The following is a 71,919-nucleotide window of genomic DNA, read 5'->3' as shown; positions in this document are numbered from 1 at the left end:
GACGAGGCCTTACCCCACATGACCAGTTGGGTATCACAAGATGGTAACGTCCCTAAGATGAGTCTTTCTCTGCAAGATACCACCAAGAACTCAGATCAGGTGCTGTGGATAAACAATGTGTCACATCCACATTGTAACTGAGAAGGGAATGAGAAGTTCCAACAATCCATAATTCCTATCGCCAATGACAAACCACAGAGACCAGCTTGCCATAGCATATTGGGGTGGTGACTGATATATATTGTAGGAACCTGCCAGGTGGCATTGGTGAAATGACTTCTGCTACAGAAACTGGCAGTGACTTCAATCTAGCAATGACTCTGGACACATCAGAAGCACAACACAGCTCCTCAAGTTTTCCCAAATAGCTGGAACTTAGGGTAAGTCACTCCACTGGGGACATTCAAGTGAACAAGGTTTGTTCCAGCTAAGTGGCTGCTTCACAAAGGCACTCCTCCACTGTGATTACACTACTCAAGAAAATACCACCTGCTCTGCTACCTTAACGCCCTTTGGCAGTGTGAACTGAGTATGCAATGAAGACAGAGGACTGGCAAAAGGAATTGTGTCATTCCCCTCACTCATGAGGCCTTACCCAGGGTAATTTCTGATTTTTATGAAACTGTATCCTTCGCCAAAAGATTGCCCACATTCTTCACATGTCTTAGCTCAGACTGCTCTAACAAAGTACCACAAACTAGGTGACTTGCAAACAACAGAAACTTCTTTCTGGAGGCTGGATAGCCAACCTAACATTCCCTATAGGGTCCGGCTCCATGTCTGGTGAGGAGCAACTTCCTGATTTATAGATGATCTTCTCAAAAGGGTCCTCACATGGTACACAGAGGAAGCAAGCTCTCTTAGAACTGGTATGAAGACAGTAAACCCATTCATGAGGGCTCCATCCACACTCATGACCCATTCTGATTCAAATTACCTCCCAAAGACATCATCTGCTAATCCTGAATAGAGGATAGGAAGAGAAATACAACTTCTAGTGAACATAAACAATTCATAATTGATCACTCAGAAGGGCTTCATCTACTATACTTTCTGTTGTTGAGTGAGACTGGAGCTTTGGCTGAAAGACTGCCCACATTCACAGCACTCCTAAGGCCTTTCTCCAGTGTGAACTCTTTGGTGATAACTAAGAGCAGGATGACTGATAAAAGATTTCCCACATACAGTGCACTCATAAGGCCTTTCTCCTGTGTGAAGTCTCTGGTGTTGAATGAATGTTGCCTTCCACTTAAAAGATTTCCCACATTTATTACAATTGTAAGGCCTTTCACCCGAGTGAACCTTTATGTGTACATTGAGGCTATTTCTTCGGAGAAAGGACTTTCCACATTCACTGCATTCATACGGTCTTTCTCCAGTGTGAACTCGCTGGTGAGCATGTAGGACAGAACTAGCCGTAAAAGATTTCCCACATTCATTGCACTCATAAGGCCTTTCTCCAGTGTGAACTCTCTGGTGAGATCGGAGGGAATAACTACAAGCAAAAGATTTCCCACATTCACTACACTTATAAGGCCTTATTCCAAGGTGACTTTGATGATGATACTGAAGGGCATGGCTACGACTAAAAGATTTCCCACATTTATTGCACAGATAAGGTTTTTCTCCTGTGTGAATTCTCTGGTGTTCAAGGAGTTTTGACTTGCAGGTGAAAGATTTCGCACATTCATTGCACTTATAAGGCATCTCACCAGAATGAACCTTTCTGTGTACTTTGAGACTATTTCTTTGGATAAAGGACTTGCCACATTCACTGCATTCATAAGGCCTTTCTCCACTATGAACTCTCTGATGATAAAGGAGGACAGACCTAGTGGTAAAAGTTTTCCCACATTCACTGCACTCATAAGGTCTTTCTCCAGTGTGAACTCTCTTGTGATTACGGAGGATAGAGCTAGCAGTAAAAGTTTTCCCACATTCACTGCACTCATAAGGCCTTTCTCCAGTGTGAACTCTCTGGTGAGAACGAAGGACAGAACTAGTGGAAAAAGGTTTCCCACACTCACTGCACTCATAAGGTCTTTCTCCGGTGTGAACTCTCTGGTGTTCAATGAATGATGACTTACACTTGAAAGATTTCCCACAATCATTACACTTGTAAGGCTTTTCATCTGAGTGAACCTTTAGGTGTACATTGAGGTTATTTCTTCGGGAAAAAGACTTGCCACACTCACTGCACTCATAAGGCCTCTCCCCAGTGTGGACTCTGTGATGATAATGGAGGTCAGACCTAGAGAAAAAAGATTTCCCACATTCACTGCACTCATAAGGCCTTTCTCCTGTGTGAACTCTCTGGTGATAATGGAGGGCAGAAGTGTCAGCAAAAGATTTCCCACATTCAGTACACTCATAAGGCCTTTCTCCAGTGTGAAATCTCTGGTGATAACGAAGGCCTGAACTAGTGGTAAAAGATTTCCCACATTCACTGCACTCATAAGGCCTTTCTCCAGTGTGAACTCTCTGGTGTTGAATGCATGCTGACTTACACTTAAAAGATTTCCCACATTCATTACACTTGTAAGGCCTTTCATCTGAGTGGACCTTTGCATGTACATTGAGATTATTTCTTCGGAGAAAGGACTTGCCACATTCACTGCACTCATAAGGCCTTTCTCCAGTGTGAACTCTATGATGACAATGGAGGTCAGACTTAGAGAAAAAAGATTTCCCACATTCACTGCACTCATAAGGCCTTTCTCCTGTGTGAACTCTCTGGTGAGAACGGAGAGCAAAAGGAGTAGTAAAAGATTTCCCACATTCCCTACAGCCATAAGGCTTTTCCCCAGTGTGAACTCTCTGGTGATAACGAAGGGCAGAAGTATGAGTAAAAGATTTCCCACATTCACTGCACTCATAAGGCCTTTCTCCAGTGTGAACTCTCTGGTGAGAACGGAGGGCAGAAGGAGTAGTAAAAGATTTCCCACATTCACTGCACTCATAAGGCCTTTCTCCAGTGTGAACTCTCTGATGACAACGCAGGGCAGACGGAGTAGTAAAAGATTTCCCACATTCACTGCATTCATAAGGCTTTTCTCCAGTGTGAACTCTCTGATGATATCGGAGGGCAGAAGTATCAGTAAAAGATTTCCCACATTCTCTGCATTCATAAGGCCTTTCTCCAGTGTGAACTCTGTAATGGTAACGGAGGCCAGTTCTGGAGATAAAAGCCTTCCCACACTTATTGCACTCATAAGGCCTCTCTCCAGAGTGAACTATGTAATGGTAATGGAGGCCAGTCCTGGAGGTAAAAGACTTCCCACATTCACTGCACCCATAAGGTCTTTCCCCTGTGTGAGATCTCTGATGATAAGTGAGGGCAGAGATAGAGGTAAAACATTTTGCACAGACACTACACTTATAGGGCCTTTCTGAGGTTTGAACAGAATGTATAATCGAAACTGAACTATGGCTAAAAGATGGTGAACATCCACTGCAAACATAATCATTTTCTCCACTATGCCCTCTCTGGGGATGAATGAGCACAGATTTGTGGCTTAAGGATTTCCCACATTTGTTGCACGTGTTTTGCCTAGACGCAGTGAGAGTCTTTCCATGTGCAGTGTGAGTTGACATCTGCCTTAGCAATTTTCCACATTTGTTAAGCTCATGATGTCTTTCCGCAGTATGGAATCTCTGGTGTATGGCAAATAAAGATTTGTGCCTGAATGTTTTCCCACATTCACTGCACACAAAACATGGACTTCCAGGTTGGACACTCTGATCCCAAACATGTGTATGTTCGGAACAGAAGGCTTCCATGCATTCTCCCCGAGTGTAATGACCTTTACTGCTCTGCAAAGTTGCCCTACACTGACTGATTGTGTTTGGCATCTCTCCAGTTTCAGTGGCCTCTTGCTGCAGATGCCCCGAGCCAGGCACAAAATCCTTCTGAACCTCTGTACAGGTAAAGGGCTTTCTTGAATCATGGAGTCCATATCCTTTCATAAAAGAGGCCGTGTCCACACTACTTCTGAATGGTTTCTCTCCCGTGTGCTGCTCCGGCTGCTGCTGAAAGTTTACGCTGAAGTAAAATCGTTGTGCGCATGCCCCACACCTCAACAGTTTCTGGCTGCTTGGTTTTCCCTGCTGCTCCGCCAAGCGGAAAACGTCTCTCAAGACCGGACCACACATCTCACAGGGGTGGGTCTTCCGGGAAGACAGAGCTGCCTTGGGCGTGCTGGCCTGTGACACACCTACAGAAACGCTCTGTTCAAGGGGTGCCTCCGCATCCTCTGCTCCACAGCAGCAACCTGAACGCAAAGAAACTCTCATGAAATACATGGTGACTACAGTGAGGGGTAAGCCCGTCACACATATGCACCTGTCTCGTGTAGGCACGAGTTGAGTAGATGCTATTCCAGACACGGGAGTTGGAATTCAGGTGAAGGAGTGCCTGCTCTGCGTTACTGGGCCCCTAAGGTCAACGCACTGTGGACAGCTCATTGGAAGGACAGAAAACCAGGGTTTGATGGAAGGAAGAGAGCCAGGGTCTACAACTTGTTTCTCTGCCCACAGCATTGGCAAGGTTCTTTTCTGCTACTGACACCTGGGTGAGTAGGAGGCTGCTGAAAAATCCAATCAAAAGAAATCTGTGGCTGTTCAAGGTCACATTAAGGATACACGAACATTTCTGGCAAATGGGTGAAGGTGAATGTTGGACTACCCAGGAAGAGCAGTGAGAGAAATGGGTAAGATGTGGAGGCCTGAGAAACAGCAATTACCCCTGTGCTGGAAGTCACAGGACTACCAAAGGAGTAGAACCCACAAGTACACAAACTGTCAACAGGGAAGAAGGAAAGACAGGAACGAGGTATGGCCATTGGCATGGCACCAAACTCTAGTTGAACAAAGGTACCTAGTGTGATCTGAACAAAGTCCTGATATCACACCTTCCCCAGCTGCCATTCACCAGAAAAAGGCCCCTGTGAGCCCACCTGGTCATGTCTGGATCAGGTCCATTGTATGATACAGTCCATGTATGGACTCTTCCCTGTAAGCTCCAGGTGAGCAACTACAGGGCACAGGGAGGCTAGAAATACTGAAGAAAAGTGGTCACGCTGGATGGCCACGACTGTCCCAGAGCTACTCAGCGCATAACAGACTCAGAAAGGCATCCTATGTGACTGACGTTGGCAGGATGGTAGAATATGGGATTCCAGCCTTCACCAAAAAAAAACAATTCAACAGCTATTCATGAATCATAGTAGCCTCAGAGGGCTCAAGAGTCCAATCAAGACTGACTAATACACAGTGAAGCATAAAAGAGAGCACAAGCAAACATAAAGGATGGCTGGAGATAATATTAGCAGAGACATGGGGGGATGGGTAGAAAACAGGGGCTAGGGAATCTCTGTCAGCCACCAGGTGGGTGCTACTGAGGTCCCTGCTCAGCAGGGACTCCTACTGCCTGCTCCACACAGGACCCCTGCCACCGAATCTCCTAAAACAGGAAGCAAAGAAATCTTGGAAACAAAAATCAAAACTGAAGGCAGCACATTTCTGATTTCAAACATTACAAAGCTATATAATCAAAACAATATGGCACTGGCATAAAAAATAGACCAGTGCAATTGAATAAAGAGCCCAAATTCTAACTACACATACATAATTAACTGATTTTTGGCAATTATGCCAAGAATACTCTGTTGAAAAAATAATCTCTTAAAAAATTTTTTTTTAACATTTATTTATTTTTGAGACAGAGACAGAGCATGAACGGGGGAGGGTCAGAGAGAGAGGGAGACACAGAATCCGAAACAGGCCCCAGGCGATGAGCGGCCAGCACAGAGCCCGATGAGGGGCTCGAACTCACAGACCGCGAGATCATGACCTGAGCTGAAGTCAGACGCTCAACCCACTGAGCCACCCAGGCGCCCCGAAAAAATAATCTCTTTAAGACTGTTGTCAAATCTGATATTCCAAATGAAAAAAAATAATGTACAGGATCTCCATGTTACAGCTCTCATGGAAAAAACTTGAAATTAATTAAAAATTTCAACACATGACATCAAACCCTAAAACTCTTAGAAAAAAACTAGGGAAAAGTCTCCTTAACCTTACTATTGTCAATTTTTTTTTAAATATGACATCAAAAACACACACAACAAAATCAAAAAGAAACAAGTAGGATTATAGCAAATTGCAAAGTAGCAGCAGAACCAGACACACAGAAGACAGTGAAAAGGAGATACAATTGGCCAACAAGGGCTTGGAGCACTAATCATCAGGAAACGCAAATCAAAATCATAAGTTATGTGGAGTGTTGGGGGGCTCAGTCGTTTTAGGCATCTCTTGATTTCTGCACAAGACTCGGTTTGGAACCTGCTTAAGATTCTCTCTCTCCCTTGCTTGCATGTGCTATCTCTATCAGTCTCTCATTCAAAAAAAACAAAACAAAACAAAAACAAAAAACAAAAACACCCCCACAAGATATCACCTTATACCTGTTAAAATGGCTATGACCAAAAAACAAGAGGTAACATGTTGGTGAGGATGTGGAGAAAAAAGAATGGCTGAACACTGTTGCTGGGAATGTAAATCAGGGAAGTCATTATAGGAAATAATAGGGAGGAGTCACAAAAAAATTTTTAAGTCAAACCGCCACATGGCCCACCATTGCCATTTCTAGGTACGTATCCCAAGGAAACAAAATCAGAATCTACACGAAGTGTCTGCACATCCACATCCACTGTAGTATTATTCACAACAGTCAACATAGGGAAACATGATTAAGTGTGCATGAGCTGATAAGTGACAACACTTAGTACACACACAAGTGTAGGAATATTCAGCCATAAAGTGTACGGCCATACCACCCTGAACGCACCCGATCTCGTCTGATCTCGGAAGCTAAGCAGGGTCGGGCCTGGTTAGTACTTGGATGGGAGGAATATTCAGCCATAAAAAAGAACGTAAAACGGGCACTTACCACAATACGGATGAACACGGAAAAACTTACTCTAAGTGAAATAAACCACACAGGACAAGACAAATACTGCATGGTATTTTATTTGGGTATTCTTACAAAATATTCGAACTCATAGAGACAGAAAGTAGAATGCCAGAAGCTCTGGACTGGGGGAAATGGGGAGATGATGGTTATGAGTACACACTTTCATTTATAAGATGAGTAAGTTTGAGGATCTAAAGGACAGCATGTTGACTACACATGTTAATACTGACTGTACTGTAACTTAAAATTTGCTGAGACTAGATATTAAGCTTTCTCACCACGAGCCTGAAAAAGGTAATTATGTCAAGTAATCAGTGTGCTGATCACCTTCATTTTGGTAATAATTTCATAATGTTTAAGTATATCAATTCATCTTGTAATATACTTTCAATGATACAATTTGGTCAATCAAACCTTAACAGAGCTGAATGGAGAAGGGCAGGTATACAAAAAATGTAAACACTACAAGAACCACATAAGATAGTCTTGAGGAGTAGCCCATAGTCCACTTGAGTGTGACCAAGCCAATGCCTGCAATTTTTGGCACAGGCAGGCACAAGTACACATCACCAAAGGGAAGAGATCAAAACCTGGGCCACAGAAATGGCATAGATCTGGATACACTGACCCAGCCAAGGAGAGGGCCAGCAAGGTGCAATCTGTCAGCTTTAATTAATGACTACCGCCCAAATCTTACCGTATGAGGGTTCAGCACAGAGGGCACTGGGCTGCAAGGAGAGAGAAAAGGGCATATGGACAACCCAGACCCAGCAACAAATGCAACCACCAAAAAAGCGGGGAAAGCAGGCAAGTCCCACATCCGACCTGAGAAGGAAAAAGCATCGCCGGGGGAATGGAAGGAGGAAGAGGGAGTAGGCGGAAGGGAGGTAAATGAGAATACAGAGCCCAGTCCAGGTCACTGGGGAGGGTGAGGGCCTTACCCAGGGAGGATATAAGCGTAAAGTTCTCCAGCATCACATCATGGTACAGCCGTCTCTGAGCCTCATCAAGAAGTCTCCATTCCTTCCAGGAGAAGTAGATGGCAATGTCCTCAAAGGTCACACCACCCTGTCATGAAACGGACAGATGGCACCATGAACATTCTCTCTCGGGGAACCCACAATCTAAACCCTGACACATACACCCCATTCTCCCCAGCCACCCCAGCTCCTACCTCAGAATAAATACCAGGTCCTGGTGGCATTAATGCCACCATCTCCTCACCATCCCACCAATCACTGTGTTCGGTCCTCAACAATAACAGGCAGGGGGTGCATAGATGCAATCTGCGGGGGCCAATCTGGGTTTGGCCCCCCAAGCGCCATCCTTTCTGCCTGGAAATTCCCGTGGAGTCTCCCCGAATGTGCCCTCAAACACAGACAATTATGGACCCACCTCGACCAGTCAGTCTCCAATCCCAGGGCCCTGAGACCCTAAGCTCACACTCACACTCCCTCTCCAAGTGAACATGACCCTGTAGTTTGCATCTCCCTCACACCTTCAGACCCCACAGTTGTGCCCCCACAGCTTCCTGCCCCACACCAAAGGATGCCCCTTGACTCACACTGGTACCTGTCACATGACACCCAAAGGATGTGTGACAAATTCAAACAGGTTCCACTACAACCCCAGCACTCTCATGGATCCCACCAGAGGGAAAGCCTCAAATGCGGCCGAGAAGTCCCCCTCGCCTGCCGGGGAGCCTGGCTTCAGGGACACACACCCACAGCCACGTGGCCGTTTCAGATACTCCCAGTCCCGCTAATACTTCTGTGCTGCCCATGCTGTCCCTCCAACAGTCACAACCCTCCACTCTGCACTGAACCTTTGTGAAAAGCCCAGCCCTAAAGGTCTCCCTGCCAGGCACAGAGACTCACAAGTGACCACACTGGCCCCACACCTTATCCATCAGCAAGACTGTGAAACGGCCCGGACACCAGAAAAGCGCACCACAAAGTTCTGGTGAAGCCCTACACCACTGAACAAAGGGCAGCCCCGACTCCCTGTCACCTTGCCGCAATTACTCCTAGGTGTCCTCAGCCATCTCTTGTCCCATCATGCCATGGAAGCCTTACCCACCCATCCATCTGCCACATCTTTCTCTCTCCTTCGCCTGTGCCCGCACTGCCCAGCAGCCCCAACCAGGCGCTGAGCCAGGGAACCCCTCTTCAGCACACCTCACTAAGGCCCTCTGACCTACTAATAGCATTGCCCCCCTAGTCTGCACCCCCGCTCAATGTGATCCAAACCTCCGCCGGGGCCACACTACTGCCGTCACTTTTCAAAGTTTCCATCCTGAAACCTGCCCCGGTTTCCCGGGTTTTCCTGTCCCGCTGCCCACTGGATGACGTCACTCACGCCTCTCTGAACATCTAAGACTTAACGACGTCCAAGCAACTTGGGAGATCTCCAAGGACAATCAACCTACTGCCACCTTCCGTCCAGCTGATGGGAGCGTCCACCCCTTCCGCGGCTAGGACCGCTGAAAATTAATAACGGGAAACCTCACTAAAAGGGAGTCGGGAGGACGCAGCTGGGGGAGCTCTCACGCACTACCGCCATGATCAGTGCAGACCCCACAGGACGACACACTTGAACTTGGGGACTGGGAAACTACCTCCTCTACTAGCCCAGAGGGGAAAAGACAGGCTTTGGGGACCGCCCCACCCACAGCTCCGCCAACGGGAAGCCACTATACTTACAATTCCCAGTTTACTCTCAGGGACTTGTAGATTTTAACAGCCTTCCCAACTTAGCCCCTTCCCCTTTAAAAAAGCCTACCTCTCTCGTGTCCTCCAGACTGGCCTACTGTTCAGCCTCAGCTTGCTTCTTCCAGACTGCGGTGCTCTTTCGTTCTCAAATAAACTCAGTTTTGCCCGTCAAATAACTGGCAGATTATACTTCAAAGGACCAAAGCCCCCAGGCATTCCGGGACCCCTCCCTTTCTCCTGTCACCTGCAACACCCCAAATTTGCCTTGGCCCTTCTCGATCCCGGGGCCAAAATTCACCCGCTTCTCTGACATCCACGGTGACCGTTCTGGCCCGTCAACGATGACATACACTGGCGCAGGCACCCCCTCCTGCGCTCCCTGCCCCCTCTGCCCCCCACCCCTGCAATCTGTCCTCTCCGCAGCCAGATCGGGCCTATCTATTTACACCTGGGTTACACCGCCTGGCACACCGCCAGCATGGATGGACTGCTCAGGCAGCCAGGTGACAGGCCTCACGGGCGCCGCTGCACCTTGCGTTCGCTGAAACAACCGAGACCTGCCGTGCCCCGCCGGTGGCGCAGGCCCCCCGCAGACCAGCCGGCCCCTCCCCTGCAGCCCGTTCGTTCCCGCACCCCGACACGCCGGCGCTCAGACGCGGGGACCCCGCCCGCGAGCGCCTCCCGGGCCCGGACACCGGGACCTGGGCCGCAGGGACGCGAGCAGGCGCCCCGCGCTCGGGTCTGGAGGGTCAGGGGCGGGGCGGGTGGGCCCGGGGGCCGCGCGTTTACCTCAGCCGGGTTCCTAGGCGCGGCCGCCGCCATCTGACTGTGGGAGAACTGACACTCGAGCCCGCGGTCCCAGTTCCGGCCCCGGCGGGGAGCAGCCCGAGTGGCGTCAGCGAGTCGTTATCCCCAGTCTATGCGGCGGGGACGTCGCCTCCCCTCGCCCTTTGTCAGTTTGTCACCTCGTCCCCGAAAGTCCGCTCCGGAACCTCAGAGGTTGAGCCGACCTGAGGAAAGGCCAGAAGTCGTCCGAGGGGTGAGGCCGGAAGTCCCGCCCCCAGCGGCTGCGCACGCCTAGAAATCCCTTTCCTGTTCCCTTGTTGGCTCCTCGCTCTGTCCTCTGTGTCCAGTGCCTTCCGGGTACCTTAGCTCCCAGCGCAGTAGTTGCCACCAGAAGTAGGTTTGGCACCCTAGAGCTTTGGACACGCCGCACCCCGAGGGTTAGTGGAAAGTGCTGCTCCTACCCACGGGGAACTGCTTTGCACATTGTTAAAGACAGAGAAGAGCCCTAACTTCACACTCCATGAAGCTCAATCAGCTTCCAAAGGAGAAAATTATTATTTTATATGCTCCCACGACCTCTTCCTGAGGTAAAGGACACATCATTCAAATGTGTTCACCGCTTCAGAAATCAAAGGAGTGTACACAGCTGGAAAGATGTTGCTCTTCAAACACTTGCACCGTGAAGCGTTAGAGTCAGTTTTGTAATTGGTTAGTAACAATAGAAAAGTTTCTTTAAACAACAAAAATTCAGCCCAGTACATTTTAACGGTCTTTTGCCTTTATTCGTTGATTCGTGAATTGGGCAGCATCACATCTAGAAAGTAGTGGGAAGCTCCAAAGGGCTACAGAAAGGGAAAGGTTTTTTGGTGTTGGTTTGTGTTGTTTTGTTTTTTTTGTTTTTAGGAAAAGCTTTTTAAAGGTAGGACAAAAACATCATAAACAGAAAAAAAGGGTTATGTCAGTTGAGGTCATCTTAATTGGGGGACAAATGGGTCTTATTAGAGAAATACCTCATCTTCCTTTGGGTGATGGAGTGGACCCATCCATGTAGCTGATTACCTTTTTAGTGCTGACCACAAAATTCCTCAGTGGCCAGTGGAAACTAAATTTCTGGGGTGGTTGAAAGTATAATGAGTTTAGGTATTATGCCCAGGTTTGGTGACATGACCTAGCAGAAGGGACTCCATCTGGGGCCTGTGGTTTACTTTGTCACACTCCATACATGTCTGTGACAGGGAAGAAGGAAGATGGATGGCAAGCCACCCTGAGTTAGGTGGACAATGAGGAGGTCAGCCTCTGGTTCCACACAAACCTTCACTTGCCTGTATAGTGATTGTGTCCCATCTACTGAGGAACACCTTTATCCATATATTTCTTACTCCATATTCTCAGATATACCCAATTCCTTATAGGAGTTTGACATCAATCTCAGAGAGCAACTTAACTGATGCTATATTTGGTACCAAATACGTGTTGCCATTTCCATTTGGAGCATGTGTGCAAAGGGAGAATCTGAACCCAATGATCTCATCTCCTCGCTGGGAAATGATTCTCATTTCTGCAGGTACTGGCAGTAGGAACTGAAATTATCATAGAAAATCAGATGTGAAATGCCCATTTCAAAAAGCACTTCATAACGTTTATCTAGTGGTTTAAAGACAGTAACAGAAATACCTAAGGGAAACCCACATCCCATATTCCTACATATCAGTAAAGACCAAAAAACAGTAGAATTCACAGAACTTTTCTTTTTTAATTGTTTATTTATTTTTGAGAATACAGCCAGGTGAGGGATAGAGAACCGGGGGGGGGGGGGGGGGGGGGGGGGGTGCGGGGAGGCAGTGGTCAGGGGATCTGAAGCAGGCTCTGTCCTGACAGCAGTGAGTGCAGTGTGGTGGTGGAACTCAGGGATCGCAAAACCATGACCTGGGCTGAAGTTGGACACTCTTACAAGTGAGCCTTGGAACTCACATAAATATTCGAAGAAGGCTCTAAGTAGTCTGAGAAAGGATACAATGAAACAGAGCATGTGGCTGTGCCAGACCAATGTGCTTGGTCTTTGTGAGACTTTTATCTGCAAAATGTGAAATTTTCATTTCTGCAAACATTGAGCAATACTTTCCAGCTTAAAAATAAACATCCAGTTATTTTACTAGCAAACTGAGTTTATTTAGGAATAACAGAGGAATTTTAACTGGCAAGTGTCCACAGGCAAGTGTCAAGAGACACAGGTAAAGTCAGTTTTTATGAGGTTTTAGGAGGATATTGGGGCGTGCTGATTTCAATGAAAGTTCACTGAGGAACAACAGTGTGAGGCTGTGGCAGATATTCAGTGGCTGCATGCCTTCATTAGTGTGTCCTTGGTGGGGCAAGGAAAGACCGTCCTTCTTTTTATTAAAGGCAGGAGACTAAATTCCTACCCAGAATGCATTCTCCTTTGTTAATATAAAAATTATATTCCTTGGGAATGCAAGCTGGTGCAGCCACTCTGGAAAACAGTATGGAGGTTCCTCAAAAAACTAAAAATAGAACTAACCCTACAAATCAGGAATTGCACTATTAGGTATTTATCCAAGGGACACAGGTATGCTGTTTCAAAGGAACACATGCACCACAATGTTTATAGCAGCACTATCAACAATACCCAAAGTATGGAAAGAGCCCAAATGTCCATTGATGGATGAATGGATAAAGAAAATGTGGTATATATATACAATGGAGTATTACTCGGCAATCAGAAAGGAATGGAATCTTGCCATTTGCAACTACGTGGGAAGAACTGGAGGGTTTTATCTAAGTGAAATTAGTCAGAGAAAGACAAATAGTATATGACTTCACTCATATGAGGACTTTAAGAGACAAAACAGATGAACATAAGGGAAGGGAATCAAAAATAATATAAAAACAGGGAGGGGGACAAAACATAAGACACTCATAAATATGGAGAACAAACAGAGGGTTACTGGAGGGGGAGTGGGCTAAATGGGTAAGGGGCACTGAGGAATCTACTCCTGAGATCATTGTTGAACTATATGTTAACTAATTTGTATGTAAATTTAAAAAATAAAATAAAATAAATTATATTCCTTCCTCCTGCAGATTATGTCCTACCAGCCTAAGAGCTCCCTCATTTCAGCCTCCTGACTCCATTTTTATTAAAAAAAATTTTTTTTTCAACGTTTATTTATTTTTGGGACAGAGAGAGACAGAGCATGAACGGGGGAGGGGCAGAGAGAGAGGGAGACACAGAATCGGAAACAGGCTCCAGGCTCTGAGCCATCAGCCCAGAGCCCGACGCGGGGCCCGAACCCACGGACCGCGAGATCGTGACCTGGCTGAAGTCGGACGCTTAACCGACTGCGCCACCCAGGCGCCCCTCCTGACTCCATTTTTAAAGGAGATTTCCTTTACTAATTTTCACACTACTTTGAAGAGAGACTTAAGGAGGACATTTAGGGTACCTGGAATAGTTTAAATGGGAAAGAACTTGAAATGTCATGTTTAGGGTCACCTGGGTGGGTCAGTTAGTTAAGCTTCAGACTTCTGATTTCAGCTCAGGTCATGATCTGAGGGTTCATGAGATTGAGCCCCACCTTGGACTCTGCACTGACAGTGCAAAGGCTGCTTGGGATTCTCCCTCTCCCTCTATCTCTGCCCTGCTTGCTCTGTGTCTCTCAAAATAAATCAACTTTAAAAATTGTCATGTTTATTCACTGTCTTAACAAATTTGCATTGTGCACATATTGCCTTTTCAGGAACTTTTGGTAGATTCGCGAGAGAAATGGAGAGAGAAGACAAGCAGTCCCATATTCATGTGGCTTTTATTATGTTCAAGGAAAACACAGGAAACATGAAAGCAGAAATACTGTTATATTGTACGTTAGAATGTGGCAGGTGCAATGAAAAAAAGGAGAGGTGATTTTGTGAGAAGAGGGGATTGGATGTAATATTACATTGTGTAGTGAGGAAGCCCTTTTTTTAAGTTTATTTATTTTGAGAGAGAGAAAGAGTTGAGGAGGGGCAGAGAGAGAGAGGGAGAGAGAATCCCAAGCAGGCTCTGCACTGACAGACTTGGGTCTCAAACCCACGAACCGTGAGATCATGACCTGAGCCGAAATCAACAGCTAGATGCCCACTGGACTGAGCCACCCGGGCACCCTATGCAAGGAAGCTCTTTTTAATAAGAGCACTACTGAGCAAGGATGAGTCATGTGGGTTTTATTTATTTATTTTTTTTAGTTCTTTTAAAAGATAAAGTTGAGGTGGTTTTGGAGTGGTGGTGAGGGTCCAGAACGAATGGCCAAGAAAGAATTCTTGAGACCTCTTTGTTGCAAAAAGGTGATTTTATGAAAGCATAGGGACAGGGCCTTTGGGCAGAAAGAGCTGCACTGGGGTTGTGAGGAGTGACTGGTTATGTACTATGGAGCTTGGGGAGGTAAAGGCAAAAGGGAGGTTTCCAGAAGGACTTTCATATTCTAAAGAAGACGCATAAGTTATGAGAGGCCTAGCTATTGTCAAGCTAAGGTTGTTTTTTCCTCATGAAGGCATTAACATTAAGACAGTAGGGAGTTCCTGTAGGAATGTTTTACTCTGCCTGTCTCAAGTCTTTGTCAATGGGTGCAGGTTATAATGAAATTTAATTTTATTTGCCATTTCCTTCCTTCCTTGTTTTTGTTCCCCACATCACTATGAAAGGGAGTGTGATGTTGGGGCTCCAGGAAACTGAGTATATGGGTTTCTGGAGGCTGGACTATTGATAAGATTGCCTTTTTCTTGTAATTGACTAAGACATTTGTAAACTGATGAAGACTTGCATCCTGCATAACTATCATCTCTGTCAGTTAGCCATTTGTTCTCTCCTTCTCTTAGCTTATGACAGTCAGGAATGCCTGAGTAATGTTACATATATCCCAATGAGGTTGGCTGGTTGGCAGGTTGCTGGCTTGTGGTTCGCCCTCTACTTGCCTTTGGCTCCCTCACCAAATTGATGAACATCAAAATTTTGAAGACCATATTTGAGCAAACAGCAAATACATTTGGGCAGCATCAAACCAAACTCAGGGGAAAGGCTTTTTTAGACAAAAGTGGAAAGCAAAGCAAAGAAGTTACATGATTCACTATAGCTTAAGGAATTGCCTTATTTGGGAAAGCCTAGTTAGCTGTTTGTGATTGGGTGTTTCGATTGGGTGTTCTTAGGTTTCGATTTCTTATCCTAGCAGCCCTCCTTGCCCCCCACACCAGGTAGGATATGTGTGACATTCCTCAGGCACTCCTACCTACCCAGGGACAAAGGAAAGGAAAGAAGACAAATGGTTAAACTGATCGAGTCTCCATCAGTTTACAAATATCTTAGTAAATATTGTAGTATTGTCGGGAACAAAGGCAAAAAGGAAATGGTGGATAAAAGCAAATTTCCTTATAACCTACAGCCTATTGACAAATACTTGAGGCTTGCAGAATAAAATGTTTCTCCAGGAACTCCTTATTGTCTTAATGCTTTGCTAGAGGGGAAAACAATCTTAGCTTGACAATAACTAGGCCTCCAGTAATCTGTGAGTCTTTAGCATATGAAAGTCTCTTTGGAAACTTCCCTTTTGATTTTACCCCCCCCCCCCCCAAAACTGCAAAGTACATAACCAGTCATTTACACAACCCCGGTGCAGCTCTTCCTGCCCATGGGTCCTGTCCCCGTGCTTTATAAAATCACATTTTTGCACCAAAGACGTCTTCAAGAATTCTTTCTTGGCCGTCAGCTCTGGACCCCACAAACCCCACCATCACCCCAAAACCTCATCATATGGCGTCCAATGTATGGGGCTATGAGTCTTTTCAACTGGACTCTGAGCTTCGGTGCAAACTTGGTGAGTACTTTCTCTTTTCTTCCTTTACTCTCATTTCGAGGGTCTTTCAAGGAGTATGGTCTCATTGGAACATTTTCTTGTCAATTGTTCAGGCTGCAATCCTCTAGCCCATGGCTACTCTACATGGAGGAGAAAGCCTGACTTTTGGCTAGAAGTTAGTACCTTGGCCAGAATAGTAATCAGACCCAGAAACTTGACGCCCTCTCTTTATTCCTGTCTTTATAAAAAGTTGTATGTCTTGGGCACAGGACAGCCACCCAAGTCACCAAGATGGTTGCCAATCTTAAGACTCCAGTATAAGGTTTCCTCCTCATTGGTCTAACATGACCCCCTCCACATCCCTGGTCTAGCCACTTCTGGCAGGGGGACCTGCACTGGGACCCGGCCAAAGCCAGTACCCAATTGAATTAAAACCCAACCAGGGACCATTTCCTAGGAAGTTGGCTGTAAAAAACTATATGTGTTGGAATGTCGCTTAGATCATGATGGATTTCTGTCTTTACTGTTTTTGGTCAATGGCCTCTACTAACTACTACTTAAATTACAAAATTGAGTAATTCCCCCATGTAACATTTTCCCAATATTTTCCATGGGTTAAAAACAGTGGTTTCTTGGGGGTGCCTGGGTGGCTCAGTTGGTTGAGCGTCCAACTTCGGCTCAGGTCATAATCTTGCGGTTGATGAGTTTGAGCCCCGCGTTGGATCTGTGCTGACAGATCAGAGCCTGGAGCCTGCTTCTGATTCTGTGTGTGTCTCTCTCTCTCTGCCCCTCACCTGCTCATGCTCGGTCTCTCTCTGTCTCAAGAATATAACCATTAAAAAATTAAAAAACAAACAAACAGTGGTTTCTTGGCCTTCTCAGCAAGGCAAACTTGGTCCATATACCGGCACCCATTTGTAGCCAGGGTGCAATGAGGAAGCGGGGGGAGGGGGGGGATGCTACCATCCCTTTTTCAGCGGTCTTGTTTGGCTGGTTGGTCATCATAGTGACTTCATTTGAGGGATCTCAGTTCGTTTTGACACCAGGAACCTCTGACATATACGGTGCATGAAACACCACCTGGGCGTCAGGGGGGATCTTCGTGGTAATGGACCTTCTCTACTTTTCTCTCTCGAGGAGCCTGGGAGCTTCTCTTCCATCCCTAAGGACTCTCCCTTGGGATGCCTTTTTAATTCATTGAAAACAATTTGGATTGCAAGATTTAGGAAAGAACTGATGTCCTGTAACACTGCAAGGCCTTAGTAGAATCTAACAGATCTCTTCTGCAGGCAATAAGGAAAATCGACAGAGGTACCTTAGGTCCAGGTCTTCATGGCTCTAAATCAGGACCTAGACCAAAAGGCCTCTTGCAGAATGTGTTTTACCAAATGTGTTTGGCTACTAAACTCCCTCCTGACAAACTGGATGTCTAAACAGGCCTCCTCCTGCTAGAACTCAGTTGCTGGAGGAAACACAGGCCATCCCTAATGAAAGGGTCACTGACTCTCTCTGTTCCTCCTCGTAATAGATGTGAAGGCCTCTCCCTCAATCATTTCCCAGGTTAATGGCTATAATTGAAACTAACTGTGGTTAGTCTACCTTGGGACAGGGACTTTAAGGAATATTCCCAAGCAGCTGCTGAAACTCCATTTGTTTCAGGGAAATTCTCTGTCTTCTCCGGCGTGATATGGACTGCCTAATTCCAATAGTTGGTGGGGGGCAGGGGAGAGAGAGGGAGAGAGAGAGAGAGAGAGAGAGAGAGAGAGAGAGAGACAGATAGACAGAAATGGCATCCGTTGCTCTGTCCAAGGTGACAAGGTTCAGGACTGGGAATTCCCTTTGTCTACCTTCTGCTGGCAACTCACTTCTTCCTTCCCCTCCCCCTCTTCCTCTTTCTGCACCATCTTGGGTGCGGTCTGCAGAACTGGTTCCTATACCATCCTCAGTGCCCCAGGCACCATCAACTCCTCCTCCCACCCTCAAAGAGAAGAAGAGCATCCCCCACCCATGGAATGCCCACTTCAGATTTTCCCACCAGTGTTCCAGGTTAAAAAATGGACAATGGGGAAAAATTTGTCTTAACTGGACCCAAGTGAAACATATTTGGTAAACTAATTTAAGTTCTTTGGTTTAATTAAGATAGACCTGTATTTATAGTTATCAGCATTAAATATGGAACTCATCTATCTAGGCTTGCTGACGGTCAAGTAAACTCATATTATCTCTGTTGGAATTTGTTAGCAAAATAGGACTTAAAATATTGGTTAATTTTGTCTGCCCCAAAGTTTTCATGGGTAATTGTTAAGATAGCTTTCAAAGCCTTTGGTAATCTGAAACTTTAAAGTTTCTCTCACACACATTAAATGTGATTGAAATCATTGGATATCTAATGAGATAAAATACTAAAGCATTGATTACTAAACATAGGTTTATGCTTCGACTTACTGCAGAAAAACTAAGGCTATTGGATCTGTTGGTAAACATGCTTTGTGCTTAACTGGTTTATAAATTTGTCATCTAAAGAATTCTGGTGTAACAGGTTACACTTGGTTACTGTTTTCACTGGAGACTAAGGTTTCTGAATTAAAATTCTGCAGAATGTAGTTAAGACTAACAGATATAAGAAAAGCAACTCTGTATGTAAAATGGAAATACAGTTTTGTTGAAGGTAAAAGAAAGTAATTTTGTCCTAAACGAGATTGGTTGTTTGCAAAGAAACGGCTTGGGACAAAATCTGAAGGCGAAGGAAAGTTGTAGGTCTGTGAAGGGAAATCTTTGGAAAGGAATTTTATGGTGGTCAGAATGGACTAAGGTTGAAATGGATGGATTTTAAAAGTACACTGGTATTAGATTAAAATTCTGCTTTTTTCTCGGTTCAAAAGACAAAGTTTTCTTGGACTGTTGATCTGCTGTTAAGAATAATGTAAACAATAGCTTTTTCTCTCTTGTCCACCAGGAAAACCAAAGCTTTATGTTTTGTCTTTATCAGGTCTTTGATTACTTAAAGTTAAAACTTGTCAATGTTAAGCCAGCAAAGTTTTACTAACAACTATATAACCCTACATATTTGCCTTTGGAATCTCTTATTGCCACCTTGGTTAAACAAATAAGATTCGTAATGATCTGTAACCCTATTTAGGATATGTTTTATAACTTTGTAAGGTTTTAACAAACTTCCCAGGATTTAAATTGTAAATGAAGTCCTTTTGACCATTCAGACTTATTTGGTATGTTTAAGTTACTTGGAAAAGCTCTCCCAAATAATGGTAAACCTTAGTTGTATTGCATAAGTAAATGCTATAAATGCTCAAATACATATGCAACTCCTAAAATTTTAATATGTTTCGGTAATAAGGTAATCACCTGATATTCTGATCACAAAATGTTATGTGTCACAGAAATCACTGAATTTCCCTGTCAATTGCATATAAGGAACTCTCATAAGATCTTTAGCAATGTCCATTTCTGAGATTGTGTCATTTATAATTGTTCTCATTCTCAAAACATATTTCATCTTCAAGAAGATTCGTAAAAAGGACTTTTAGGACAAACACAGGTATTTGACATCTTTAAAAATCCTAAAACTAAAATGGGTAAGAATTTCCAGAATGAAAAAGCTGCATTCAAACTGAACAAGAATTAGGAACATGGGACTAAATGAACTGAGAGGAAGATTATAGTTTTGTAATTCTTGTTGGAAATATTGTTGGATCTCTAATATTCGCTCACCCAGATTAAGGAAACTTTCTCTTAAGATATCTATGACATACAGGAATGTGATAAAGTATTAATTTGTCAACAAACTATAGTATTGAACTTTTCTCTCTACCTAAACCCTCTGAAATTCACAAACTCAGTGAGTGTTCTTTCTCCATGGCAATCATACTTACTTGCATAAGTTCAATAAGAATATGTTCACCTTGTAACAGGATGCCATTGGAAATACTGGTTATTTTACCAAGGCTTTGACTGGAATGTCATATTTGAGAGACATGCATAGACTCAGATATGACCACACAGCTCTAAGGAACTAAGGTTTGAAAGAGAAGACCTAGGCCGGCCGACTCCATTTTGTTCTGTGTCCTCCATCTTGTTCTGTGTCCTCCATCTTGTTCTGTGTCCTCCATTTTGTTCTGTGTCCTCCATCTTGTTCTGTGTCCTCCATCTTGAGTGACTATGTCCCCGACATGGCCCCCTTTCCGGGAAAACCGCAGAAAGAAATTCCTGCTCAAAACTCAGACCATGCCTCCTCCCCTTGAGTAACTTCCCTCTCACCCAAACTTCCCGTTCAAACCACGTCTGGTGACCTGCGCAACAGGACTCTGACCCTTCCCCAGCCAATCGGCTAAGGCCACGACCATTACCCCACCAACCATCCCTAGATCCCTATAAAACCTTTATGCTTTTGAAACTCACACTCTCTCTCTGGCATCTCACCACTGTGTCAGTGCAGGTAGGGGATTGAACTCAAGCTAGCTCGAATAAAGGCTCTTTGCTTTTGCATTGGACTCGGCTCCCTGGTTGTCGTTGGGGATCACGAATTCTGGGCATAACAGGTTCACTTTAAGAAACATGGAGGCATAAATCCCCTTGGAAATGTTAGCCTGATACCTTGCTTACAGAGTTCCCAGCAGCCTTACCAGGTGAGTAAAGAATGTCACTTCCGGGGTGCCTGGGTGGCGCAGTCGGTTAAGCGTCCGACTTCAGCCAGGTCACGATCTCGCGGTCTGTGAGTTCAAGCCCTGCGTCGGGCTCTGGGCTGATGGCTCAGAGCCTGGAGCCTGTTTCCGATTCTGTGTCTCCCTCTCTCTCTGCCCCTCCCCTGTTCATGCTCTGTCTCTCTCTGTCCCAAAAATAAATAAACGTTGAAAAAAAAAATTAAAAAAAAAAAAAGAATGTCACTTCCTGACAGGTGCAGGAACCTCAGGATATCTTGGGGACCGTGTGAGGAGGAATTTGCATAATTCTACAGGTATTGCAGCACTGTCTGATGGCAAGTACTTGTCTTGGCTTCTGGTCTTGAGAGCCTACTAAAAGTTCAATCTGGAGATTCCTTACAAAAGTTTCCAGCAAAGCAAACTTTAAAAGATTTACATGATAGGGGCGCCTGGGTGGCTCAGTCGGTTAAGCGTCCGACTTCAGCTCAGGTCACGATTTCACGGTCCTCGAGTTCAAGCCCCGCGTCGGGCTCTGGGCTGATGGCTCAGAGCCTGGAGTCTGCTTCCGATTCTGTGTCTCCCTCTCTCTCTGCCCCTCCCCCATTCATGCTCTGTCTCTCTCTGTCTCAAAAATAAATAAACGTTAAAAAAAATTTTTTTTAAACAAACAAAAAAAAAGATCTACATGATAAATTGCTGTTCTTGCTGAGCTTATGTAAATAATTAGGCCAAGTTTGTTAAAACTTGACTTGGTCTACAAATGAATTAATCTTGATTTGGCTATCCCTGGAAATGAGGGTTCTTAGAAAAACTATGTTTCAATAATGCACCTTTATGGATGTTAAACTTTAGTTTTCATTGTCTTTAAATGTTATTTGCCTAAACTAGACAACTTGAGGTAAACTTCAGAAAAATTGTCACAATGGCACAGGTGTGGACAATTTTTTGCTTCTTGTTCTGTGGGGGTAATAATAAGACCCCATGGGCATATGATTATTTAAACAACTGGAAAGTGGGATGGATTCCCCCAACAATTGTATGTAAAGACTTTTATCACTGTAAGCCTATCAACAGATAAGGACTATAGTACTTCATTAAATTATTCACTTGAGGCCGGGTTAATTCATAAATCTCTAAGTGAATATGCAAACCATATCCTCCCTAAACCTGATCTGACAGCTAATAGAAACCCATACCATTTACACCCAAAGACCTGGTTTATTAAAAAGATTGAAAGTCTAATACAGCAGCAGATCTAACTCCAGAATGGAAGGGCCCCTATGGGGTCATACTGAGTACTCCCACTGCAGTAAATTAGAGGGACACTTTTCATAGTCTCCTATATCTCAAATAAAACCTGTACCCCGTTTAATCAATGAGCAAACTAATGTGCCTTCTCATTCCTGTGAGCCTCAAACTTCTCTTATGGTGGTTGTACCTTTCTTTTTCATTATCCTTTCCCCAATTTATACTAACAATTCCTTCTTACAATGGGCCATTCAAAAGTATCACCACAGACATTTGAGTTACAAACCAGAAAGACCAATCTGATTCCTGCTGCCTGTTTCCACTCCATCTGAGGATGTGTCAAGCCTGACATCTAAAAATCTCACTGGCAGCACTGGTAGACACTGGGTTTGTAATTTTCTCTATCCATTACCCTTTATTTTTGTTATAAAAATATCTTTTTAAAATTACCTGATTGCTTACTAAACAGGAAAGCACCTGTTGGCTAAACACCACCTGTTACACAGTTAAGGTATTTAAAAACATTTTTTTGATGTTTATTTATTTTTGAAAGAGAGATAGAGTGAGAGGTGGAGGGGTAGAGAGAGAAGGAGTCACAGAATCCGAAGCAGGCCCCGAGCTGTCAGCACAGAGCCCGATGTGGGGCTTGAACTCACGGAGTATAAGATCATGACCTGAGCTGAAGTCGGACACCTAACCGACTGAGCCACCCAGGTGCCCCACACAGTTAAGTTCTTAAATGACTCTTAAAATAACATTATATTATTCAATGCTAAAATAGCCCAAATGCACAAAACAGTTCTACAAAATGGGATTAAATGTTTTAGCTGCTACTTAAAGTGGAACTCGTGCTCTCACACAAACAATGCTGTATGTGCATTCCAGATTACCACAAAAATATTTCTGGATTTCTAACTGACATGAATACTCAAACTGGTGCTTTAAACAATCCCTCTCTTTCCTTTAGTGATTGGTTAACCTCCTGGACTAGAGGATTTTTGTCAACTACTCTGGTGCCCAGAGTCCACCCCTGCAATAACTTCAAAACAACAGATGATCTTTTCTCCTCAAGGAGGTTCATACCTGTTGTCCACGTTGGATCCAGTTGCCTCCACCATTTGCAACTCCCCCATACATTTCCCACCTGATCAATATTGACCCATAGGTAGGGACATCTCTACACCCCTACTCAGCAGGAAGAAGCTACAGAAGATGAGACCTTCCACTTTTAACAACCTTAATGACTTCAGGATCAAAACTTTTCAGGGGATATGATGAGGGAGGGTGGGGCAAGCTGAGGGCAAAGTACAGGCTAACAGCAAACCTCCCCCTACCCCCAGTGGGTTAGGTGTGACATTCCTCAAGCACTCCTGGCTGTCCAAGAACAAAGGAAAGGGAAAAACAAATGGTTAACTGATAGATATCAGAGTCATGCAAGATATGAGTCTCCATCAGTTTACAAATATCTTAGTAAATTACAAGAAAAAGGCAACCTTCTCAATAGCCTAATCTCCAGAAATCTCTATCTCCAAATTCACCCTTCCCTCCATAGTGATGTGGGGAACAATGGCAAGAAGGAACTGGCAGATAAAATTAAATTTCCTTTAACCAACAGTCCATTGTCAAATACTTAAGTCAAACACAGATCATAACATTTCTCCAGGAACTCCCTATCCTCTTAATGTTAATGTGCTGAAGGGAAAAACCACCTTAGCTTGATAATAGCTGGGCATCCAGCAATCTGTGAGTTTTCTTTAGCAGATGAAGATCCTATCAGAAACATCCTCAGGACTTTATCTCCCCCAGGTCCCTGTATATAACCAGTTAACTCTCTTCACAATCCCAGTACAGCTCTTTCTGCCCCTGGGTCCTGTCCCCATGCTATAATAAAATCAATTTTTGCATCAAAGTCATCTCAAGAATTATTTCTTGACCATCACCTCTGGACCCCATCACGCCAAAACCCCATCATGTATCTATGTGTCTGTTAATTCCTGTTTGTACATTACCAAAGACAAAGTTCAGCTGCCCATTGCTCCAAAAGCCAATATGCAAGAGACAAGTGTTCCATGGAAAGGAATATGAGCTTTATTCAAGAGGGTGATCACCTGAGGAAGGTGGGGCTGTTGTACAAAGGCCAAATCCAAGGTCTGTGTGTAGCCCAGGGGTTTTTAATGGAGTTTAGAGACGTTAACCGGTAAAGGGAGTACAGTGGTCCATAAGTTTCTTGACTGCATGCAGACTCAATAGTCGCAGCTATAGATGTTTTCACAGTGCTGGAAGGTTGTGAAGGGGGTCTGATGACTTAATGCTACGGGTCAGGTTTGTTTTGTGACATGCAGACGTGCTAAGTTCTTTCCATGAGACAACGCCGGATCTTTGGATACACAGAAAAAGCTTAATCAATCATGTGGGCTAAAGGTGTTTGTTAAATTTTCACAATTACTAGGTTGGCTGGAGGACCCAAGGTAGATTTCCCATACATCCTGTTTTTTTAGTACTGAAAGAGGAACTCAGCTGCCCCCGTTTTGACCCCAAACTTTCTCATTGGGTTCTTTGAGCTTGTCTCTTGGCTAAGGAAGACCTTGATGGCAAGCATTCCCAGATGAGAACCAAAACGACCCCTTCAAGCAATAAAGAGTGCCCTGAACAGCAAGACCCCACTCATGAGTGACTCCATGACAATGATCTACTTGACTCACTGCCTTCCTGCATGTACACACCCACCTTTGCTGACATTTTTCTTATATAAACCTAGAAGTGTTTTCACCACTTTGGAATCAGTCTTTGAGAGTTTAGTCCACTGCGTTCCCTATGTTAGCCTCCCTGAAAGAGATTCCTTTCCTGTTTCACCCCCACTCGTTCCTCTGCCTTGGGATTTTGTCACCGCTGAGCAGCCAACCTAGTCCACTTGGGACCCCCAGGCTTGGTGCTCTTACATCCCTGTACCCCATAGTACAACAAACTCATAATTTGTTGACCAACCTGTGCCTGAAGTTGTTTCCTTTACATAATCTTGGACAATGAGTTTAGCCGAGATGTCACACCCCGTCACCCCGAGGAGCTGCCAGAGTGGTCACAATTGTGCACGTGGAAAGGAATCAAGAACTCACCTGTGGACTGGGCTGTGTCCCTCAGGCACCTCCCGGGTCAAGAATGGCCAGGGCTCAGGGCAATGCATTGCATTAAGGATCCACAGTGGGACCTTGAACTCCACAGGACAAACGGGGACTCAACCTAGCAGGTCCTTCCAAAGTCACCTCCGGGGGGTGCCATTTTCCTCCCCTGTCCCTGTGCCACTCCTGACCTGCGACCCAGCAATTTTTTCTCCCTGCAGGCCCCTTCCTGGCTGATTCTCTGAGATGACACCACCATCACGCATGGGTCCAAGGAAAAAAGGTCTCAGCGGGTTCCTACACTAAGGCCGCTGACCTCTCCTTCTGGGAGTGTCGCCCTCTACCTGCCCCACTGGCTCCCAGTCCTCCCTGGAGAGGGGGAAGCCAGAAATGGCCGCAGTGCCCCAGCCAGCAGTCTTCCCCTGAGTGGGAGGGCTGGTAAGGCAACCTAGATTCAGGGTGAGATGCACCAAAGGCATTCATCTTTGGGGAATGCGCTCAACTATTACAGAAAGAAAGAGTTACATCACATGAAGGTGATCACTAGAGGGTGAGAAATCCTTCCAAGGTACTGGGTGGGATCCGAGGAAGCAATCTGAACCCAGCGGGTTCGCCCGACAACCTGGTCACCACTAAGGTGAGGCCAGCCATATTTTCACGCACCCATCAGGGTGTTTAGGGAGGTCCCTCCCCTCTGGCCAATCAGGATTAACATCTTCTCCTGAGGCTTGTGCAGACCTGCAGCTGGCTCACAGCACCCCCACCTCCACCCCCACCCCAGCTCCCGTCTGCCTGGGATTGTAAAGTCTCCTGCACACGCCAAAGTTTAGTCTTCCACCAAACACCCAAGTGGAATTTTTCAGCGCCTTCTCCCAGCATATCCCGCTCTCGTGATGGGAGAATTTACACTTTGGAAATTGGCAAGCACTACAAAGCAGGGCTGCAGTTTTGTATTTCTGAATGCCTGGATGTAAGAAAGTGAAGACATAATGGTAAGAATGCACACTAAACTTACACATGTATGGTGTTCTGGGCCGTCACGTGTGCAGGACACAAAAGCAGCTGAGTGAAAATAGTGAAGAAATAGCCTAACACTGTTACTATGACTCCATACAGCAAAATGTCACACCATTTAAGAATGAGGAAAATTAGAATACATACCATTGTTGTATGCGTTTCTTATTTGTAAATGAAAATGGAAATAGCCATAACTCATCGGAAAGATAACGGGCAAATGATATGAACAGAAATTGTACCGAAGGAGATAGACAGGTGGTACATAAACACACGAAAAAATACTCAAAATCAACACCCCTAGGAAATGCAATGGCAACAGTACTACACACTTATGAAATGGGCTGACATTACAGACTGGCACTATCAAGTAGTGGCAGGGACTGGAGGCACTGGAACTCTCATACATGCTGGTGGGAATGCAGAACTGAAGTTTAGATCACATTTTGGCAGTTTCTTAAAAATATTAGCACTAACCTACCTGTGACGGGCATTGCGCTTTGAGTCACACCACAAGAGAAAGGAAACCTCTGTCCACATAGACAACCCTAATGAAAATTTTGAGAGAGCACTTTGTTTACAAACGCCAAAACTCTAAGTAACCCAAATGGTCCAAACAGATGAATGGGTAAATAGTGGTATACTTCCAGAGAAGAAAATAGTAGTATTGCCTGGAAGGGACGTATACGCAAAATGACCTCCAAACCTTAAGCAAGGGAAAAGGTTGAGAAGTCCAGCTTGAGGAGAAATGGTTTATTTACGGACTCAGGGACAGAAGCGTGACTTTGGCACCCATAAGAGGAGTTGGTCCCTGCACCACCAATTCAGGAAGACAGGGTTTTATAGCCAAGGAGGCTGGGGAGTACCTGGGAGACTACTTGGGAGGTGAATGTTTCAGAACAAGCATCCGCCACAGGCACAGCTGGTACCAACAACAATGCTGGCTAGGTGTGTCAAAAAAGCTACCACCCTGGACTTGAAACCACCTTTGTCCTCTATCCTTTTCCTCTTGCACACAATGGCCTTGAGATGTAAACACCAGAGAGGATATGAGACTTCAGATACAATGAGCTCTGTTGCACAGGATACATATGTCTGATAGTGAAGAATTTCTGTGCACACTGATCCTGCCCAGCCAGTCACTAGAACATCTGTGGATACATGTTTGTAAGAGATACACTCCACTAAGTGGCTGATGTCTCCTCTATTCCCTCATTACCCTATCTTCTAGATTACCAATTACAGTTCCCTTGCCCCTGTGGTGTAACACACGAATAGTGTGCATCCGCCCACATGGCTCCTTTGAAGAATTTGGGGTAGATATTCCACTCAACAGTGCCTGGCAGTATGTGGTATCAGCTGTGGACAAGCAAAATATTCATGTTGTCTCCAAAACCACTGGAGATGGTTTCATAACCACTGGAGATGCTCCCTCTTCAGGGTGACCTCTGAGCACAAGAAAAATCCTGGCATCCAGACCACAGAATCCAGATATAGAACACAGGGGACTGTATTAGCTAGAACTGCCATAATAATGTACCACATGGGTGATTTGACATCGGAAATATACTTGCCCACAAATCTGGAATCTAGAAACTGGACATAAATCAGCAGGGTTAGTTTCTTCTCAGGCCTCTGTCCTTGGAGAGAGATGCAGATGGCTTGGAGATGGGGATTTCCCTGTCTTCAAATGGTCATTCTTCTGGTCCTCTATCCTCAGCTCCTCTTCTTATAAGGACACCAGTCATACTAAAAGTCCATCCTAATAACCTCATTTCAACTTCATTATATCTTTAAATATCCTGTGTTTCACTATAGTCTCATTCTGACATACTGGGGGCCACAACTTCAACATAGGTATTTTGGATTCACAATTCAGCCCATAAGAAAGGTAGTGGGTCATAATGCAAATTCACACCCAAGCTGGAGAGTGCACACGTACATATTATTTATTTGCAATTATCCTCTCCAGGACACAGCAAGCTTGGGATGCAATGAAATCTGTTCACTCCTTACTGCTGGAAGAGCCTAATTCTGCTTTCAAATAACCCATTAGAATACAACACCTAAGACTAAAGTAATTAAACAAAAAAGGCATTTATTAATGCATAAACCAGAGCAATATGTGGCAGCAAATACCTGTGTTGGGACTTGGATGCTGCATTGATTTATCACAAGCATCACAAGACCAACAATATCGTAAGACATTTACTCTTTATCTGCAAGACACTATCCAAATCTCAGATCAGGTACTGTGGATAAACACTGCATCACATCCATGTCCTAACTTAGAAGGGAATGTGAAGTTCCAATTACCCATAATGTCCATCACCAATGACAATGCACAGGGGTAACATGCTTAAGCATGTAGGCGGTGATTGATGCACATTAGGGGACCTGTCAGGTATCAAAGTGGAGTCATTTGTTCTAGAAACTGGCAGTGACTTCAATCTAGCAATGACTCTGGACACATCAGAAGCACAACACAGCTCCTCAAGTTTTCCCAAATAGCTGGAACTTAGGGTAAGTCACTCCACTGGGGACATTCAAGTGAACAAGGTTTGTTCCAGCTAAGTGGCTGCTTCACAAAGGCACTCCTCCACTGTGATTACACTACTCAAGAAAATACCACCTGCTCTGCTACCTTAACGCCCTTTGGCAGTGTGAACTGAGTATGCAATGAAGACAGAGGACTGGCAAAAGGAATTGTGTCATTCCCCTCACTCATGAGGCCTTACCCAGGGTAATTTCTGATTTTTATGAAACTGTATCCTTCGCCAAAAGATTGCCCACATTCTTCACATGTCTTAGCTCAGGCTGCTCTAACAAAGTACCACAAACTAGGTGACTTACAAACAACAGAAACTTCTTTCTGGAGGCTGGATAGCCAACCTAACATTCCCTATAGGGTCCGGTTCCATGTCTGGTGAGGAGCAACTTCCTGATTTATAGATGATCTTCTCAAAAGGGTCCTCACATGGTACACAGAGGAAGCAAGCTCTCTTAGAACTGGTATGAAGACAGTAAACCCATTCATGAGGGCTCCATCCACACTCATGACCCATTCTGATTCAAATTACCTCCCAAAGACATCATCTGCTAATCCTGAATAGAGGATAGGAAGAGAAATACAACTTCTAGTGAACATAAACAATTCATAATTGATCACTCAGAAGGGCTTCATCCACTATACCTTCCGTTGTTGAGTGAGACTGGAGCTTTGGCTGAAAGACTGCCCACATTCACAGCACTCCTAAGGCCTTTCTCCAGTGTGAACTCTTTGATGATAACTAAGAGCAGGATGACTGATAAAAGATTTCCCACATACAGTGCACTCATAAGGCCTTTCTCCTGTGTGAATTCTCTGGTGTTGAATGAATGTTGCCTTCCACTTAAAAGATTTCCCACATTCATTACACTTATAAGGTCTTTCACCCGAGTGAACCTTTATGTGTACATTGAGGCTATTTCTTCGGAGAAAGGACTTTCCACATTCACTGCACTCGTACGGTCTTTCTCCAGTATGAACTCTCTGGTGAGCACGAAGGACAGAACTAGCTGTAAAAGATTTCCCACATTCATTGCACTCATAAGGTCTTGCTCCAGTGTGAACTCTTTGGTGAGATCGAAGGGAAGAACTACAAGCAAAAGATTTCCCACACTCATTACACTCATAAGGCCTTATTCCAAGGTGACTTTGTCGATGATACTGGAGGGCGTGGCTACGACTAAAAGATTTCCCACATTTACTACACAAATAAGGCTTTTCTCCTGTGTGAATTCTCTGGTGTTCAATGAGTTTGGACTTACACTTAAAAGATTTCCCACATTCATTACACTCGTAAGGCCTTTCACCTGAGTGAACCTTTATGTGTACATTCAGGTTAGTTCTTCGGGGAAAGGACTTGCCACATTCCCTGCATTCATAAGGCTTTTCTCCTGTATGAACTCTCTGGTGGTAACGGAGGACAGAACTAGTGGTAAAAGTTTTCCCACATTCACTGCATTCATAAGGCCTTTCTCCTGTGTGAACCCTCTGGTGATTATGGAGGACAGAGCTAGCAGTAAAGGATTTCCCACATTCACTACACTCATAAGGCCTTTCTCCGGTGTGAACTCTCTGGTGAGAACGAAGGACAAAACTAGTGGTAAAAGATTTCCCACATTCACTGCACTCATAAGGCCTTTCTCCTGTGTGAATTCTTTGGTGTTGAATGAATGAAGACTTACACTTCAAAGATTTTCCACATTCATTACATTCGTATGGCCTCTCACTTGAGTGAACCTTTATGTGTACATTGAGGTTATTTCTTCGGTGAAAGGACTTGCCACATTCACTGCACTCATAAGGCCTCTCCCCAGTGTGAACTCTGTGATGATAATGGAGGTCAGACCTAGAGAAAAATGATTTACCACATTCACTGCACTCATAAGGCTTTTCTCCAGTGTGAACACTCTGGTGAGAACGGAAGCCAGTACTGGAGATAAAAGACTTCCCACATTCACTGCACTCATAAGGTCTTTCCCCTGTGTGAGATCTCTGATGATAACTGAGAGCAGAGATAGAGGTAAAACGTTTTGCACAGTCACCACAATTATAAGGCCTTTCTAAGGTTTGAACAGAACGTGTAATCAACATCTGGCGATGGCTAAAAGATTTTGCACATCCACTGCAAACATGATTACTTTCTCCACTATGCCATCTCTGGGGATGAATAAGTACTGATTTCTGGCTTAAGGATTTCCCACATTTGTTGCAAGTGTATTGCCTAGACCCAGTGTGAGTCTTTCCGTACAGACTGTGAGCTGACCTTCGTCTAAGGGATTTTTCACCTTCGCCAAATTCATGATGTCCTTGTGCAGTATGGAATGTCTGGTGGATAGTGTATAAAGATTTTTGCCTGAATGTTTTCCCACATTCACTGCACACAAAACATGGACTTCCAGGTTGGACACCCTGATCCTGAACATGTGTATATTTGGGACCAAAAGCTTCCTTGCATTCTCCCCGAGTGTAATGACCTTTACTGCTCTGCAAAGTTGCCCTGCACTGGCTGATTGTGTTTGGCTTCTCTCCAGTATGAATGGCGTCCTGCTGCAGACGCACCAAGCCAGGCAGGAAGTCCTTCTGAACCTCTGTACAGATAAAGGGCTGTCCTGAATCATGGAATCCATATCCCTTCATAAAAGAGACCGTGTCCACACTACTTCTGAATGGTTTCTCTCCCGTGTGCTGCTCCGGCTGCTGCTGAAAGTTTACGCTGAAGTAAAATCGTTGTGCGCATGCCCCACACCTCAACAGTTTCTGGCTGCTTGGTTTTCCCTGCTGCTCCGCCAAGCGGAAAACGTCTCTCAAGACCGGACCACACATCTCACAGGGGTGGGTCTTCCGGGAAGACAGAGCTGCCTTGGGCGTGCTGGCCTGTGACACACCTACAGAAACGCTCTGTTCAAGGGGTGCCTCCGCATCCTCTGCTCCACAGCAGCAACCTGAACGCAAAGAAACTCTCATGAAATACATGGTGACTACAGTGAGGGGTAAGCCCGTCACACATATGCACCTGTCTCGTGTAGGCACGAGTTGAGTAGATGCTATTCCAGACACGGGAGTTGGAATTCAGGTGAAGGAGTGCCTGCTCTGCGTTACTGGGCCCCTAAGGTCAACGCACTGTGGACAGCTCATTGGAAGGACAGAAAACCAGGGTTTGATGGAAGGAAGAGAGCCAGGGTCTACAACTTGTTTCTCTGCCCACAGCATTGGCAAGGTTCTTTTCTGCTACTGACACCTGGGTGAGTAGGAGGCTGCTGAAAAATCCAATCAAAAGAAATCTGTGGCTGTTCAAGGTCACATTAAGGATACACGAACATTTCTGGCAAATGGGTGAAGGTGAATGTTGGACTACCCAGGAAGAGCAGTGAGAGAAATGGGTAAGATGTGGAGGCCTGAGAAACAGCAATTACCCCTGTGCTGGAAGTCACAGGACTACCAAAGGAGTAGAACCCACAAGTACACAAACTGTCAACAGGGAAGAAGGAAAGACAGGAACGAGGTATGGCCATTGGCATGGCACCAAACTCTAGTTGAACAAAGGTACCTAGTGTGATCTGAACAAAGTCCTGATATCACACCTTCCCCAGCTGCCATTCACCAGAAAAAGGCCCCTGTGAGCCCACCTGGTCATGTCTGGATCAGGTCCATTGTATGATACAGTCCATGTATGGACTCTTCCCTGTAAGCTCCAGGTGAGCAACTACAGGGCACAGGGAGGCTAGAAATACTGAAGAAAAGTGGTCACGCTGGATGGCCACAACTGTCCCAGAGCTACTCAGCGCACAACAGACTCACAAAGGCATCCTATGTGACTGACGTTGGCAGGAGTAGAATACGGGATTCCAGCCTTCACCAAAAAAAATCAATTCAACAGCTATTCATGAATCATAGTAGCCTCAGAGGGCTCAAGAGTCCAATCAAGACTGACTAATACACAGTGAAGCATAAAAGAGAGCACAAGCAAACATAAAGGATGGCTGAAGACAATATTAGCAGAGACATGGGGGGAAGGGTAGAAAACAGGGGCTGGGGAATCTCTGTCAGCCACCAGGTGGGTGCTACTGAGGTCCCTGCTCAGCAGGGACTCCTACTGCCTGCTCCACAGAGGACACTGGCACCCCTGCCACTGGATCTCCTAAAACAGGAAGCAAAGAAATCTTGGAAACAAAAATCAAAAATGAAGGCAGCACATTTCTGATTTCAAACAACATTACAAAGCTATATAATCAAAACAATAGGACACTGACATAAATGGAATAAAGAGACCAGAAATAAATATATACAAGCAACTAGTATTTGAAAATTTCCCCAAGAATATACACTAGGGAATGAACAATCTCTTCAATGCTGTTTTGAAATCTGAATATCCAAAGAACAAACAAGGAAACTTGACCCACATCTCAAAGCACTCATGGAAATGAACTTGAAATTGATTCAAAACTTCAACTTAAGACCTCAAACTCTAAAACTTCAAAAGCATATACTCCAAAAGGAAAAAAAAACCACACAGGACTATATCTAATTGAAAAGTTGTAGCAGAACCGTAGACAGAGAAGAAAGTGAAGATAGATACACATAACCAACAGGTAATCAAGGCACTGATCATCAGTAAATGCAAATAAAAAATCACAAATATCACCTCCTACCTGTTAAAATGGCTATGACCAAAAAGACAAGAGGTAACACGTTGGTGAGGATGTGCACGATATAGAACCCTTGAACACTGTTGCTGGGACTGTAAATCAGGGAAGTCATTATGGAAAATATTACGGAGGCCTCTCCAAAACTTTAAACAGAACTACCATATAGCCCACCATTGCCATTTCTATGTATGTATCCCAAGAAAAGAAAATCAGTATCCACACAGTGTCTGTGCATACACATCCACTACAGTATCATTCAGAAAAATCAATATACGGAAACATGAATAGGTGTGTGTGAGAAGATACAGTGAGAAACATTTAGTACACACATATGTAGTAATAATTGGTGATAAAAAAGAAAGGAAAATGGACACTTGCCACCACATGGATGAAATGGAAGACATTACCCTAAGTGAAATAAGCCACAAAGCAAAAGAAAAGTGCTGCATGGTATTTCTTATTCAAACTAATAAAGATAGAAACTAGAATGCCAGAGGCTAAGGACTGGGAAAAATGGAAATGCTGGGAATGGATACACAATTTCATTTATAAGATGAATGTGAGGATCTAAGAGACAGCATGTTGACTACACTCGTGAATACTGTACTGTACACTTACAATTTGCTAAGAGAGTAGATATTAAGCTTTCTCATCACTAACCATAGAAAAGGTAATTATGTCAAGTAATTGTTATGTTGATTACCTTCATCTTGGTAAAAACTTCAAAAAGTGTAAGTGTATCAAACTATAATGTAATAATACACTTTCAAAAACATAAAATTATTTGTCAGTTGTACCTTAACAAAGGTGAAGGGAGTAGGGGGAAGTAGGAATAAAGATGTAAACACTATAAAAGCACCACACTGGATAGTCTTGAGAAGTGGCCAGAGTCCACTTAAGTATGACCAAGCCAATGTGTGCAATTTCTGGCAAAGAAAGGCACAAGTACTGGCTTCAAGAGGAAGAGATCAAAACCCGGGCCACAGAAATGGCAGTGATCTGAACAAGCAGACCCAGCCAGGGAGAGAGCAAGCAAGGTGCAATCCATTATCCTCAAGGCATGACTACTGACCTTGAATCTTACTCTATGAAGGTTCGGCACAGAGAGCACTGGAACAGCAGGGGAGAGAAAAGGGCACACCAACACCCCAGCCTTAGCAACAAATGCAACCACCACGGAAGCTGGGGGAGCAAGCAGGGCCCACAGTCCACACCCAAGAGGTACAAAGCATCCCCTAGGGAATGGGCAGCTGGGGGCTAAAGCGGGAATACAGAGCCCAGTCCAGGTCACTGGGGAGGGTGAGGGCCTTACCCAGGGAGGATATAAGTGTAAAGTTCTCCAGCATCACGTCATAGTACAGCCGTCTCTGAGCCTCATCAAGAAGTCTCCATTCCTTCCAGGAGAAGTAGATGGCAATGTCCTCAAAGGTCACACCACCCTGTCATGAAACGGACAGATGGCACCATGAACATTCTCTCTCGGGGAACCCACAATCTAAACCCTGACACATACACCCCATTCTCCCCAGCCACCCCAGCTCCTACCTCAGAATAAATACCAGGTCCTGGTGGCATTAATGCCACCATCTCCTCACCATCCCACCAATCACTGTGTTCGGTCCTCAACAATAACAGGCAGGGGGTGCATAGATGCAATCTGCGGGGGCCAATCTGGGTTTGGCCCCCCAAGCGCCATCCTTTCTGCCTGGAAATTCCCGTGGAGTCTCCCCAAATGTGCCCTCAAACACAGACAATTATGGACCCACCTCGACCAGTCAGTCTCCAATCCCAGGGCCCTGAGACCCTAAGCTCACACTCACACTCCCTCTCCAAGTGAACATGACCCTGTAGTCTGCATCTCCCTCACACCTTCAGACCCCACAGTTGTGCCCCCACAGCTTCCTGCCCCACACCAAAGGATGCCCCTTGACTCACACTGGTACCTGTCACACGACACCCAAAGGATGTGTGACAAATTCAAACAGGTTCCACTACAACCCCAGCACTCTCATGGATCCCACCAGAGGGAAAGCCTCAAATGCGGCCGAGAAGTCCCCCTCGCCTGCCGGGGAGCCTGGCTTCAGGGACACACACCCACAGCCACGTGGCCGTTTCAGATACTCCCAGTCCCGCTAATACTTCTGTGCTGCCCATGCTGTCCCTCCAACAGTCACAACCCTCCACTCTGCACTGAACCTTTGTGAAAAGCCCAGCCCTAAAGGTCTCCCTGCCAGGCACAGAGACTCACAAGTGACCACACTGGCCCCACACCTTATCCATCAGCAAGACTGTGAAACGGCCCGGACACCAGAAAAGCGCACCACAAAGTTCTGGTGAAGCCCTACAGCACTGAACAAAGGGCAGCCCTGACTCCCTGTCACCTTGCCGCAATTACTCCTAGGTGTCCTCAGCCATCTCTTGTCCCATCATGCCATGGAAGCCTTACCCACCCATCCATCTGCCACATCTTTCTCTCTCCTTCGCCTGTGCCCACACTGCCCAGCAGCCCCAACCAGGCGCTGAGCCAGGGAACCCCTCTTCAGCACACCTCACTAAGGCCCTCTGACCTACTAATAGCATTGCCCCCCTAGTCTGCACCCCCCGCTCAATGTGATCCAAACCTCCGCCGGGGCCACACTACTGCCGTCACTTTTCAAAGTTTCCATCCTGAAACCTGCCCCGGTTTCCCGGGTTTTCCTGTCCCGCTGCCCACTGGATGACGTCACTCACGCCTCTCTGAACATCTAAGACTTAACGACGTCCAAGCAACTTGGGAGATCTCCAAAGACAATCAACCTACTGACACCTTCCGTCCAGCTGATGGGAGCGTCCACCCCTTCCGCGGCTAGGACCGCTGAAAATTAATAACGGGAAACCTCACTAAAAGGGAGTCGGGAGGACGCAGCTGGGGGAGCTCTCACGCACTACCGCCATGATCAGTGCAGACCCCACAGGACAACACACTTGAACTTGGGGACTGGGAAACTACCTCCTCTACTAGCCCAGAGGGGAAAAGACAGGCTTTGGGGACCGCCCCACCCACAGCTCCGCCAACGGGAAGCCACTATACTTACAATTCCCAGTTTACTCTCAGGGACTTGTAGATTTTAACAGCCTTCCCAACTTAGCCCCTTCCCCTTTAAAAAAGCCTACCTCTCTCGTGTCCTCCAGACTGGCCTACTGTTCAGCCTCAGCTTGCTTGTTCCAGACTGCGGTGCTCTTTGGTTCTCAAACAAACTCAGTTTTGCCCGTCAAATAACTGGCAGATTATACTTCAAAGGACCAAAGCCCCCAGGCATTCCGGGACCCCTCCCTTTCTCCTGTCACCTGCAACACCCCAAATTTGCCTTGGCCCTTCTCGATCCCGGGGCCAAAATTCACCCGCTTCTCTGACATCCACGGTGACCGTTCTGGCCCGTCAACGATGACATACACTGGCGCAGGCACCCCCTCCTGCGCTCCCTGCCCCCTCTGCCCCCCACCCCTGCAATCTGTCCTCTCCGCAGCCAGATCGGGCCTATCTATTTACACCTGGGTTACACCGCCTGGCACACCGCCAGCATGGATGGACTGCTCAGGCAGCCAGGTGACAGGCCTCACGGGCGCCGCTGCACCTTGCGTTCGCTGAAACAACCGAGACCTGCCGTGCCCCGCCGGTGGCGCAGGCCCCCTGCAGACCAGCCGGCCCCTCCCCTGCAGCCCGTTCGTTCCCGCACCCCGACACGCCGGCGCTCAGACGCGGGGACCCCGCCCGCGAGCGCCTCCCGGGCCCGGACACCGGGACCTGGGCCGCAGGGACGCGAGCAGGCGCCCCGCGCTCGGGTCTGGAGGGTCAGGGGCGGGGCGGGTGGACCTGGGGGCCGAGCGTTTACCTCAGCCGGGTTGCTAGTCGAGGCCGCCGCCATGGGACTCTGTAGGTCCAGCGAGCGCGGAGCTGCCCGGATGGTGTCGGGCACTCGAGGGTCCCAATCTGTGCGAAAGGACAGCGCCTTCCTTCGCTCGGTGTCACTATGTCACCAAGATCCAAAGGCGGGCTCTCCAACCTCTGAGGGTAAACAAACCTGAGGCAAAAATAGTCCACCGTGAAGAGGCCGGAAATACCACCCCCAGGCGCCACGCATGCCCACAAGTGCCCCGTCCTGCTCCGTCATTGGCTGCTGCCTGCGTCCTGTATCCCCACGCTTTTCCGGGTACCATAGATCTCAGAGTTACAGCGGCCACCGAAGGGGGTTCGGCCCCAGGGACTTCCAGAGTTCGGCCAGCTGTCCCCGAGAGTTCCTGCAAAGTGCTGCTCCTACCAGAGGGAGCGGCTTTGTTGGTTTTTAAAGTCCAAAGCCTAAAACTAGTAGTTTAGTTGCTCCCACTTCCTCTTCCTGAGGTAAATGACACATCATTCAAATGTGTCCAGCACTTAAGAAATCAAAGGAGGCTGTCCACTGCTGGAAAGATGTTGCTCTTCAAATGCTTGCAGCCTGAAGCGTTAGAGTCAGGTTTGCAATTGGTCAGGAACAATACAAAAGTCCCCGTTATCATAAAAATTCAGCCCAGTGCATTTTGAAGGTCTTCAGGATCAGTCACTCATTTGTGCATTGGGCAGCATCACATCTAGCAAGTTAAGGGAAGCAACAAAGAGCTACAGAAAGGGTAAGGTTTTTAAAGGTAGAACAAGAAGTTCATAAACAGAAAAAGGATTATGTCAGGCGAGGTCACTTTGTTAGGGGACAAAAAGGTCTTAGCGGAATACCTCATCTTTGGGCGATGCAGAGGACCCATTCTTGTGGCCGATTACCCTTTTGGTGCTGACCACAAAATTCCTCACTGACCAGTGGAAACTAAATTCTGGGTAGTGCTGAAGTTGTATGAGCTTAGGTATTGTGCCCTGCTTTGGTGATATGACCCAGCAGAAGTGACTCCATTTGGGGACTGTGGTTCCCTTTGTCACACCCTATACAGTCCGTGACAGGGATGGTAGGCCACCCTGAATTAGGTAAACTGACAACGTCAGCCTCTGGTTCCACACAAAACTTCATATGCCTATATCGTGATTGTTGTCTCATTTTTTTAATTATTTTCATTTCATTTCATTTCATTTCATTTCATTTCATTTTCATTTCATTTTCATTCCATTCCATTCCATTCCATTCCATTCCATTCCATTCCATTTCATTTCATTTCATGTTTATTTACATTTGAGAGAGAGCCAGAGTGTGAGTGGAGAAGGGGCAGAGAGATGGAGACACAGAATCCGAAGCAGGCTCCAGGCTCTGAGCTGTCAGCACAGAGCCTGAGGTGGGGCTCGAACCCATGAACCACAAGATCATGACCTGAGCCAAAGTTGGATCCCAAACTGACTGAGCCACAGAGGCACCCTGTATCTTCCCATCTTTTGAGGAACATTTTTATCCATATATTACTTACTCCACATACCCACATATACTCAGTTCCTGTCAGGAGATTGACATCGATCCCAAACAGTGAGCAACTTAACGGATGCTATATTTGGTACCAAACACATTGCCATTTAGTTGGAGCGTGTGTGCAAAGGGAGAATCTGAACCCTGAAGTAAAGGATTACCTGAACCCAATGACCTCATCTCCTTGCTGGGAAGTGATTCTCATTTCTTCAGGCACTGGCAGTAGGAATTGAAAGTATCCTAGAAAATCAGATGTGAAATGCCCATTTCAGAAAGCAGTTCACAACGTTTATCTAGTGGTTTAAGACAGTGCCAGAAATACCTATGGGCAAACCAACATTCCACCTCCCTACATATCAGTAAAGAGTAAAAAACAGTTACAAACTAACAGAACTTTTAGAAGCAGGCTCTAAGTCTGAGAAAAGATAGAACCAAATGGAGCACGTGACTGTGCTAAACCAATACTTGGTTTTTGTGAGGGTTTTATCTCAAGAATGTGACGTTTTCATTCCTACAAGCATTGAACAATACTACTGTCCAGCTTAAAAATAAATAGCCAGTTACTTTACTAGCAAACTGAATTTATTCACGAATGACAAAGGAATTTCAACTGAGGATAACCACACCATGGCAATCCACAGGCAAGGTTCAAGAGACAGAGGGAAAGTCACCATTAAAAAAAAAATAAAGGTCCAGAACTACTTTCACAAATGTTTATTTATTTTTTGGAGAGGGAGAGCAAGTGAGAGAGGGGCAGGGGTGGGGGGCGGGCACATTGGATCCAGACCAGGCTCTGGGAGACACCAGATAGCCCAATGTGGGGCTTGAACTCATGAACCATAAAAAAATGGCCTGAGCTGAGGTTGGAAACTCAACCAAGTGAGCCATTTAGGCACCACAAAAGTCTGGGTTTATTAGGTTTAAGGTGGAGATTGGGGAGAGTTGCTTTCAACAAAAGTTCACTGAAGAACAAAAGTTTGAGGTTGTGGCGGGTTTTCACTGGCTGCATGCCATGGTTAGTGTTTCCTTACTGGGGCAAGGAGAGATCATCCTTCTTTTTGTGAAAGGCAGGAGATTAATTTCCTACTGGGAATGTGTCCTCCCTTGTCAAGACAAAAGTTATCTCCCCCCCTCCTGCTCTTTATGCATGTCATGTCTGCGTGAGAGGTCTCCCTCCAGGGCCTCCTGAATCCATTCTAGTAAGATTTCATTTACTAATTTTCACACTAATTTGGAGACTTAAAGAGGACATTTAGGGTACCCAGAATAGTTAAAATGAGAGGCAAATTCAAATGTCATGTTTATTCACTGTTCTAAAAAATGTGCATTGAGCACATAATGTGTTTGCAAGAACTTTTGGTAGATGCATGGGAAAATTCAGTTACAAGAGAAGCAGTCCCGTCTTCATGTGCCTTTTATCGTGTTCAAGAAAAACACAGGAAACGTGAAGCAGGAATACTAAGTTCTATTGTACGTTAGAATGTGGCAGGTGTGATGGAAACACCAAGAGGTGATTTTGTGAGAAAAGGACGTTGGAGGGGCGCCTGGGTGCCTCAGTGGGTTAAGTGTCCTACTTCGGCACAGGTCATAATCTCACAGTTCATGAGTTTGAGCCCTGTATCGGGCTCTGTGCTGACAACTCAGAGACTGGAGCTTGCTTCAGATTCTGTGTCTCCCTCTCTCTGCCCCTCTCATTCTCACACTCTGTCTCTCTTGAAATAAATAAATAATTTTAAAATTAAAAAAGAAAAAGAAGAGGACATTTTATGTAATATTACACAGGGCTGTGTGGCAGCCCTCATTATTACATGCACCATGAGTAAATGTGAGTCCTGTAGCTTTTTACTTTTATTAGTTTTGCTTAAATAAAGTGAGGTACATTAAAATTTAGAAGTGCCTGTTTGAGCAAACACCAAATCCAATCAGGCAGCCCCAAACCCAACTAGGGGAAAGGCTTTTGTAGACCAAAATGAGAAGAAAAGGAAACACGTTACATGACTGGCTATAGCTTCAGAAACTATCTTGTATGGGAAAGCCTAGTTGCCTGTTAGAGACAGGGTAGCCTTGGGTTTTGAATTCTGACCCTTGAGGCATTTACAAGAATTTGCTTGAAGTGAGGTGTAGGTGGCTAAGGCATTGGAGCCACCTGAGTCTAATGGCCTTCTTGTGGATGTACAGTTTCCAGCAAAAGAAACACGTTGGTAGGTGGCTTCAGTGTGTGGACTCCTTGGCATCGGAGCCCCTGGAACTCCATTCATTTAAGCCTTTAGATTGCTTGGCTCACTACAGAGAAACTCAGGAGGTGTCCATTAGACATCTTTGGACTGGGGGAGGGGAGGAGCTAAGATACTGGCAGAGAAGGAGGATCCTAGGCTCATTTCTTCCCTTAAACATGACTAAATAACTATCCAATCACTCTGAATACCCATAAAATCAACCTGGGTTCAACAGAACAAACTGCACAACTAGAGGGAGAGAAGATGTCACATCAAGGGAAGCAGGAAGTGCAGAGATGGGGTTTGGGCAAGAAACAGATTGGGGGGCTGCAGAGGGCTGGGATCCCTGAGAGATGAGAGACAGAGAGAGACAGAGAGAGGGAGGGAAGGAGGGAGGGAGGGAGGGAGGGAGGGAGGGAGGGAGGGAGGGAGGGAGGAGAGCACAGGGGATTGCACTAGGAAAACACTTCCCCAAAGCCATTTGCTGGAGAAATCAGAGGGCCTGACACCTGGCAGCTTTTGCAACCAACAGGGCTCAGAGACTAGATTTTAAATGTTGGTGGGTTTCACTGGGATACAGCCCTGAGCGTCTGCCCTACTCCTCTAGAGAAGGCAGGCAAGCAACCTGGAGTCAGAAGGCACGATCTGAAGAACACCTAGGGACCACAGGGCAGACACTGTTCACTCTTCTTGGAGTGCATCTGTGAGAAGTGGGTTAGCAGAGATGCCTCCCTGGGAACAAAAGAACCAGCTGCACCATTTCCCTCCCATGCCCCTTGGCATAGATGCAGAAGAGCTGCTGAGGGTGGCTCAAGCTGACACTGGCTGCCTAGCCTGCTTGCTCCAAGTCCCAAGGCCCGTGTTTTGGGGCAACCGCCCCTTTGGTCAAACACGCATCAGCCTCAGGATGGAGAGACCCTATCCCAGGTAATCAGCACAGGCCCCTGCCACAGCATGTCCCTAAATTTTTGAGTTGTAAAAGTCAGCATACTGGGCTGGGATAGAGCCCAAAGCACTGCTCCTGGCAAGCAAACATCCCAGAGACAGACAGAGTGAAAACGGCTCTCTGTAAACTGCCTTGGATGCATGGGGGATTATTCAGCCTTCTGGGAGCGCTTCCCTGAGAGCAGTAAGCATGGAGACCCCTCTCCAGGATCAAAGGGGTTGGCTGGTGCCATTTTCCTCCACTGCCCCTCAGCAAAATCCAGCTCCAGTAAACAGCACAGGGCGAACACTGGATTCCTAACCTGCATACACCAAGTCCCACCCACCTGCGCTCTGCCAGCACTGCCCTTCTGGGCCACGTGGGCTTAAGTCCCACGGCTGTGGGCCCATTCGAAAGATGACCAGCAGAAACCCACCCACACACCACATCTCCTGACCAGAGAGTTCTGCAAGGATTCAGTTCTAGTGGAAGTAGCATCAGGTCTCATTTAACAAGCAGGCCTGAGACACCTAGTTACAATTTGCCACATTCAGGCCAAGGACCAAACAGTGCCCACTGTGGGCAAGGAGAACCTCTGCAAGCAACTGGCCTGAAGGATAGAGCAGCAAATCACAGCAGTAGAGTACACACAGTACACACAACAGACACTCCCTGAAGCACCAGGCCATGGACACTATATGACTTCTCCTTAATAAAGCCATTACTCTCAGGAAAAGAACATTTGATGGGCTTCTCTAATATACAGAAGAAGACAGAGACCTAAACAAAATGCCCACATGGAGGAATTCTTCCCTAAAGGAAGAACAAGATAAAATTACAGCCAGAGCGCCTCAGACGGTTGACCATCCAATTCTTGATTTTTGGCTTAGTTCATGATCTCACGGATCATGAGAATGAGGCCCATATCGGGTTCTGTGATTAGGCAAGAAGCCTGCTTGGGAGTTTCACTCTCCCTCTCTCTCCAGCCATCCCCTGTCTCACTCTCTCATTCTCTAAAAATAAATAAATACAATTCAAACAACAACAACAACAACAACAACAACAACAACAACAGTAAAATCACAGCCAGAGATCTAATTAACACAGATCTAATTAATATACTCATGGAGAACTTAAAGCAATAATCTGAGGATACTTGCTGGGCTTGAGAAAAGAAGGGAAGACATCTGGGAGGTCTTTACCAGAGAAACAAAACAGTTAAAAAACAATCAGGCAGGAATGAAAAGTGCAATGACTGATACTTGAAACGCATTGGATGTAATGACAAGGGTGGAAGAAGCAGAGGAACAAATAAGTCATATAGAGGATAGAATTAGGGAAAATAATGAAGCTGAACAAAAGAAAGAAGACAGAGGATCATGGGGATAGACTTAGGGAACTCAGTGATTCCATCAAACATAATAGCATTCGTATCATAGGAGTCCCAGAAGAATTGGAGAGGGAAAAGGGGATAGAAAGTTGATTTCAGGCCATTATAGCTGAAAACTTCCCTTATCTGAGAAAGTAAATAGACATCCAAATCCAGGAGGGAAAAAGAACTCCCAACAAAATCAACAAAAGCAAGGCCAGCACCATACATATTATAATTAAATTTACAAAATATACTGCTAAATCAAAAATCCTAAAAGCACCAAGACAATAGAAGCCTCTAACTAACAAGGGAAGACCCATCAGAATAGCTGCAGATCTCTCCATAGAAACTTGGCAGGCCAGAAGGGAGTGGCATGATATAGTCAACGTGCAGAATGGGAAAAGTATGCAGCCTAGAATACTCTATGCAGCAAGAGTGTCGTTCAGAATGGAGAGAGAGATGAAGAGTTTCCCAAAAAACAAAAATGAAAGGAGCTCACGACCACTAAACCAGCCCTCCAAGAAATATTAAAGGGGACTCCTAGAGTGAGAAGGAAAGACCAAAAGTGATAGAGACTGGAAAGGAACAGAGAAAATCTCCATAAACAATGATAAAACAAGTCATGAAATGGAACTAAGTTCATTTTCATCAATACTCACTCTTATCAGTTCAGGTCTTGATCTCTGCATTTGAGTTTGAGCTCTGCATTGGCCTCTGTGCTGGGTGTGCAGCTTACTTAAAAAAAAATTACTCTGGGGGTGCCTGAGTGGCTCAGGTAGATGAGTGACCAACTCTTGGTTTAGGCTCAGGTCATGATCTTATGGTTCATGAGTTCAAGCCCTGTATCAGGCTCTGTACTGACAGTGTGGACCCTGTCTCTGTCTCTCTCACTCTAACTCTCTCCCTGTCTCACTCTTTCTCTCACACTTCTTCTCTCTCTCTCTGTCTCTCTCTCTCCCCTTATCTTTCTGCTCCTCCTGCATTCTCTGTCTCTCACTATCTCTCAAAATAAATAGATAAACTTAAAAAAATTATTCTGAATGTAAATGGACTAAACGTTCCATCAAAGACATAGGGTGTTACAATCTCTAAAAAAACCAAGACTAATCCCCCCACCCAATAAACCAGCAAGAAAACAAGACCCTTCTGTATGCTGCCTCAGAAAGACTCGTTTAAGACCTAAGACACCTGCAGATTGAAAGTGAGGGGATGGAGAATCATCTATCATGCAAATGAACATCAGAAGAAAGCTGGAATAACAAGACTCATATCAAACAAGATTTTATTTTATTTATTTATTTTTGAAACAGAGAGAGACAGAGCATGAACAGGGGAGGGTCAGAGAGAGAGGGACACACAGAATCCGAAACAGGCTCCAGGCTCTGAGCTGTCAGCACAGAGCCCGACGCGCGGGGCTCGAACTCACGGACCGTGAGATCATGACCTGAGCCGAAGTCGGACGCTTAACCGACTGAGCCACCCAGGCGCCCCTCAACAAGACTTTAAACCAAAGACTATATAACAAGAGTTGAAGAGGACACTATATCATAATAAAAAAAAAAAGAACAATCCAACAATAAGATCTAACAATTGTAAATACTTATGCCCTGAATATGAGAGTACCCAGATATATAAAACAATAAATAACAAACATAAAGGGAGCTATGATGGTGGAGTAACAGACGGGCCCTCCCTATACAGTCCTCATCCCCTGAACACAGCTAGATAAATATCAAATCATTCTGAACACCCAGGAAAACGATCTGAAGAGAGACATGACAAACTGCACCACTAAAGAAAGAGACAAGAGGCCACACCGTGAAAGTTAAGAGAGGTGGAGATATGACTTGGGGGAGGAAAGGGCCACGTATGCTGCAGAACAGAGGGAGCCATGATCACAGAGAGATGACACACAAAGAGAAACGTAAAGGGAAAGGGGAAAGGGGAAAGTGAAGGGGAAGGGGAAGAGAAGCAAGAGGGGGAGGAGTAGGGAGAGGGAGAGAGAGAGAAGGAGACAGGAAGAAAGCACACAGAACCCAGGGGATTGCACAAGGAAAACACTTTCTAAAGCCATTCACAGGGAAAACAAGAAGGGCTGATTATCGTGAATTTTTAGAATGAGTCAAGCTCAGAGATCCTCATTTTGGCTGGTATGGATCCTGGTGGCTGTGTAGTGCTCATGTGGAAAGGGAGGGAAGGACCCTGGAGCACACAGCATGATCTGAGGATCCCCTGGGGTGCACTGGGAGAGATGTTTCCCCCTTCTTGGAGTGCATCTGGCAGAGGAGACATTGTCTCTCACTGGTCCAAACATTTGGCAGGTGCCATTGTGCACACCCACCTCTTAGCACAAGGGCAGAGACATCTGCTGAGGGCAGCCAACCTAGACACCGGTTTTTGCTGCACTTTACCCCAAACTCCAAGCTCCTGTGCACTGGTGCAGCTGCCTTTCTAGGACAGACCTGCATCAGCACCAGCATGGCAAAGCACACCACCCCCCTACTCCAGAGGACCGGTGTGGGTCTGCACCACGACAGGCCCCTAAACTTTGGAGTTTTAAAACTCAGCCAGCCTGCCTGGGATATAACACAGGTGCACTGCACTGCCAGATGGGCAGACAGCCCAGACACAGATGCGGTGAAGACAGGGATCTGTGGGACACCTGAGACACATGCAGGGAGATGATTCACTCATCTCTGAGGGTTTCCCAGACACCAGCCAGCATGAACTTCCCTCTCGGGAATGAGAAAGAGGGCTGGTGCCATTTTCATCGCCCACTCATCAGTATGGACTGACTTCAGTGAGCAGCACAGCGCAAACAGTGGAGTCCAGAACTGCTTACACCAAGCCTCACCAATCTGCACTCTGCCAGTGCCTCTTTACTAGGGCAAGCGTGCCTGAGAACCAGAGCAGCATGCCCTTCCCACTGAAGACCAGCACAAACACCCCGCGCATACAAGACTACGGACCACAGAGTGCTACAAAGCTTCAGTTAACTGGAAATAGCTTCAGGGCTCTTTCATCAAGTAGATGAGAGCACAGCTAGTTAAAACTTACCACACTCTAGACAAGGTGCAAACACTCCCCAGTGGTGAAATGGAGAAACTTTGCTGAAGAGTGACCTGAGGGAAACAGCAGCAAAAACACAGCAGCAGACTGCACACAGCATACACACACCATATACCTGGCACCTGAAGCACCAAGGCTCTGGTCAGTATTATGACCTGTTTTTAACAAAGCCATTGCTCTCAGAATCAGGGAACATAGCAGGCTTTCCTAACACAGAGAAGAAGACAGAGACCTAGACAAAATACAAGAGGGAGGAATTCATCCCAAAAGAAAGAGCAAGAAAAGGTTACAGAGAGGGATCTAATCAAAAGAGGTATAGGTAATATGCCTGATATAGAACTTAAAGCAACAATCATAAGGGTGCTACCTGGGCTTGAGAAACCACAGAAGACAGCAGGGACTTCCTTACCACAGAAATAAAAGAACGAAACACTAGTCGGCCTGAAATAAAGAATGCCAAAACCGAGAGTTGAAACTGATGGATTGTAATGACAACAAGGATGGAAGAAGCCGTGGAATGAATAAGTGATATAGAAGATAAAATTGTGGAAAATAATAAAGCTGAAAAGAAGAGGGAAAGAAAAATATTGGATCATGAACGTAGAACTAGGGAACTTAGCGACTCCACAAAATGTGGTAATACTCGTATCATAGGAGTCCCAGAGAAAGAAGAGAGAGGAAAAGGGGGCAGGCTTATGTGAGGAAATTATAGCTGAAAACTTCCCTAATTCAGGGAAGGAAACAAACGTCCAAATCCAAGAAGCAGAGAGAACTCCCATCAAAATCAACAAAAGCAGTGGACTTCTAGCTGCATTACAAACCTGTAATCATCAAGACGGTATGGCACTGGCATAAGAACACACACTCAGATCAGTGGGACAGAACAGAGAACCCAGAAATGGACACAGAAACGTATGGCACACAGAATCTTTGGCAAAGCAAGAAAGCATATCCAATGGAATAGAGACAGTCCCTTCAGCAAGTGGTGCTGGGAAAACCGGACAATGACATGCAGAAAAAACGATTCTGGACCACTTTCTTACACCATACACAAAAATAAACTCAAAATGGATGAAAGACCTAAATGTAAGACAGGAAGCCATCAAAATCCTTGAGGACAAAGCAGGCAAAAACCTCTTTGATCTTGGCCACAGCAACTTCTTACTCAACAAGTCTCCAGAGGCAAGGGAAACAAAAGCAAAAATGAGCTATTGAGACCTCATCAAAATAAAAAGCTTCTGCACAGCGAAGGAAACAATCAGCAAAACTAAAAGGCAACCAGTGGAATGGCAGAAGATATTTGCAAATGACATATCAGATAAAGGGTTAGTATCCAAAATCTAAAAAGAACTTATCAAACTCAACACCCAAAAAACAAGTAGTCCAGTAAAGAAATGGACAAAAGACGTGAATAGACATTACCCCAAAGAAGACACATGAAAAAATGCTCAACATCACTCATTATTGGGGAAATACAAATCAAAACCACAATGAGATACCACCTGACACCTGACAGAAGGGCTAACATTAACAAACTCAGGCACAACAGATGTTGGCGAGGATGCTGAGAAACAGGATGTCTTTTGCACTGCTGGTGGGAATGCAAACGGGTGCAGCCACTCTGGAAAACAGTATGGAAGTTCCTAAAAAATTTGAAAATAAAACTACCTTACGACCCAGCAATTGCAGTACTAGGTATTTATCCAAGGGATGCAGGTATGCTGTTTTGAAGGGGCACATGCACCCCAATGTTTATAGCAGCACTATCAACAATAGCCAAAGTATGGAAAGAGCCCAAATGTCCATCGATGGATGAATGGATAAAGAAGATGTGGGGTGTGTATGTATACACACACACACACACACACACACACACACACAAACACACACTGGAGTATTACTCGGCAATCAAAAAGAATGAAATCTTGCCGTCTTGCAACTACATGGATGGAACTGGAGGATATTATGCTAAGCGAAATTAGCCAGAGAAACACAAATATCATATGACGTCACTCCTATGAGGACTTTAAGACACAGAACAGATGAACACAAGGGAAGGGAATCAAAAATAATACAAAAACATGGAGGGGGGCAAATCATATGAGACTCTTAGATATGGAGAACAAACAGAGGGTTACTGGAGGGGTTGTGGGATGGGGAGTGGTCTACATGGGTCTACATGGGACGTTAAGGAATCTACCCCTGAAATCACTGTTGCACTATATGCTAACTAACTTGGATGTAAATTTAGAAAAAGAAAAGAAAAAAAATCAACAAAAGCAGGCCAACACCAGGACATATCATAGTAAAATTTGCAAAATATAGAGATAAGGAAAAAATCCTAAAAGGGAAAAGGGAAAAGAAATCCATAACCTACAAGGCAAGACAAATAAGGTTAGATCTTTCCACAAAGACCTGGCACACCTGAAGGGAGTGGCATGAATCACTGTGCTGAATGGGAAAAATCTGCAGCCAAGAATACTCTATCCAGCAAGACTGTCGTTCAGAAGAGAAGGAAACATAAAGAGCTTCCCAGACAAACAAAAATTATGGAGTTTGTGACCACCAGATGAGATCTGCAAAAAATATTAAAGAGAACTCTTTGAGTGGGAAAGAAAGACTGAAAGTGACAAAGATTAAGCAGGAACAGAAAAAAAGCTTCAGAAACAATGACTTAACAAGTGACACAGGGGCGCCTAGCTGGCTCAGTTGGTTAAGCGTCCGACTTCGGCTCAGTTCATGATCTCATGGTTCATAGGTTTGAACCCTGTGTTGGGCTCTGTGCTGACAGCTCAGAGCCTGGAGCCTGATATGGATTCTGTGTCTCCCTCTCTCTCTCCCCCTCCCCTGCTTGTTCTCTCTCTCTCTCTCTCTCTCTCTCTCTCTCTCTCTCTCTCTCTCAAAGACAAATAAATATTAACAAATTTTTTTAAAACAACAAGTGATACAATGGCACTAAATTCATAACTGTCAATAATCACGCTAATGTAAATGGACTAAATATTCCAATCAAAAGACTTAGGGTGTCAGAATGGATGAAGAAAACAAGATCCATCTACATCCTGTCTACAAGAGACTCACTTTATATTTTTTTATTTTTAAAAATGTTTAAATATTTATTTTTCAGAGAGAGAGACAGAAAGGGAGAGCTTGTGGGAGGGACAGAGAGGGAGACACAAAATCCAAAGTAGGCTCCAGACTCTGAGGTGTCAGCACACAGTCCAACACAGGGCTCGAACCCACAAACTGGAAGATCGTGACCTGAGCTGAAATTGGTCGCCTAACCAACTGAGCTGCCCAGGCCCCTCAGGAGACTCACTTTACCTAAAACACCTGCAGATTGAAAGTGAGGGGATGGAGAAACATTTATCTTCTTAATAGATGTCAAGGGAAAGCCAGAGTAGCCATGCTTATATCAGACAGACTAGATTTAAATCAACGACTGTAACAAGAGTTAACAATGGCCCTATATCATAATAAAGGGGTCTATTCGCCAAGAACTAACAATTGTAAATATTTATGCCCCCATCTTGGAGTTCCCAAAGATATAAATCAATTAATAACAAACAAAATGAAACTCATTGATAATAATACAATAAAAGTAGATGGCTTTAACAACTCATTGACAGCAATCCACAGATCATCCAAGCAGAAAATCAACAAGGAAACGATGGCTTTTTTGAAAAAAATTTTTTTCAACGTTTATTTTTTTGGGGACAGAGAGAGACAGAACATGAACGGGGGAGGGGCAGATAGAGAGGGAGACACAGAATCCGAAACAGGCTCCAGGCTCTGAGCCATCAGCCAGAGCCTGACGCGGGGCTCGAACTCATGGACCGCGAGATCGTGACCTGGCTGAAGTCGGACGCTCAACCGACTGCGCCACCCAGGCGCCCCGGGAAACGATGGCTTTGAATGACACACTGGACCAGATGCATGTAACAGATATAGTCACAACATTTCACCCTAAAGAAGCAGATACACATTCTTATCAAGGGTGCATGGGACACTGTCTAGAATATTATTACACAGTGGGTCACAATTCAGGCTTCAACAAGTACAAAAAGATTGAGATTACGTGATGCATATTTCCCACCATGACACTATGAAACTTCAGGTCAGCCACAAGAAACAATTTGGAAACACCATAAATACGTGGAGACTAAAGTACATCCTACTAAAGTAGCAATGAGTCAACCAGGAAATGAAAGATAAAAAATTCATGGAAACAAATGAAAATGAAAATGAAAATATGATGGTACAAAACCTTTGGGATGCGGGGTGCCTGGGTAGCTCAGTCGGTTAGGCGTCTGACTTGGGCTCAGTCATCATGTCATGGCTTGTGAGTTCGAGCCCTGTGTCAGGATCTGTGCTGACAGCTCAGAGCTTGAAGCCTGCTTTGGATTCTGTGTCTCCTTCTCTCTCTGCCCTTCCCATCCCCCCCTCTCAAAAATAAACATTAAGAAAGAAGTTTTTTAAACTTTGGGATGCAGCAAAAGGGGTCCTAAGAGATAAGTATATGGCAATACAGGCCCACCTCAAAAAGAAGAAAGGCAAACATAACCTTATCCCTAAAGCAGCTAGAAAAAGAAGAACAAACGAAGCCTAAAGTCAGCAGCAGGGAAATAATAAAGATTGGACCCGAAATAAGTGACATAGAGACAAACAAGCAAACAAAAACAAAAATGAAAATGAATATAGAAGAACAGATCAATGAAACCAGGAACTTCTTCTTTGAAAGACACAATAAAAGGGATAAACACCTAGTGAGACTTATGAAAAAGAAAAGAGAAAGCACTCAAATAAATGAAATCACAAATGGGAGAGGAGAGATCACAACCAACAGCCCAGAAATACAAATATAAGAGAATATTATGAAAAAGAATATACCATCACACCAGGTAATCTTGAAGAAATGAAAAAAAAACCTAGAAACATATGAACTACCAAAACCGAAACAGGAAAAAATAGAAAATCTGAACAGACTGATAACCAGCAAAGAAATTGCACCAGTAGTCAAAAATCTCCCAACAATAAATCTCTTAGGGCCACATGGCTTCCCAAATTTTAAAGAAGAGTTAATACCTATTCTTTTCAAACTATTCCAAAAAATGGAAATGGAAGGAAAACTTCCAAACCAATTCTATGACACCAGAATTACCTTGATCTGAGAACCAGACAAAGACCACACTAGAAAAAATAATTACAGGCAATATCCCCGATTAACATGGATGAGAAATCTCTCAACAAAACAGTAGCAAATCAAATCAAACAGCATGTTAAAAGAATCATTCACCATGAACAGAGGATTTATTCCAGGGTTGCAAAGGTGATTCGATATTCACAAATCAATCAATGTGATACACCACATTAACAACAACAACAATAACACCACCAACAACAAAGGGTAAGAACAATAGGATCCTCTCAATAGATGCAGAAAAAACACTCAACAAAGTACAGCATCCATGCTTGAGAAAAACCCTCTGAAGTACGAATAGAGGGAACATATCTCAACATCAAAAGGCCAAATATAAAAGAGCCAAGGCTAATATAATCCTCAGTGGGGAAAAATGAGCTCTTCCTCTACAGTCAGGAACAAGACAGGGATGGCCACTCCCACCATTGTTATTTAACATTGTACCAGAAGTCCTTGCTTCAGCAATCAGACAACAAAAAGAAATAAAAGGCACCCAAATTGGCAAGGAAGAAGTCAAATGTATACTATTTGCAGATGACATGATGCTCCATGTGGAAAACCTGAATGAGTCCACCAAAGAATTGCTAGAACTGATACCTGAATTCAGTAAAGTTCCAGGATACAAAAGCAATGTACAGAACTCTGTTCCATTTCTATATGCCAATAAAAAAACAGCTGAAAGAGAAATCAAGGAATCGATCTCTTTTACAATTGCCAACAAAAATCGTAAGATACCTAGGAGTAAACCTAAACAAAGAGGTAAAAAAATCTGTACTCTGAAAACTATAGAGCACTTATGAAAGAAATTGAAGATGACACAAACAAATGGAAGCACATTATGTGTTCATGGGTTGGAAGAACAAATATTGTTAGAATGCCTATATTACCCAAGGCCATTTACACATTTAACGCGATCCCTATCAATATACGACCAGCAGTTTTCACACAGCTAGAACAAACAATGCAAAAATTTGTATGAAAACACAAAAGATCCGAAATGTCCAAAGCAATCCTAAAAAAGAAAATCAAAGCTGGAGGCATCACAATTCCAGAATTCAAGTTATATTACAAAGCGGTAGTGATCAACACAGTATGGTACTTGCACAAAAACAAGAAACATAGATCAATGCAACAGAGTAGAAAACCCGGAAATGAACCCACACCTATATGGTCAAATAATGCCCGACAAACCAGGAAAGAATATCTAATAGAAAAAAGACAGTCCCTTCAACAAAAGGTGCTGGGAAAACTGGATAGGAACATGCAAAAGAATCAAACTGGACCACTTTCTCACACCATACACAAAAAGTAAATTCAAAATGGATGAAAGAAGGGTGCCTGGATGACTCAGTCGGTTGAGCATCTAACTCTTGATTTTGGCTCAGATCACGATCTCACGGTTTGTGAGTTCAAGCCCCACGTCCGGCTCTGTAATGCCAGCATGGAGCCCACTTGGGATTCTCTCTCTCCCTCCCTCTTATCCCCTCCCCCTCTCGTGCAGGCATGCACATGCATACTCTCCTTCTCTAAGTAAATAAAAATAAAAAAAATTTTTAGTGGATGAAAGCCCTAAATGTGAGAGAAGAAACCATGAAAGCCTAGAGAACACAGGCAGGAACCTCTTTGAAATTGGCCTTAACGAGTTCTTACTAGATACGTGCTGAGGCAAGGGAAATAAAAGCTAAAGTAAACTATTGGAATAGTTTATTGGCAAAGAAAACAACAAACAAAACTAAAAAGCAACCTACAGAACGGGAGAAGATATTTTCAAATGACATACCTGAGAAAGGGTTAATATCCACAATTTATAAACAACTTACAACATTCAACACCCAAAAAACAAATAATTTACTTAAGAAATGGGCAGAAGACACGAACAGACATGTTTCCAAAGAAGATATACACATGGCTAACACACACATGAAAAGATACACAACGTCACTCATCATCAGGGAAATGCAAACCAAAACTACAATGAGATACCATGTCACACAACTCACAATGGCTACAGTTAACATCACAGGAGACAACAGATACTGGTGAGGATGCAGAAAGAGGGTAACCCTCTTATGTTGGTGGGAATGGAAACTGCTGCAGCCACTCCGCAAAACAGTATGGAGGGAGGTTCCTCAAAAAGTGAAAAATGCTACTACCCTACAATCCAGTAATTGCACTACTAGGTACTGACCCAAAGGATACAAAAATATTGAGGCAAAGGAATACACGCACCCCCGATGTTCATACCAGCACTATCAACAATAGCAAAATTAGGGAAAGAGACCAGATTTCCATCGACTGTTGAATGGATAAAGATGTGGTAGGTGTATGAGTGTATATATGTATGTATGTGTGTGTGTATGTAGGTGTGTATATACATATGTATATATGTGTGTGTATATGTGTATATGTACATACATGTGTTTGTGCATATACATATAATGTATATATATATGATTGTGTGCATATACATATACATATACATATACATATACATAATGGAAAACTACTCAGCCACCAAAAAGTATGCAATCTTGCCTTTGCAATGACATGGATGGAGCCAGAGAATGTGATGCTAAGTGCAATGAGTCAGTCAGAGAAACACAAATCCCATAGGACTTCACTCATATGTGAAACTTAAGAAACAACACAAATGAACATGGGGCGGGGGGGGGGGGCGGTGAGGAGAGAGGCAAGTAAGAAATAGACTCTTGTTAGGTGCTTTTGGCTTTTTGGGTTTTTTTTGAGGGGGCAGGAGGAGCAGAGAGAGAGGGTGAAAGAATCCCAAGCAGGCTCTGTGTATCAGTGAAGAGTCTGATCTGGGGATCGACCCACGAACTGTGAGATCACAACATGAGCTGAAATCAAGTTCTGGATGCTTAACCAACGAAGCCACCCAGGCTCCCCAAGAAACAGATTCTTAACTATAGAGAACAAACGCAGGGTTACTTGAGGATAGGTGGGTGGGCGGGGGATGTGTTAACAGGTGATGGCTATCAAGGGGTGCACTTGTCGTGATGAGCACCAGTTGTTGTAAGTAATGAATCACTAAATTCTACACCTGAAACTAATACTGCACTGTATGTTAACTAGCTGGAATTTAAATAAATACTTGGAGGAAAAAAGTATTCTGCTGTCCTCTGAGTCTACAGAGCTACAGTCCACAGGTACTGCAGCCTGGAGGGAGGGAGCCTGGCCCTCCCTAAATGCTTGTTCTCACAGTTTCATCTCTGCACTGACCTTGTCCATTGGCATCACCTACCAACTCACTAGAAATGCTCATTCTCAGCCTATACCCTAGACTGACTGACTCAGACACTTTCCACGTGATTCCAAGAAGCAGTGCTTTTGTTTGTTTTGTTTTGTTTTGAGGTTTATTTATTATTGAGAAAGAGAGTGTGAGTGGGGGAGAAGCAGAAGGTCCAAAGTGGGCTCTGCGCTGAGAGCGGAGAGCCCAATGCAGGCCTCAAACTCACAAACCATGAGATCATGACTTGAGCCTAAGTCAGATGCTCAACCAACTGAGCCATGCAGGCGCCACTAAAGAGCGGTGTTTTAAGAAGTCTCCGGGTGAAATAGACACAGAGTTAAGCTTTCCCTCCACTTACTTGTTCCTGAAGACAGTAAACCCAATGTGCTTGTGTTTAACATGAATCTTCTCTAAGGCTGCAGGATTTGAGAACCAAGCCTGCAAAATTTACCAGCACACAAATGTTTCCTTCACTAAAAAGTAAGGTCTACAATAGCTGATTTTCTATTGTTTATTAATGGATTACTACTCCTTTATGAACATACAAAGTGAAAAGCCTTCAATCACTCTCCCTCATACAGAAAAACGGTATTTGCATACCGTACTGGTATCCTATTACCGTACTGGTATCCAACTGCTTTGGCACTTGCATGCACATCTGTGTATCTATGTTCAAATACATTCCTACATTACCAAAACTCAAGTTCTGCTGCCCACTGCTCGAAAACCCAATACTCAAGAGACAAGTGTTCAATGGAAAGGAACATGAGCTCATTCAGGCGGCTGGCCACCCGGGGAGAAGGCGGACTTTTGTACACAGGCCAACTCCCAGGTCTCTGCCTCCCCCAAGGGTTTTTAAAGCAGTTGAGGGCAGTTAACCAGAAAAGGGAGCACAGCGGTCTGGAGCATCTCTTGACTACATGCAGACTCTTCTGGTGCTAGCTATGGATGTTATCTCAGTGCTCAAAGGTTTTACAACAGTTTCTGGTTCCCCAGTGCCTAGGGGTTGTGCAAGAGGGTCTGCTTTGTGTTGTGGCATGCAGAACTGCTCTACTCTTCTAGGAGAGAATGCCTGATCTACAGAGAAACATCCGCAGAGAAATCATGGGGACGAAGGATGCTCGGCAAACCTTCAAGATGACTGGATTGGCCATAGGGTTTGAGGTGGCTGCACCCCTACATACTATTTTTGTTAGTACTGAAAGAGGACCTCAGTTGCCTCTATTTTGACTTCAAACTTTCTCGTTGGGTTCCTTCCAGCTTGTCTCTTGGCTAAGGAAGACCCTGATGGCAAGCGTTCCCAGATGAGAACCAAAACGACCCCTTCAAGCAATAAAGAGTGCCCTGAACAGCAAGACCCCACCCGTGAGTGACTCCATGACAATGATCTACTTGACTCACTGCCTCCCTGCAGGTACCCACCCACCTTTGCTGACATTTTTCCTATATAAACCTAGAAGTGTTTTCACCACTTTGGAATCAGTCTTTGAGAATTTAGTCCACTGTGTTCCCTATGTTAGCCTCCCTGAAAGAGATTCACCCCCAACTCGTTCCTCTGTCTTGGGATTTTGTCACCGCTGAGCAGCCAAACCTAGTCCACTTGGGACCCCCAGGCTTGGTGCTCTTACATCCCTGTACCCCACAGTACAACAAACTCATAATTTGTTGACCAACCTGTGCCTGAAGTTGTTTCCTTTACATAATCTTGGACAACCTAATCCAATCAGTTTAGCCCAGATGTCACACCCCGTCACCCCGAGGAGCTGCCAGAGTGGTCACAATTGTGCACGTGGAAAGGAATCAAGAACTCACCTGTGGACTGGGCTGTGTCCCTCAGGCACCTCCCGGGTCAAGAATGGCCAGGGCTCAGGGCAACGCATTGCATTAAGGATCCACAGTGGGACCTTGAACTCCACAGGACAAATGGGGACTCAACCTAGCAGGTCCTTCAAAAGTCACCTCCGGGGGGTGCCATTTTCCTCCCCTGTCCCTGTGCCACTCCTGACCTGCGACCCAGCAAATTTTTCTCCCTGCAGGCCCCTTCTCCCTGCAGGCCCCTCTGAGATGACACCACCGTCACGTATGGGTCCGAGGAAAAAGGTCTCAGCGGGTTCCTACACTAAGGCCGCTGACCTCTCCTTCTGGGAGTGTCGCCCTCCTCTGCCTGCCCCACTGGCTCCCAGTCCTCCCTGGAGAGGGGGAAGCCAGCAATGGCCGCAGTGCCCCAGCCAGCAGTCTTCCCCTGAGTGGGAGGGCTGGTAAGGCAACCTAGATTCAGGGTGAGATGCACCAAAGGCATTCATCTTTGGGGAATGCGCTCAACTATTACAGAAAGAAAGAGTTACATCACATGGAGGTGATCACTAGAGGGTGAGAAATCCTTCCAAGGTACTGGGTGGGATCCGAGGAAGCAATCTGAACCCAGCGGGTTCGCCCGACAACCTGGTCACCACTAAGGTGAGGCCAGCCATATTTTCACGCACCCATCAGGGTGTTTAGGGAGGTCCCTCCCCTCTGGCCAATCAGGATTAACATCTTCTCCTGAGGCTTGTGCAGACCTGCAGCTGGCTCACAGCACCCCCACCTCCACCCCCACCCCAGCTCCCGTCTGCCTGGGATTGTAAAGTCTCCTGCACACGCCAAAGTTTAGTCTTCCACCAAACACCCAAGTGGAATTTTTCAGCGCCTTCTCCCAGCATATCCCGCTCTCGTGATGGGAGAATTTACACTTTGGAAATTGGCAAGCACTACAAAGCAGGGCTGCAGTTTTGTATTTCTGAATGCCTGGATGTAAGAAAGTGACGACATAATGGTAAGAATGCACACTAAACTTACACATGTATGGTGTTCTGGGCCGTCACGTGTGCAGGACACAAAAGCAGCTGAGTGAAAATAGTGAAGAAATAGCCTAACACTGTTACTATGACTCCATACAGCAAAATGTCACACCATTTAAGAATGAGGAAAATTAGAATACATACCATTGTTGTATGCGTTTCTTATTTGTAAATGAAAATGGAAATAGCCATAACTCATCGGAAAGATAATGGGCAAACGATATGAACAGAAATTGTACCGAAGGAGATAGACAGGTGGTACATAAACACACGAAAAAATACTCAAAATCAACACCCCTAGGAAATGCAATGGCAACAGCACTACACACTTATGAAATGGGCTGACATTACAGACTGGCACTATCAAGTAGTGGCAGGGACTGGAGGCACTGGAACTCTCATACATGCTGGTGGGAATGCAGAACTGAAGTTTAGATCACATTTTGGCAGTTTCTTAAAAATATTAGCACTAACCTACCTGTGAGGGGCATTGTGCTTTGAGTCACACCACAAGAGAAAGGAAACCTCTGTCCACATAGAGAACGGTAATGAAAATTTTGAGAGAGCACTTTGTTAACAAACGCCAAAACTCTAAGTAACCCAAATGGTCCAAACAGATGAATGGGTAAATAGTGGTATACTTCCAGAGAAGAAAATAGTAGTATTGCCTGGAAGGGACGTATACGCAAAATGACCTCCAAACCTTAAGCAAGGGAAAAGGTTGAGAAGTCCAGCTTGAGGAGAAACGGTTTATTTACGGACTCAGGGACAGAAGCGTGACTTTGGCACCCATAAGAGGAGTCGGTCCCTGCACCACCAACTCCAGGACGACCAGTTTTTACAGCCAAGGAGGCTGGGGAGTACCTGGAAGACTACTTGGGAGGTGAATGTTTCAGAACAAGCATCTGCCACAGGCACAGCTGGTACCAACAACAATCCTGGCTAGGCGTGTCAAAAAAGCTACCTCTCTGGACTATGAAACCACCCTTGTCTTGTATCCTCTTCCTCTCTCGCACGATGGCCTTGAGACGTAAACACCAGAGAGGATATGCGAGTTCAGACACCTTTGGATTATTTTATGACAGTGACCTCTGGGACACAGGACACATGTGTCGATAGTGAAGAATTTCTGTACACACTGATACTGCCCAGTCACTAGAACACCCGTGGATACATATTTATAAGAGATACACTCCACTAAGTGGCTGATGTCTCCTCTATTCCCTCATTACCCTATCTTCTAGATTACCAATTACAGTTCCCTTGCCCCTGTGGTGTAACACATGAATAGTGTGCATCAGGTCACATGCCTCCTTTGAAGCATTTGGGGTAGGTATTCCACTCAATAGTGCCTGGCAGTATGTGGTATCAGCTGTGGACAAGCAAAATATTGTTGTTGTCTCCACAACCACTGGAGATGGTTTCATACCCACTGGAGATGCTTCCTCTTCAGGGTGAACTCTGAGCACAGGAAAATTGCCGGCATCCACCACAGAAGCCAGATATACAACACAGGGGGCTGTATTATCCAGAACTGCCATAACGGTGTCTGACACACGAGGTGATTAGACAACAGAAATTTACTTCCACACAAATCTGGAGTCTAGAAATTGGACATAAGGTATCAGCAGGGTCAGTTTCTTCTGAGGCCTCTCTCCTTGGCTTGGAGATGGGGATTTCTCAGTCTTCAAATGGTCATCATTCCGTACCACTATTCTCAGCTCCTTGTTTTCTAAGGACAGCAGTCATACTAAGAGTACTAAGACTCCATCCTAATAACCTCATTCTCATTAAACTTCAACTTCATTCTCATGAAACATGCTATGTCTAACTACAGTCACATTCTGACATACTGGAGGTCACAACTTAAACACAGGAATTTGGGGTACACGATTCAGCCCACAACAAAGGTGTTGGGTCACAATGCGAATTCACATCCAAGCTGCACAGTATGTGTCGTAGTTATTTTTTTATTTACAATTATCCAAGACACAGTAAGTTTGGGATGCAATGAAATCTGTTCACTTCTTCATGCTGGCAGACGCCAATTCTGCTCTCAAAGAACCCCTTTGAGTGAATACAACACATAAGGTTAAAGGTAATTAAACAAAAAAGGCATTTATTAATGCATAAACCAGAGCAAAACGTGGCACCAAATTCCTGTGCTGGCGACTTGGGTGCTGCACACATTGATCACAAACATCAGGAGACCAACAACGTCCTAAGAGACTCAGCCTCTCTGCAAGACACCACCCCAAACTCAGTTCAGGTAGGAGGGTCAACACTGGGTCACATCCACGTCCTGACTTAGAAGGGAACAAGGAGTTCCAATTACCCACAATGTCCGTCGCCAATGACAAAGCGCAGAGGTCAGCATGCTTGAGCACGGTGGGTGGTGGCTGATACACATGATGGGAACCTGGCAAGTGGCAGGGGTGAAGTGACTTTTGCTACAGAAACTGGCAGTGATTTCAATCGAGCAAGGACTCCAAACACAGCAAAAGCACAACGCAGCTTCTGTATTTTTCTGAAATAGCTTGAAATTATGGTAAGTCACTCCCCTCTGGACATTCAGGTGAACAAAGTTCAACTCAGGTAGGTGTCTGCCTCGCAAACGGTTCTCCTCCACTGTGATTACACGAAGCAAGGAAAGATCACCTTCTCTGCTACTTTAAATTCTTTCTGCAGTGTGACCTCCGAGCGTGGAATGAAGACAGATCACTGGACTAAAGGAATGGTCATGTACCTCACCCATGAGGCCCTGATCCAAGGTGAATTCGGATTTCAAAACTCTATCTTTGGTCAAAAGATTACCCATATTCTTCATATTTGTCTCAGCTCAGGCTGCTCTAACAAAATATCACAAAGGAGGGGGCTTGTAAACAAACAAGAAGTTTCCCAGTTGTAGAGGCTGTATATCTGACCTACCATTCCGCATATGGCTTGGTTCTGTGACTGGTGCACCAGCTTCCTGATTTATAGATCATCTTCTCAAGGGTCCTCACATGACTGATAGGGGAAGGAAACTTGCTTTAGAGATATTATGATATTAACCCCACTCATGAGTGTTCCACACTTCTGACCATTCTCAACTGAAATACCTCCCAAAGATATCACCTGTTAATACTATTCCATCAGAATGGGTATTCAACATAGAAATTTTAGTGAACATGAGCATTCACGTCATCATGTCACCAATAAAGACATTTTTTACTGTGTAGTTTCTCATGTTGAGTAAGTCTGGAGATTTAGCTGAAAGGTTTTCCAGATTCAGAGCACTCCTAAGGCCTTTCTCCTGTGTGCACTCTTGCGGTGATAAATAAGAGCTGGATGACTGATAAAAGCCTTCCCACATTCACTGCACTCATAAGGCCTTTCTCCTGTGTGAATTCTCTGGTGTTTTATGAATGTGGATCTATACTTCAATGATTTCCCGCATTCATTACACTTATAAGGCCGTTCAGCTGAGTGAACCTTTATGTGTGCATTGAGCGTAGTTTTTCGGGGAAAGGACTTGCCACATTCACTGCATTCATAAGGCTTTTCTTCAGTATGAACAATCTGGTGAGAACGGAGGAGAGAACGAGCAGTGAAAGCCTTCCCACATTCACTGCACTCGTAAGGCTTTTCTCCAGTGTGAATTCTCTGGTGTGACATGAAGGAAGAATTAGAAGTAAAAGATTTCCCACACTGACTACACTCATAAGGACTTCTTTCAAGGTGACAGTGACGATGAATCCGTAGGGCACGACTATGACTAAAAGACATTCCACATTCATTGCATAGGTAAGGCTTTTCTCCTGTGTGAATTCTCTGGTGTTGAATGAATGTCGACTTATAGTTCAGAGATTTCCCACATTCATTACATTTATAAGGCCTTTCACCTGAGTGAAGTTTTATGTGTACATTGAGGCTGTTTCTTCGGAGAAAGGATTTGCCACATTCACTGCATTTATAAGGCCTTTCTCCAGTGTGAAGTCTCTGGTGACACTGGAGATCAGACCCAGAGAAAAAAGATTTGCCACATTCACTGCACTCGTAAGGCCTCTCTGTAGTGTGAACTCTCTGATGATAACGGAGGGCAGAGGTAGCAGTAAATGATTTCCCACATTTACTGCACTCATAAGGCCTTTCTCCAGTGTGAACTCTCCGGTGTTCATGGAGGACAGAACTAGTGGTAAAAGATTTCCCACATTCACTGCACTCATAAGGCCTTTCTCCAGTGTGAACTCTCTGATGACACTGAAGGGCAGAACTAGTGGTAAAAGATTTGCCACATTCACTACACTCATAAGGCTTCTCTCCAGTGTGAACTCTCTGGTGATAGTGGAGGGCAGAACTAGCAGTAAAAGATTTGCCGCATTCACTGCATTCATAAGGCCTCTCTCCAGTGTGAACTCTCTGGTGATTATGGAGGACAAAACTAGTGGTAAAAGATTTCCCACATTCCCTACATTCATAAGGCCTTTCCCCAGTGTGAATTCTCTGGTGAGAACGAAGGACAGAACTTGTACTAAATGATTTTCCACAATCACTGCATTCATAAGGTCTTTCTCCTGTGTGAACTCTCTGGTGTTTAATGAATGTCGCCTTACACTTAAAAGATTTCCCACATTCATTACACTTATAAGGCCTTTCACTTGAGTGAATTTTTATGTGTGCATTGAGGACGTTTCTTCGGAGAAAGGACTTGCCACATACATTGCACTGATAAGGCTTTTCTGTACTGTGACCTCTGTGATGATAATGGAGGTCAGAAGTAGAGAAAAAAGATTTGCCACATTCATGGCACTTATAAGGCCTTTCTCTAGTGTGAACCCTGCGATGATAACGGAGGCCAGTACTGGAGATATAAGACTTCCCACATTCCATGCACTGATAAGGTTTTTCCCCTCTGTGAGTTCTCTGATGATAACTGAGAATAGACATAGAGGTAAAACATTTTCCACAGTCACCACACTTATAAGGCCTTTTTCTAGGTTGAACCCTGTGACTAATTAAAACTGAACTATGGCTAAAGGATTTTGAACATCCACTGCAAACATAAACATTTTCTCCACTGTGCCCTCTCTGGGGATGAAGAAGCACAGATTTGTGGCTTATGGATTTCCCACATTTGCTGCACGTGTACTGCCTAGACCCAGTGTGAGCCCTTCCATTTTGACTAAGGACAGACCTTTGCCTAATGGATTTTCTACCTGTACCAAACTCCTGATGTCCTTCTGCAGTATGGAATCTCTGGTGGATAGTCAATAAAGATTTGTACCTGAATGTTTTCCCACATTCACTGCACACATAACACGGTCGTCCAGGCTGCATACCCTGATCCTGAACAGGTGTATGCTCGGGACCAAAGGCTTCCTTGCATTTTCCCCAAGTGTAATGACCTTCACTACTCTGTAAAGTTTCCCTGCACTGGCTGATTGTGTTTGGTTTTTCTCCAGTATGAGTGGCCTCTTGCTGCAGATGCCCTGAGCCAGGCATGAAATCCTTCTGAACCTCTATACATGTAAAGCGCTTTTCTAAATCATGGAATCCATATTCCTTCACAAAAGAGGCCATGTCCACACTACTTCTGAATGGTTTCTCTCCCATATGCTGGTCCGGCTGCTGCTGAAAGTTTACGCTGAAGTAAAATCGTTTTCCACATGCCCCACACCTCAACAGTTTCTTGCTGCTTGGTTTTCCCTGGTGCTCACCCAGGCGGAAAACATCTCTCAAGACCGGACCGCACATCTCACAGGGGTGGGTCTTCCGGGAAGACAGAGCTGCCTTGGGCGTGCTGGCCTGTGACACACCTACAGAAACGCTCTGTTCAAGGGGTGCCTCCGCATCTTCTGCTCCACAGCAACAACCTGAACGCAAAGAAACTCTCATGAAATACGTGGTGACTACAGTGAAGGGTAAGCCCGTTACACATATGCACCTGTCTCGTGTAGGCACAAGTTGAATAGATGCTGTTCCAGACAGTGGAGTTGGAATTCAGGTGAAGGAGTGCCTGCTCTGCGTTACTGGGCCCCTAAAGTCAAAGCATTGTGGACCGCTCACTAGAAGGATACAAATTTAGGATGTGACACAAGGAACAGAGCCGGAATCTAAACCTTACATCTCTTCCCACAGCTTTGCATAGGACCTTTCTGGCTGCTGATGTTTCGCTGAACAGAAGAGTGTGAGAAAATCCATTCACAAGACATTTGCTGCTATTCACGGTCAGTTTAAGGACACTGAACATCCCATGGCAAAATGTTCAGGGGTGAGTATTACGGTAAACAGAAAGTCCAGCAAGAGAAATGGGTGGGATGCGGAGGCCCAAGAAACAGCAATTACCCCTGCCCTGGAAGTCACAGGACTACCAAAGGAGTAGAACCCACAAGTACACAAACTCTCAACAGTGAAGAAGGAAAGACAGGAACGAGGTGTGGCCTTTGACAATGGCACCAAAGTCTGGCTGAACACAGCTGCCTAGTGTGAGCTGAACAGAGTCCTGATATCACAGCTTCCCTGGCTGCCATTCACCGGAAATGGTCCCCCTGTGAAGCCACATGGTCATGTCTGCATCATGTCCGTCCTATGCTACACAGAATACTCTTTTCCTGTAAGCGCTAAGTGAGCAACTACAGGGCACAGGGAGGGTAGAAATAATGTAGGAAAAAAAGTAGATGGCCAGGGGTATTCCAGAGCTGCCCTGCACACAACAGACTCAGAAAAGTATCCTATGTGACTGATGTTGGCAGGACTGTAGAATAGGAGATGCCATCTTTCACACCAACAAAAGTCAATTCAACAGCTGTCTATGAATGACTTTAGACTCATAGGGCTCAAGGGCCCAATTAAGACGGACTACTATACTGTGCAGCATAAAAGAGAGCAGAAGCACAAAGAAAGGATGGCTGAGACTATTATCAGAGACACGTGGAGATGGGTAGGAAACGAGCTGGGGCATCTCTATCAACCACAGGGCAGATGCTACTGCAGTCCCTGAGCAGGAGACGCCAGCTGCCTGCTCCAGGGGACACTCGCACCCAGTTATCCAAATCCTCAAGGCCAAAGCACTCTTGAGAAAGAAGTTCCAAGCTGAAGGCAGACATTTGTGATTTCAAACTCTATTACGAAGCTGTAGTAATCAAAACAATATGCTACTAAAACATAAAACAGCACTAAAGCATAAAAACAGACCAGTGCAACGGAATAAAGAGCCCGGAAGGAAACCCACACATCTACAATCCATTAATCCTTGACAATTATGCCAAGAATACACTGGGGAAGGAATACTCTCCTCTCGGGAATCTGAATATCCAAATGACAAAACAATGAAACCGGACCCCCATCTTCCAGCACTTGTGGAAATGAACTCTAAATTGAATAAAGACTTAAACACAGGACATCAAAACCTAAAACTCCGAGGAAAAAACGTATGGAATATCCTAAGTTAATTCCTGTCAATGAGTTTTTGAGTGTGACATCAAAAGCATAGACAAAAAGCAAAAACAAGTACCACTGTACAAAATTCAAAAGTTGCAGCAGAGCCAAAGAAATACACAAGAGGGGCACCTGCGTGGCTCAGTAGGTTGGGCGTCTGACTTCGGCTCAGGTCATGATCTCACAGCTCGTGAGTTCGAGCCCCATGTCAGGCTCTGTGCTGACAGCTCAGAGCCTCAAGCCTGCTTCAAATTCTGTGCCTCCCTCTCTCTCTGCCCCAACCCACTTGCATTCTGTCTCTGTGTCTCTCAGAAATAAACAAACAGTAAAAGAAAAAAAAGTCAAGAGATAGCATGTTGGTGAGGATGTAGAGAAAGAAAAACCCTTGAACATTGTTGCTGGGAATATAAATAGGCAAGTTATGGAAAATATTAAGGAAGACCCACAAGAAAATTAAAAATAGAACTACCGTATAGTCCACCGTTGCCATTCCTAGGTATGTATCGCAAGGAAACAAAATCAGAAACTCCACAAATGACCTGCACTTGCACATACCGCTGTATTATTCACAATAGCCAATATATGGAAACACCATGAAGTGTGGTGAGTGTTGTTTTCTTTAAGGTTTATTTATTCATGAGACAGAGAGAGTGTGAGTTGGGGAGGGGCAGAGACGGAGGGAAACACAGAATCTGAAGCAGGCTCCAGGCTCTAAGGTGTCAGCACAGAACCTGATGCGGGGCTTGAACTCACTGACCGCGAGATCATGATGTGAGCTGAAGTTGGAGGCTTAACCAGGCGCCCCTAAGTGTGGTGAGTGTTTAAAGTGACAAAGAAGGGGCACCTGGCAGGCTCAGTGGTGGGGTACAGGACTCTTAATCTCAGGGTTCAGAGTTCAAGCTCCACTTTGGGCACGGAGCATACTTTTAAAAAACTAAAATACATAAATAAATTGTATTTTAAAAATAAACGAATACAGTGACAAAGAACATTTAGGACACACACATACGTAAATAATAGGTCATAAAAAAAAGAAGGCAACACTGCCACTTGCCACAACATGGATGAACCTGGAATACATTATGCTAATCAAATAAGCCATACAGCAAAAAACAAATCCTGTATGATATCACTTATAGATATTCTTTTTTTTTTTTTTTTTTTTTTTTTAACGTTTATTTATTTTTGGGACAGAGAGAGACAGAGCATGAACGGGGGTGGGACAGAGAGAGAGGGAGACACAGAATCAGAAACAGGCTCCAGGCTCCGAGCCATCAGCCCAGAGCCCGACGCGGGGCTCGAACTCACGGACCGTGAGATCGTGACCTGGCTGAAGTCGGACGCTTAACCGACTGCGCCACCCAGGCGCCCCTAGATATTCTTTAAAAAAAGAAAAATCAGGGTTGCCTAGGTGGCTCAGTTGGTTAAGCATCTGACTTTGGCTCAAGTCTAGATATCAGGGTTTGTGAGCACAGCCCAGCATCAGGCTCCCTGCTGTCAGCAGAGCCCACTTGGGATCCTGTCTTCCTCTTTCTTCGCCCATTCCCTGCTGGTTCTCTCAAAATAAAAAAAATTAAAAAAAAAAAAATCACACCCCCCAGAAGGTAGAAAGCTAAAAGCTAAGGAATGGGGGAAATAGAGAGATCCTGGTCAGGGGAACACATTTCCCTTTATAAGATGAGTAAGTTCTGGGCGCCTGGGTGGCCCAGTCTGATAAACATCCCCCTCCTGATTTGGCTCAGATCATGATCTCACCTTGGCTCAATGCTAAGCATGAAGCCTAGTTGAGATTTTGTCTTCCTCCCTCAGTCTGGCCCTCCCCCGCTCACACGTTCTCTGTCTCTCAAAATAAATAAAAAACACTAAAAAAATTTTTTTAAAGCTAACTAAGTTCTAAGGACCTAACAGCATGTTGACTACACTTGTGAATACTGTACTGTACGCTTGGAATTTGCTAAGGGAGTAGATATTAAGCTTCTCACTAACCACAAAAGGTAATTATGTCAACTAATCTGTGTGTTGACTACCTTCTATTTGGAACTAGTTTCCTAACGTAGAAGCAGATCAAATCCTCATGTAATGCACTTTCGAAATGGAATCTTCCTGGTTAGTTCATACCTCAACGAAACGGAAGGGATGGGGGCAAGTAGAAGAAGAGATGTAAACACCACCAAAAGAAGCATACAAGACAGTCTTGAGAAGTAGCCCATAGTCCTCATAAGTACGACCCAATCAATCCTTGCAATTTCCGGCAGAGGCAGGCAAGGAAATGTCAGCCAAAAGAAGGTATCAAAACAGGGGCCATAGAGAAGGCATGGATCTTAACACAGTGACGCGGTGGGTCAGAGGGTAAGTAAGGCACAATCCATTAGCGTCACTGACTGACTACTCTTTTACCCTATGAGGGTTCGGCACAGAGAGCACTGGAACGGCAGGGGAGAGAAAAGGGCACACCAACACCCCAGCCTTAGCAACAAATGCAACCACCACGGAAGCTGGGGGAGCAAGCAGGGCCCACAGTCCACACCCAAGAGGTACAAAGCATCCCCTAGGGAATGGGCAGCTGGGGGCTAAAGCGGGAATACAGAGCCCAGTCCAGGTCACTGGGGAGGGTGAGGGCCTTACCCAGGGAGGATATAAGTGTAAAGTTCTCCAGCATCACGTCATAGTACAGCCGTCTCTGAGCCTCATCAAGAAGTCTCCATTCCTTCCAGGAGAAGTAGATGGCAATGTCCTCAAAGGTCACACCACCCTGTCATGAAACGGACAGATGGCACCATGAACATTCTCTCTCGGGGAACCCACAATCTAAACCCTGACACATACACCCCATTCTCCCCAGCCACCCCAGCTCCTACCTCAGAATAAATACCAGGTCCTGGTGGCATTAATGCCACCGTCTCCTCACCATCCCACCAATCACTGTGTTCGGTCCTCAACAATAACAGGCAGGGGGTGCATAGATGCAATCTGCGGGGGCCAATCTGGGTTTGGCCCCCCAAGCGCCATCCTTTCTGCCTGGAAATTCCCGTGGAGTCTCCCCAAATGTGCCCTCAAACACAGACAATTATGGACCCACCTCGACCAGTCAGTCTCCAATCCCAGGGCCCTGAGACCCTAAGCTCACACTCACACTCCCTCTCCAAGTGAACATGACCCTGTAGTCTGCATCTCCCTCACACCTTCAGACCCCACAGTTGTGCCCCCACAGCTTCCTGCCCCACACCAAAGGATGCCCCTTGACTTACACTGGTACCTGTCACATGACACCCAAAGGATGTGTGACAAATTCAAACAGGTTCCACTACAACCCCAGCACTCTCATGGATCCCACCAGAGGGAAAGCCTCAAATGCGGCCGAGAAGTCCCCCTCGCCTGCCGGGGAATCTGGCTTCAGGGACACACACCCACAGCCACGTGGCCGTTTCAGATACTCCCAGTCCCGCTAATACTTCTGTGCTGCCCATGCTGTCCCTCCAACAGTCACAACCCTCCACTCTGCACTGAACCTTTGTGAAAAGCCCAGCCCTAAAGGTCTCCCTGCCAGGCACAGAGACTCACAAGTGACCACACTGGCCCCACACCTTATCCATCAGCAAGACTGTGAAACGGCCCGGACACCAGAAAAGCGCACCACAAAGTTCTGGTGAAGCCCTACACCACTGAACAAAGGGCAGCCCTGACTCCCTGTCACCTTGCCGCAATTACTCCTAGGTGTCCTCAGCCATCTCTTGTCCCATCATGCCATGGAAGCCTTACCCACCCATCCATCTGCCACATCTTTCTCTCTCCTTCGCCTGTGCCCGCACTGCCCAGCAGCCCCAACCAGGCGCTGAGCCAGGGAACCCCTCTTCAGCACACCTCACTAAGGCCCTCTGACCTACTAATAGCATTGCCCCCCTAGTCTGCACCCCCGCTCAATGTGATCCAAACCTCCGCCGGGGCCACACTACTGCCGTCACTTTTCAAAGTTTCCATCCTGAAACCTGCCCCGGTTTCCCGGGTTTTCCTGTCCCGCTGCCCACTGGATGACGTCACTCACGCCTCTCTGAACATCTAAGACTTAACGACGTCCAAGCAACTTGGGAGATCTCCAAGGACAATCAACCTACTGACACCTTCCGTCCAGCTGATGGGAGCGTCCACCCCTTCCACGGCTAGGACCGCTGAAAATTAATAACGGGAAATCTCACTAAAAGGGAGTCGGGAGGACGCAGCTGGGGGAGCTCTCACGCACTACCGCCATGATCAGTGCAGACCCCACAGGACGACACACTTGAACTTGGGGACTGGGAAACTACCTCCTCTACTAGCCCAGAGGGGAAAAGGCAGGCTTTGGGGACCGCCCCACTCACAGCTCCGCCAACAGGAAGCCACTATACTTTCAATTCCCAGTTTACTCTCAGGGACTTGTAGATTTTTTTTTTTTTTCAACGTTTATTTATTTTTGGGACAGAGAGAGACAGAGCATGAACGGGGGAGGGGCAGAGAGAGAGGGAGACACAGAATCGGAAACAGGCTCCAGGCTCCGAGACATCAGCCCAGAGCCTGACGCGGGGCTCGAACTCACAGACCGCGAGATCGTGACCTGGCTGAAGTCGGACGCTTAACCGACTGCGCCACCCAGGCGCCCCAGGGACTTGTAGATTTTAACAGCCTTCCCAACTTAGCCCCTTCCCCTTTAAAAAAGCCTACCTCTCTCGTGTCCTCCAGACTGGCCTACTGTTCAGCCTCAGCTTGCTTGTTCCAGACTGCGGTGCTCTTTGGTTCTCAAACAAACTCAGTTTTGCCCGTCAAATAACTGGCAGATTATACTTCAAAGGACCAAAGCCCCCAGGCATTCCGGGACCCCTCCCTTTCTCCTGTCACCTGCAACACCCCAAATTTGCCTTGGCCCTTCTCGATCCCGGGGCCAAAATTCACCCGCTTCTCTGACATCCACGGTGACCGTTCTGGCCCGTCAACGATGACATACACTGGCGCAGGCACCCCCTCCTGCGCTCCCTGTCCCCGCTGCCCCCCACCCCTGCAATCTGTCCTCTCCGCAGCCAGATCGGGCCTATCTATTTACACCTGGGTTACACCGCCTGGCACACCGCCAGCATGGATGGACTGCTCAGGCAGCCAGGTGACAGGCCTCACGGGCGCCGCTGCACCTTGCGTTCGCTGAAACAACCGAGACCTGCCGTGCCCCGCCGGTGGCGCAGGCCCCCTGCAGACCAGCCGGCCCCTCCCCTGCAGCCCGTTCGTTCCCGCACCCCGACACGCCGGCGCTCAGACGCGGGGACCCCGCCCGCGAGCGCCTCCCGGGCCCGGACACCGGGACCTGGGTCGCAGGGACGCGAGCAGGCCCCCCGCGCTCGGGTCTGGAGGGTCGGGGGGGTGGGGAGGGGAGGCTGGGAGGGCGGGCCGGGAGGGCCCGGGGGCCGCGCGTTTACCTCAGCCGGGTCCCTGGGCGCGGCCGTCGCCAACAGACTCTGTGGGCGGATCGGGAAATCAGGCCTGCATTCTCTGTCCCGGCCCCGGCGCGGGGCAGACCGGGCGCGTCGTCGTGGAGCCATGGACCGCAGTGTCCGCGACAGAGACGTCGCCTCCTCTCCTGTTTTGTCCGTTTGTCACCTCGACCCGGAATCTGCACTCTCTAACCTCCCAGGGTAAACAAGCCTGACGCCAAAAGTCGTCCACCTTGAAGAGGCCGGAAATACCACCCCCAGGCGCCACGCATGCCCACAAATGCCCCGTCCTGCTCCGTCATTGGCTGCTGCCTGCGTCCTGTATCCCCACGCTTTTCCGGGTACCATAGATCTCAGAGTTACAGCGGCCACCGAAGGGGGTTCGGCCCCAGGGACTTCCAGAGTTCGGCCAGCTGTCCCCGAGAGTTCCTGCAAAGTGCTGCTCCTACCAGAGGGAGCGGCTTTGTTGGTTTTTAAAGTCCAAACTCTAAAACTAGTAGTTTAGTTGCTGCCACTTCCTCTTCCTGAGGTAAATGACACATCATTCAAATGTGTCCAGCACTTAAGAAATCAAAGGAGGCTGTCCACTGCTGGAAAGATGTTGCTCTTCAAATGCTTGCAGCCTGAAGCGTTAGAGTCAGGTTTGCAATTGGTCAGGAACAATACCAAAGTCCCCGTTATCATAAAAATTCAGCCCAGTGCATTTTGAAGGCCTTCAGGATCAGTCACTCATTTGTGCATTGGGCAGCATCACATCTAGCAAGTTAAGGGAAGCAACAAAGAGCTACAGAAAGGGTAAGGTTTTTAAAGGTAGAACAAGAAGTTCATAAACAGAAAAAGGATTATGTCAGGCGAGGTCACTTTGTTAGGGGACAAAAAGGTCTTAGCGGAATACCTCATCTTTGGGCGATGCAGAGGACCCATTCTTGTGGCCGATTACCCTTTTGGTGCTGACCACAAAATTCCTCACTGACCAGTGGAAACTAAATTCTGGGTAGTGCTGAAGTTGTATGAGCTTAGGTATTGTGCCTGCTTTGGTGACATGACCCAGCAGAAGTGACTCCATTTGGGGCCTGTGGTTCCCTTTGTCACACCCTATACAAGTCCGTGACAGGGATGGTAGGCCACCCTGAATTAGGTAAACTGACAACGTCAGCCTCTGGTTCCACACAAAACTTCATATGCCTATATCGTGATTGTTGTCCCATCTTTTTTATTTTTTTAATT

The 71,919-nt window shown here is 45.6% G+C and overlaps 3 protein-coding genes across 4 annotated transcripts in view; all 3 read right to left on the bottom strand.

Annotated features, from left to right (window-relative positions):
- LOC122493683 (zinc finger protein 585A-like) overlaps positions 1–11,006 on the bottom strand; it is a 12,441-nt gene extending 1,435 nt beyond the window's left edge. The window contains exons 1-3 of the mRNA XM_043598196.1: positions 10,474–11,006; positions 7,915–8,041; positions 1–4,271 (exon numbers count right to left, since the gene is read on the bottom strand). The exon at positions 1–4,271 is cut by the window's left edge and continues 1,435 nt beyond it. Of these exons, the coding sequence (XP_043454131.1) occupies positions 1,111–4,271; positions 7,915–8,041; positions 10,474–10,506 (3,321 nt within the window). The 5' untranslated portion in view covers positions 10,507–11,006 and the 3' untranslated portion in view covers positions 1–1,110. The remainder of the gene's footprint in view (positions 4,272–7,914; positions 8,042–10,473) is intronic.
- Positions 11,007–24,281: 13,275 nt separating this feature from the next.
- On the bottom strand, positions 24,282–67,962 carry LOC122493682 (zinc finger protein 345-like). The gene is made up of 5 exons (XM_043598195.1): positions 67,865–67,962; positions 39,116–39,194; positions 37,413–38,145; positions 34,853–34,979; positions 24,282–31,836 (listed from the first exon to the last, which is right to left on the bottom strand). Exons 3-5 carry the CDS (start codon positions 37,443–37,445, stop codon positions 29,600–29,602), a joined length of 2,397 nt encoding a protein of 798 aa, XP_043454130.1. The 5' UTR covers positions 37,446–38,145; positions 39,116–39,194; positions 67,865–67,962; the 3' UTR covers positions 24,282–29,599.
- Positions 59,775–71,186, bottom strand: LOC122493680 (zinc finger protein 814-like). Of its 2 annotated transcripts, none has more exons than XM_043598192.1 (3): positions 70,678–71,186; positions 67,865–67,991; positions 59,775–63,675 (listed from the first exon to the last, which is right to left on the bottom strand). In XM_043598192.1, exons 1-3 carry the CDS (start codon positions 70,798–70,800, stop codon positions 61,091–61,093), a joined length of 2,835 nt encoding a protein of 944 aa, XP_043454127.1. In that variant the 5' UTR covers positions 70,801–71,186; the 3' UTR covers positions 59,775–61,090. The 2 variants fall into 2 exon arrangements, with proteins under 2 accessions (XP_043454127.1, XP_043454128.1); XM_043598193.1 differs by lacking the exon at positions 70,678–71,186 and adding an exon at positions 68,098–68,612.
- Positions 71,187–71,919: the final 733 nt, after the last annotated feature.

Source organism: Prionailurus bengalensis, chromosome E2 (assembly GCF_016509475.1).
Source record: "Prionailurus bengalensis isolate Pbe53 chromosome E2, Fcat_Pben_1.1_paternal_pri, whole genome shotgun sequence".
NCBI classification, from domain to species: domain Eukaryota; kingdom Metazoa; phylum Chordata; class Mammalia; order Carnivora; family Felidae; genus Prionailurus; species Prionailurus bengalensis.
This window is presented reverse-complemented; position numbering and strand designations above follow the sequence as displayed.

Coding starts and splice junctions, on each gene's coding strand:
- LOC122493682 (XM_043598195.1), bottom strand. CDS start 37,445: ATGGCGGCGGCCTCGACTAGCAACCCGGCTGAG. Junction 34,980..37,412: donor CGACTAGCAACCCGGCTGAG/GTAAACGCTCGG, acceptor GTTTCATGACAG/GGTGGTGTGACCTTTGAGGA. Junction 31,837..34,852: donor TACACTTATATCCTCCCTGG/GTAAGGCCCTCA, acceptor CTTTGCGTTCAG/GTTGCTGCTGTGGAGCAGAG.
- LOC122493680 (XM_043598192.1), bottom strand. CDS start 70,800: ATGGCTCCACGACGACGCGCCCGGTCTGCCCCGCGCCGGGGCCGGGAC. Junction 67,992..70,677: donor CGCCCAGGGACCCGGCTGAG/GTAAACGCGCGG, acceptor GTTTCATGACAG/GGTGGTGTGACCTTTGAGGA. Junction 63,676..67,864: donor TACACTTATATCCTCCCTGG/GTAAGGCCCTCA, acceptor CTTTGCGTTCAG/GTTGTTGCTGTGGAGCAGAA.